This window comes from Lygodium microphyllum, chromosome 1, assembly GCF_053477565.2.
Source record: "Lygodium microphyllum isolate KBCC chromosome 1, Lygodium_microphyllum_v1.1.10, whole genome shotgun sequence".
In the NCBI taxonomy this organism is placed as follows: domain Eukaryota; kingdom Viridiplantae; phylum Streptophyta; class Polypodiopsida; order Schizaeales; family Lygodiaceae; genus Lygodium; species Lygodium microphyllum.
The window spans coordinates 105357906-105429994 of record NC_141135.1 but is presented as its reverse complement, the minus strand read 5'-3'; the positions used below and the strand labels follow the sequence as shown (position 1 = coordinate 105429994).

Below are 72089 nucleotides of genomic sequence, written 5' to 3'. Positions count from 1 at the left end.
AGGGAGTTACAGTCTCTACCAAGAATAGGGAAGCATCAGGGAGGTCTGGATCATCCTGCTCCTCGTCTGCAGTTTGTGGGATACGCGACAGATGATTAGCCAGAACATGGGAACGACCGGGCTTAGTAATCACCTCGAAGTCAAACTCCTGGAATAAAAGGAGCCATCTCATCAATCGTCCTTTCACATCTGCTTTGTTCATTAGGAAGGATAGGGCCTCATGATCCACATAAAATTTAAAGTGGGTGGATAGGAGGTAGTGGCGAAACTTCTCCAGGGCAAACACCATTGCCAAGCACTCCAGCTCTGTCACTGTATAGTTCCGTTCCCTATCAGTGACTTTTCGGCTTGCATAATAGATCGGTTGATCCAACTTTGAGGAGCCCTTTTGGCAGAGGACAGCACCTAAGCCTTCAATTGATGCATCAGTGTGTACGTGGAACTCTTTCGTCCAATCAGGAGGTTGCATAATGGGTGCCTCTATCAGACACTGCTTCAGAGTGTGGAAGGCTTTGTCACATTCTTCCGTCCAAGTAAACTCTGCATCTTTCCTCAGAAGCTTGTGCAAGGAAGTTGCCTTTGTTGCAAAATGGGCTATGAACCTTCTGTAGTAACCCACATGGCCTAGGAATCCCCTCAACTGTTTGAGGTTGGTGGGTGCTGTCAGAGCTGCAATCTTTTCAATCTTTGCAGGGTCTGTTGATATCCCTTGTGCTGAGACAATGTGGCCCAACAGAACTCCAGAAGAAACCCCAAAGATGCATTTGTCGGGGTTGAGGGAAATCCCATACTCCCAGCATCGGTCAAAGCATTGCTCCAGGTGCTCCCAGTGTTCACTGATCAAGCTATAGACATAGAAGTCATCTAAATATACCTCAATAAAGTCATGCAGATGATTTTGAAATGCAGCCATCATGACTCGTTGGAAAGTAGCAGGGGCATTGCAGAGCCCAAATGGCATCACTCGATAAGCGTAGGTCCCCCATTCTGTGGTGAAGGTTGTTTTGGATTGGTCTTCTTCTGCAATTTGGACTTGGTTGTATCCGCTGAATCCATCCAAAAGAGAATAAAGTTCATGTCCTGCCACTGTGTCCAACAGTTGGTCTGTGAAAGGGATAGGAAAATGATCCTTCTTCGTCTTGGAATTAAGCTTTCGGAAATCCACACATATTCGCAATTTGCCATTCTTCTTGGGTACAACCACGATGGGTGAAACCCATTCACTATTTGCCACTGGATAGATGAACTCGGCTTCCAGAAGCTTCAGCAGCTCTGCTTTCACCAATGTGGAATAATTCGGGTTCATTCGCCTCTGTCGTTGCCGTACTGGCTTGGCATCAGGCTCCAAGTCAATATGATGTTGACATATTGTGGGATCAATCCCCTTTAGGTCTTTGTAAGACCATGCAAACACGTCCAAATTTTCTTTCAACAAGTTGTACAAGGTTGACAACTCCTCTTCTGGGAGACTGCTACCCACCTTCAAGTGGCGTTCAGTGCCTTCTGAATCCACAAAGGTTAACTGCCTTTCACCTTCCACTTCTCGGATGAAGGTCCCGCGGACTGCTTTTGGGTACAGATCCGACTCCTTCAAGGGAGTGGTGTCCTCTTCTGATGTCCCACTAGAACCAACTTCTTCTTTTGGTGGAGACTTAGGTTGCTCCTTAAGATGTTGGAATGGAATTAGAGATGTTTTGGGTTTGGTTTCAAAACTAATTACCTCTTGGCTTGAAGACTCCTCTTCTGAAGATGACACATCCAAGAACGTAACATAACAGGGACCCTCTGATGCATGTTGGGTTTGTAGGACTGGTGTTTGTTGGCACGGTGCATCATCATCATCTTTCTTTGGCAAGGATGGGGTAGAACGGCAGAAGCCACTCTTGAAAGACGGCTTGTTCTTCTTAATCCATCCCTTATAAAAGTTTTGCATATGAGAAGATCCATTTACCAGACCAAATGATACCATCACCATTCTGTCCCATAGCATGAGCTCATCGGCTTCTGATGCTTCTGGAACTTCTTCCTCAAATGTATCCTCTTCAGGTGGGATAGACTCTTCCGTTTCACTTTCATAATCTTCTTCGTCCATATCATATCCATCCTCTTCTGTCTCTGTCTCTGCTTCTGCTTCTGCTTCTGTCTCTGTCTCTGCTTCTTTCTCTGTAGGAGCTCTGTAACAGAAGAATAGATTCTCTGTTTTCTCTTCTGCCTCTGTCTCTGCTTCTGCTTCTCTCTCTGTTGTGGCCATGTAATAGGGAGAGCAGTACATCCATGTTTCTATCTCACTGTCAGAAGTGATTTCAGAAGTCATGCCTGGTTCAGGCATGAAGTATTCACCCATTGATAATGGCTTTGCATCTTTTGGAAGTCGACTTACAGTATCCACTGTTAAGGAATGTGCCACTGTTTTCTTGGGAAGGAACTGTTTGACAGCATCTTCGTCTGCTGATGTTCCATCCGTAACCTCATTAGGGGAGTCAGAAGATAATTCCAAGGAGGTGGATCCATGTCCTTTTTGAGAACCATACAGTTTCATCACCACTTTATTGGGTCCTCTACCCAAGGTCAAGGTTCCTTTGAACCAATCCGTCCTTGCTCTGGCTTCAAAAAGCCATGGTCTGCCCAGTAACAGAGGATAGGATGTACCATAAGAGTTTGGCTTCACCACCAAATAGGTCAGCCAATAATCTTTTCCAGCCACTGTAGTCTTCACATATGGAAGAATGCCCAAAGGCTTGATTCTACTCTGATCCGCCAGTCTGATGAGCCATTGGGTTGGTTGCACACCTTGTAGGCCTAGATCCTTCATTGTCCCATCCGTCATAATGTTCACTGATGAGCCTCCATCAATGAGTGCATTTGCAATGAAGCAACCTTCTATCCACACACCAGTCTCTGGAGTACCTGGATCTAGGAAAGCATTAGCCACATCCACTTCTTTTACAGGCTCTGGAGCCTTGTTGGACTTTCTCGCTGTTGAGGGAGCAATCCTTAAGCCACGTCTTCTTATCAGTATGCTTTTGAACCTTTTCTGGCAACTGAGAGACAACATCAATAATTGACGGAATGTAAGATTTGGTCTAAAGGTATCTAGATCTCTGACCAGATCGTATTCCTTAATAGGATCCACTAGCTTCTCTAACCGGTTAGGGAATGGGGCAACACCCATTTTCATTTTCCCTCTTTCTTCCAACAAAGGCATCATGGGAACTTCTTCTGCCACTTGTGGCACGTCCTCCTCTTCTGTATCCTGGACCTCTGGTCTTGTCTCTGTAATTGTCTCTGTAACTCTCTGTGGCACTGTAGGGCTCTGTACGGCACTGTTAGGCTCTGTTCTGTTCTGTTCTTCTGGTGGAAGACTGAACTTCACTGTTCTGGCAGGAGGGTTATTTTCTTTCTGGATAGGTGGTTCCTTCTGCTTTGCACGCGTGATGGCAGCAACTTCCAATTCCACTAAATTGGAGGTAGGCTCTTGGGCCTTGGCCGGACTATCAGTAGCACTGTTTTTTACTGGGGCTGGGCTTGGACAGTCTTTTGAAGTGTGGCCTTCTCCTTTGCATCGACTACATAAGGGCTTGTAATCCACTGACCTTCGAGGATTTGGACAATTTGGTGAGATGTGTCCCTTTTCTCCGCATCTGTAACATTCCACTTCTGATCTCTGACCACCGCCAGACTGTCTTCCTCTATAACTTTGGGAAGGAAATCTTCTGGGTCCGAAATTAGGACCAAACTCTCTAGGCTTGGGTCCAATATCTTGTGTTGTCATTTTGGATTCCAGCAGGTTGAATCTTGTGTCTTCTTCCTTCCTTCTCCTATCATGCATCTCCTTCAGAGAGCAAATGTCCTCTGTATGGTTCTTCCGCAAACAGTAGGAACAGAAGGCCCCAGGAATAGTTGGTTTTCGTGTACATTCAGTGGCTAACTGGCCTGCTTGATGACACTTACCACACCAAGTGTTTGACATTGGATATGCTTGCGGTATTCACTTTCAACGTCTGTAGCTGCTCTGTAATCACATCCATCAACTCCTTTTTTATGTTTGCAACTGAGTTGGATAAATAATCCTTCAAGCTTTCTCCTCCGGACGTACTGGCAGGAGGGTTTTGAGGAGTCTCTGTAATCACTGCATAAACGGGTTGGGCTGGTACAGAGGGGTCTCTGTTCTGGTTCTGATTCAGTGCTCCTGTTTGAACTGTTGGCTGTTGACTCCAGTTGGTAGGGTTCCACTGTTGCTACTGATTGGGCATTGAGGAAATTGGTTGAGACCATGGTTGTTGTGGTGGAACCACCATTTGAGGCATGGATTGTGGCCACTGTGGATTTGGTGCACTGTACTGTGATACCGGGGGCATCTGTTGGTAGGGATAGGGAACAGTCCCTGGAACTGCATTTGGTGGATACATCATTCCTGGCATCACAGGGGGTAGGACTCCTCTTCCTGTATTCATTGCTAGTCTAGCTTCCACTTCATCCTACAGTCTTGCACCTTCTGTTGCAGCTTGTAGTGTGGCTGGTCTTTGCAGCTCCACAAACTTACGGACTTCTGGTTGTAATCCTCTGAGAAACACCCCCTTCTGAATGCCATCATCTAGATTATGGTTAGTCCATCTCTTCAGGATGGATTCCATTCTTGAGACATAAGCTTCCACTCTTTCTCCAGAGGACTGACTTAGGTTCATAAATTCCTCTCTCATCCGCTATTCAAAACCTTCACGCCTAAATTTAGTGAGGAAGGCCAACTTCAAGTCGTCCCATGTGCCAAAAGTTCCTGCTGCTTGTCTCTCATACCACTGAAATGCCGCGCCCTTGAAAGTGGCGGGGAATATTGCCAACCAATGCTCAGGGGTTCTGGCATTGTTAGCCACACACGCTACCATAAACTCTGCTACATGAAGATCGGGGTCTTCATTGTACTCTCCCTTAAAAACTGGCAATGGGACTACATTCGCTGGTCTGTCATCAATATTTCTAGGACGGATCTGGCTTGGAAGTGGACCTCCAGCAGGAGGAGGAAGGGCTTGATGTGCCATTGGGACTTCTGTAAAGAGTTCCGCAAGGGCGTCAAAGGCAGCTTCTGCTGCGAGCTCGCTCTCGGCTCTGATTCTTGCTTTCTTTCTTCTCACGTACCTCTGGACTCGTTCCAATGCTTGCCTCTTTATTGCGTCATTCATCAGGGGTGTGGCTCCACTATGTTGTTAGTGCTCCACAGAGGGTTAACAGAAGGCTTCAGTCTCTGGAGGACTCTCTGGCCAACATTTCTTCTACTTCTTTCTTTTCAACGTCCCTGAATTCTGCTATCATGCCACTGCACAGAGGAAGGTATTCGGTTCTGAAGGTGTCAAAATGCATACGTCTGAGCATTGTGGTGGTGCCATCATCATAGTAATGCCAGCTTCTAATGGTTTCAATAGTGTATGTTGTGAAAAACACTCTGTCTACCAACTTCCAGTGGGTTGCTAATTGAACAAACAGAAGATTATCAGTACACCAAGCATCCCATGTATCTTGCTGTTGAGCATCCACGAACAAATTCCAACTCTTTTCCTTCTTGTCTTTGTGAACCTCTACAGACCAAGACTCCTGAAGCTTCTTCACAATCTCCCACTTGATGTTGTCTGGAAACTTCTCAATGAATGCCAAATCTTCCATGGATGGTCATTCTCTCTGTTTCTGCTCTTCAGTTCGTTCCCAAACAGCTTGCCACCAAGATGCAAGTTTCTGCTGCTTCAACAGGAAAAGGAAACTGTCCACCACATAGAGCATGCATCATGATGGTGATATGTTTCCGCCATTGTGGGATGAACTTCTTGTGAAAAGTGGCTTTGATTATGAGGAATTCCAACTCTTCAGTGGAAGAAGGAACTTTACAAACATCCATTGAATTCTTCAATTCTTGGCAATGCCATTTCCTTCATTTTCAGCCTCTTTTGGTGCTTGTTGATGGCAAGTTTCCCCGGCTGTGCACCAAAAACATGGAGCCCCGAGAGGAACACCAAGGAAAAGGGAATTCTCTTGCAAGAAAATCTATCTTGTAACATCAACAAGCTTGTTTATCATGTTTCATATGATCACAATGAAGAAAAGAACACCAGGCACAACAAATCTTCATGCAGCATCATGTAGATCTCCCACGGTTTTTAATAGAATCAACCATATTCTTCAACATCTTCACAAAATCCATCAATAGAACAAAGAAAGCAAAGAAGTACACCATCTTTAAATGGAAATACATCACATAGTATTCATCTTCAATATCTTCATAGTCTTCTCTCTCAATCTCTCTTATACAATCACTCTGTTTCAGTAGAATTGGCTATCTCTGACTCTCTCTCTCTCAATCTATCAATAATACATCATATCCTCACTACAATCTCTCAAAATCACACTCAATAATCACTCTTAGGTCGTGGATACCCCTCCCAAGAGGTATGTCTGATATGAAGAGTCACCAAAGCCACTACAGTGTCCTTTCATAGCTCACTACTGTCACTTCACTCTAGTCTTCTCCTGAGTCTTTGGCAGCTAGTTCTTCCACTTCTTTCGGCTCTTTTGCACTTGTATTCACCTCTTTCCAAGGCTAGAAAACTTTCCCAAAGTCACACATACATTCCACAGAACACTTACAGAAGCATACAGAACAGTCTACAGAACAGTACCAGAACAGCTACAGTACAGAACAGAACAGAAGCAGAAGCTCTACAGAAGACCTACAGAAGGTTACAGAAGGTCATCAAAACCACATAACTTATTCTCAAATCATTCCAAACTCTTACAAATCATTCAATAAACTTTCACAAGATCTCAATCTTCATCAATCAATACTCTATCCCTCTTCACAGAAGATAATCAGAACAAAACAGACCAAAACAGAACAAAACAGAAGGTATATAGAACCATTCAGAACATATCAGAACATCACAGAACCATCAACAAACATCATGAACTTCCAAAACACAATCAATATCATCCAAAACATTCTCAAACCACTTCCAAATCAATCAATCATCCCATAAAATCAACCATTCAGCTCTCAAAAACAACAAAAATCAGCCAAAAAACAAGTCATTTCAACACTCAACATACACTCCTCAAGATTTGTCTTCAGTGGAGGTCACTCTCTGATTACTCCCTTAGCATGCTCCCATGAGAGTCATTTGTTGTTGGAGAGCTCTACCTTGGAACATCTTGTACATTCTTTCCTTCATCTGCAGCATTCATTTATTGATTCCAAGTTATCTTTCTTCTCTATTTGTTTTTTATTCATATGGTATTAGAGCCAAGCACATCTGTCTATCTTGGGATGGTTGTATTGGGTATCCCTCCCCCCCCCCCCCCCCCCCTTGCTCCCCCTAGGCATGTGCCACCCATTCCATCTTCCTCTCAAACACAAGGATATCCACCCTCTACTTATGGTCTGTTGTCATGTACTCCATGGATCACTCTAACATAAAGATTTCCATCCTCTACCTATAGTGTTACTATCCACCATCCTTGGGCTCTTCATGCAACTACCATGCCCATGCTCAATCAATCCACACCCACTTATGAATCCATTGTGCACATATCACACATGCATGGTAAACACTCTCGGATTAATCCTCAAGTGTACTCATTTTCCCCACCCTATCCATCCTACTCATTCAACACTAACACTCCAATTGCTATGGCCAATAATGCCTTTACAAATTATATTTATTTTAATGATTTGAATTTCACCACTTTGTCCAACCTTATGCAACAAGTGCTTAAATCTCATTATGGTTGTTAACCCCAACACGAATAAAGCAAAAGGAAATAAAAAAGACGCAAGGCAAAGGTGGAAAAAAGGTAGCCCGACTAAAGAAATAAGAAAAGAAAAGGCCAAAAGCGCAAGGGCAACCTTAAAATTCCAAGGCAAATGAAAAAGGAGAAATGTGCATTTTAAAATACAAAGACGCACCCTGAAATCTTGTAAAAGAGTGCCGAGCTCTCACCCGTGCAATTTGTAAATGTAGATGGGCGGTGGAAAGGAAGCTAGGAAGATAAAAAGGACAATGGGAAAAAGGGCCTAGGCCATGACCGGCCATGTAAAAAAGGGGAAAAGGGGATGACCGCCCAAAAGGGATTTAGGGTTTTGTATATAAAGTTCAAAAAGTGAATGGAAGCTCATTCTTGTGTGTGGCTAAAGCTTCTTCTTCTTCTTCTCTTGTTTCTTGCCTTCTTGCTTATGCTTGAGAGAGGGAGTGAGGGAGTGTGAGAGGGTGAGGGAGTGAGTGTGTGAGAGTGAGGGATCGTGGAGAAGAAGCTCTCCATCTCCCCTCTCCATCTTCTTCTCTTCTCTTCTCTTCCCTTGTCTTGCACGTGGCTATGGAGGATGGAGCTTATGGGAGAGGGATTGAGGTTGCTTGAGCTTGCTTGAGCTTGCCACAAGGATCGTGGAGCTACCGGTGTGCAAGAGAGAGGAGGGTACTCGATCGAGCACATCAAGGTAAGCCCACTACACTCGTAAGGTAGCATGGCGCATCGGCTATGTGAGAGGTAGCCATGGCCGCTTGGCTTGAAACACTTGATCAATAAGCGGTCCGTAGGTCTTGGGGTAGAGCTTGTAGCTCCCCTTCATTTTGGTTCCGTTGCCGAGACCGACGGAATCGATCCTTGAGCGCCGCGCGCATCAAATCATGCATAGGAGTAGGGCCTTTGTCCGAAACGGCGCTTGAGATAGATAGAAGATTTAGGAGGTTTAATCGTTGGAACAAGTATTTTGAGTTTTTTTATGAGTGCTTGAGTAGATAAATACAACCCATGCTTGGTTTTGCAATTTTTTATTAGCATTAGGTAGGATAGGATTAAGATTCGAAACTGAAATGGTAGGGTTTTTGCTGCTATAAATCTGGTTGCAATAAGAAAAAGAAGGCAAAAATCGTGTTTTTTAAGGGAAAAATCGCGACGGGGAAAGGCTCTAAGGTTAGAGAGTGGTTGGGCAATGCTATGTAAGGCTGGGGTAAGGGGAGAAGAGCTCATTTGCATTCTGACTTAGTTGAGAGAGAGTGAGAGAGCTATAGGCACAGGAGAGGAGCGGATGCCATTCGATCACACTTCCGGGGTGCTACAGGTATACAAATCTCTTCCCCGGCATGCCCTTGTGTGTATTTAACAGCCTAGAATAGCTAATCATCAACATAACACTAGATTCATCACCATTTTCATTGTCAGAAGTACGCTGACCCCGACGCGTTCGGACGTCTGAACCCCAGAATCGGGCAGCTGGCTGCCCCAAACCTAGGGTTTGGCGTTCGGCCTTCGAGCATTCGGCCACGTGCCGTTCGGGCTTCGGGCTTCGGCCGCCCGAACAAAGGCCTTCGGGCTTCGGCGTTCGGCCTTTGGGCATTCAGACCTTATCTTTCGAGCTTCGGCGGTTCAGCCCCTCCAAATTCGGGATTCGGCCATTCGGTGTTCGGACGGCCAATTCGGCCCGCCCAAACCCGGCCATTCGGGCTTCGGCCCTCGGACTCGGCCATTCGGGCTTTGGCCCTCGGACTCGACCATTCGGGCTTCGACGGTTCAGACGCCGATTCTGGGATTCGGACCCTGCCATTTGGGCCAATTTTGATCAAATGCATTTTTGACATTATTTTAATTATTTAAGCCCAAACCCGCATTGCTGACACTAGTGTGACCATGTAGGTGCAAGAAAAAATCATAGAAAACTTGGCCGTGTGCCTAGAAAACCTAGCAGAGTGTGTTGTCGCAACCTAGTCGCAACAGCAGACCAGACATCAGACCCCCACATACCTGAGAGACGCAGCAGAGACCCATATTTTAACCAGGCAGCCATGTGTTGACCTCATACCCAGTGGCCAAGAGCTGAAGGTAGCATTGACATCACACTTGAGTGCCGTAATCCCACACACATAGTAGGCCACATTGGTTGTGCACTGAAAGAGCAGAAAGCCTGATTTCGCACCGAACGCACAGATGCCACACTGAGTGTACATAATTTGAGGATTGGTTGTAATAACAAGGAATACACTCGAACATAATCATTCAAGGACCCCACCAGTAGGAGAGGATCCCTGCAGAGGGGGGTTCCGCCCCCTCTGCACCTCCCCCGGTAGGCTGGAGAGAAAAGGCATGCCGCAACAGGTCCTCCGGATTAGGCCCTAGTGTAGTAATGGCTCTACACAAGCATAGATCTTCACTTGCAAAGCAGCAAACAGAAGCCCATACCCAAACAAAGACAAGCAAAGACCCTAGAACCTCAACGGGCCAATCTAGCCATCAAGGGCAAAAAGGCCACACCACAAGAACACATGTACATTGTATTCAAACTGTGTCTAGTCGAAGCAGAATGCAACATTTTCAAGCTATCAATGCGAGGATGACTAGACATGACAGTCCTGACGATAGATGTACCTTGAGTAGCACTGCACAGACGACCCAAAACCTCAGTAGAGAATCCACGTCTGAATGTGCAGTTAGGGACTCAAAGACATATATCATAAGGTTTGAAGCTATAAACCAAGACCCGGAAGATGAAGACATAGTGCCACCTGCTTATCTTAGGGTCAAACTCACCGCAAAAAGAGAGCATAGTGTTGATGCTCTCATTGATGAAGGAGTTGATTTCAATATCTTGACTTACGAAGCATGGACTCTACTAGGTCAACCAGAGCTCAAACCGACTGATGCAACTCTTAATCCTTACGAGGAACGCCTACAAGCACTTCTAGGGAAGTGCAGAATCCTTGTAACTATTGAAACAAAAAGCTTGCCAGTCGTTTTCTATGTTCCTCCAAATAGCGAGAATTGTGGAAAGGAAATCCTCCTAGGAAGGCCCTTCAAAAAGGCAATGAAGTGTGAAGCCGACTATATAGCACAGAGGATACACCTAACACTACCAGGTGTGAGGATAATCACGACTTTTAGCAAGGGTGACCTCACCAAACCTCGAGGGAAGGGCAAGCATTCTGACATACTAAGCAAGCCTAGTAATGAGAGCAAGGAGTTGTTGAAAGAGTTGATACAAGCGCAGGTTGAACGGAGAGAACCGAAGAGTGAGGCCATACTTGAAACAAAAAGGTTAGGAGACAAGGCCAAGGATAGGGTTTGGACTTACAAATATCATAGAAAACCACGAAAGAAGCCCAAGCCTTATAGAAGAAGGCATCGATGGAGAGCTAGCACAACGCCACGATGGATATCCAAGGCGTTGCTTCATGCTCAAGGGTATTATGCAGGCAACCGATGGATTTGGGTACCAAAACCCCCTGCTAAACCACCTCTGTCAAAAGCCCAAATTATGTCAAAAGCAAAGAGGCGTAGGAGGAAACCTGAACGAAAATCCAAGTCTCAAACCAAAAATATTGGAGTGATTGAGCCCCTCACGATTGAAATAAGGAAACCAAACATGACCTATCAAAAATTAGATCCTTAGCCTAGCGTGCTTAGCAAGCAGATATCAGAGGTAACTGTCGAGCGTGCACAAGGTCCACTAGTGCCCAAGGAGCCTTTGACTTCCCAAGAGGATAATGAGTACCACAGGCATAACATTGCTCATGATAAGGCTGATTGCTCAACAAAGCTAATGACAAAATCGTCTAACAATCATGAGTAAATTCTCCAGTCAGTGCCAAGCCCACGTAGGAGTCCCAAATCTCCTACATCCTCTTCACCTAAATGGACATAGGAAGCACGGCAGCAGCAACCTCCTGCCGCTGCTCAACCTACACAAGTGAATGTGCAAAGGGCAACAAAAGGCACGACCACTTCTGATTTGCCTAAGGACTTGACACCGTAGTCTACCAATGATAGCCAGTCCACTGAACTAGCCACTACTACTTCCAATCAGGGACCACAGCAGTCACAATCTTTGGCCATGACAACACCCCTTGCGGAACGTGTCCTTAGTGGTTTACCTGTGGAGGAGGTGTCGCAACCAACTTCATTGACAACTCCAGCACTTCCAAAGCGCCTAAAGCCTAGGCTAGAGGAGTTAAACAGAAGGGAAGAGCTAGACTCTCCAAAAAGGGAGGCAGTTGTATCCTCACAACCTAGCGAGGCTATTCAACAGGCCACGGCCATGTCCCATAAGGACACGTTAGAGAAAGAGAATGCTGAGGCCCAACCAAGCACATCAACGGTTGACCTAGTCCAGGGTCCTGAGCCGTTGAGAGATGCACCTTCACTAACTAGGAAAAAGAGGAGAAAACAACAAAAAAAATAGCAGTTACAGGTGGTTGTGGACCCCAAGAACATTGAGACCGAGAGTGCTGGAGAGTTGAGGAATAAAGCATCGAGTCCATCCACCAATGAACCCATTGATGTCTCTCCTAATAGCGGTGAAACCTTAGAAACATCCGTGTGCTCTGAAAAATCAAAGTAGTCATTACCATCAATGGCTGCTTGCAACACTCAACCCACCGACAATAGAACTTGCATTGACCAGTCAAGAGTGGATATAACGCTGTCACAACAGGGTGACAAACCTATATCAGTCACGTCCAAAGAAAACCATGACGCAATAACGAAGCCTCAGGAGAAACACGGAAACCGCAAAAGCATCAGACATCCTAGCGTTGATCGATCCTGCTCATCTAGGCCTGAGCCCCCAACTGCGCTAAAGCCCAGGCAAACTCCTAGAACCTTGCATGAGATAGCAACCGAGCAAGCCATCGTTGAACATAGAAGTATTACCGAATGCTTAGCTGAGTTGGATGCCAAGCTCAAGGTGTTCGCACGTGACTATGTCCTGGCAAACATGCGCGCATTCCCTAAAGAACAGCTCGAAGAATACTTGCCATTTCCCTTATCTTGGGAAGAGCAAGAACATCTTGACGAGCACTATAACAGGCTCCTGTATGAACGCATGTGACTCATCTCGAGCGAGGAAGCCAACGAACTGTGCTTAACTATCACATTCAATGATGCGCTTTGCCAACCAAATCTCTTAGAGATAGAGCAACTAAAGCGACTGTCAGAGGGCCGAAGTCAATTTGAACAGCGTTGGTGTGAAAACCGCGTTGCAATGGCCGAACTAGGAGCTTAGATCATGACAGTGCCATTTGGGGTACGAACTTGGCTGAACCTAGCCAAGAAAACTCTTTGGCTGATAAAGTTCTCACTGAGGAGGAGTTACATGTTGCCAGTAGACTCGGACAAGGGTCCATGTTGCTCGATGTGGCAAAATATCTATCGGTACTAAGTAAGTTGCCACGAGTGCTGGATGCGTGTGCCACGCTCCAGTACAATCCCGAGTTCTACAATTGATTCTTATCCTCGTGAAGTGACATGGATTTATAAATATGTATATAAATAAACACTGATTTTTGTGTGACCATGTATAAACAATATCAACACACACAAGCAATGATAGTCAAGCGCAGGGAGAAGAGTTGGGTCTGACAGGCTAAGCTCCTCAAGTCCTCCTCTCATCACGCATTTAAAAGCCGTGTGACCATCCGCACCTCCAAGTGAAGGGCATGCAACCCACATTACCACCATAGGAAGCCTTGACCAACAACTCTGATGGTGTAGACAGGGTGCATCCCCTTTTCTATACACCTTCTTCCCTTTCCGATGTATCCTTCCAAGGCTGAGCCCTGCCTAAATTCATGACCACCAGCCAACGTAACTCGGCATGAGCCAAGATCTACTAATGGCAGGAGGCTAAATATACATCACGGGGGCCATTCCTCTACAACAAGCACTGCATGCCCCACCCCTCCCCTTCTCGTCCTATGCGCTTGACAACCCGCACTATAATCCCTTACGTATGAATGGTCTTATCATGTAACAAATCCTAATCCTTGATTCGCATCTTACAGGCCCCCCCGCGAGGAAAACATGGAAAACCAAGGGTAGCTAGCTTGCAAGGACGCTCTCCGCAGCCGATGGGAACATGCAGCATATGCCCCTCCGCTGGTGCACTACGCGCCCACTCTTAAAAGATACGCCAAGAAACGCGGCCCCAAGCGACACCGCCCCGGACGAAGGCCGAAGAATCCGCGGGCCAGGGGAGCGGACGCTCAAGAAAGCACACAAAATGTGGCAACACCGGTGGCACAAACCCCCAACGTACGCTCGGGCACCAGATGCTCAAGGGTAGAAAGGGCAGCCTGGGACAAGGAAGAATTCAATGAATTATTTAAAGGCATTTTGGAAACGGTGGCGACCTGGGACTACACCATGCATATCCCGGCTGACATGTTCCTTGCCCAGCCCCACGGGAGTCCCGCACCAGCACCGCCCCAGTCACCTACCCAACCGGACTCACCCCGCCTAGTACAAATCGACTAAGCCCCTATGATGTACAAGTAGCTTGACAAGTCATCATGCCTTACTTTTTGTCTTTTGATGAGTAAAGGGGCAACATCCCCACTTGTACACACTTCCCTTACCTCTCGTTAATATATGCAACCTTAACAAGCAATGAAATAGGCATCCCAATAGACATCATAGCATTCTGAAAAATTATGTCTTAACATGATTCATTTGTTCGACGTACTTAACACAAGCAAGCATATACTCTCACGAAGTGACAAGTGGATGCAGGATGAGACAGGTCTTCATGCAAACGTGTTCAACGGCTAGGCCACTGCAAGACCACCAACCGCACAAAGAACCGCAACAAAGCAACGCTGCTGAATGTGAAAAATCACCCTTGCGAGTGCTCACATCGCACGAACCAAATCATAGACATGGGCTACACTCTCTTCTTGGGCCAAGCTCTACAGTGAGCTCACGACGGGTGTCACCGCAATCACACCAATACCGCAACAATGGCTCCCCTAACAACAAGGCTAGGGCAAAATCATCACGGTCATATCCATTTCCTGAGCCTTTAAAGCTTGACATGTCCCAACCCATGGAAAGGCTTATAGCCTCAACATATTGCAATGGTTGTACTTAGGCTATTAAAAAGAAAGAAAAAAACAAAACAAGACAAAACAAAAGAATGAAAAAATAAGAGGCAACCACGATCACAGCACCGCACCTAGGGGCCCTCAATTTAGGTGCGTCCAGCGCCTTGGTCGGTTGGCTCCGCCCCTAGTCCCCTAGCACCCCCCACAACAGTTCATGACACCTCAAGGGCACGACATACCTAGGGAGCATGTCTCGCCTATGGTTAGACTTGTCACCCTGACCCACTCACACAATCCCCCCTTGCACTCTGCCCTAATACCATTGCAATCAATTGTGGTAAGCCCCGCACGAATAGCCATAAAAAGTCCACTGTCCTCCTCACACAGGCCTAATGTCCACAAGCTATTGATAGGGCAATACCTGTGTGTTCTATTATGTTAGGTCATGCAATCACAATGTGCAGGATGTCGCAAACATCTCCACGTGTACTTCTCCCCATCCGGGACGACTTTTTCTTAGTCCACACGTCATCAAGCGAAACCAGCCCGCGGTCTTCTAACTACGTAATATCTAAGTAAGCACGAGCACTCACATAATATGTGCACCGAAGTATATACACAGTTTGGGTCCTCAAGTGCAGGACAATACTCTCAGCTTGCTTAGAGTTCGACCTGTCTCCCAAACTAATTGCACTATGCCTTGTGCACAATAGAGAAGACTAGCACTACCCCTAGGGAGAGACCACCTATGAGAGGTTTTCAATTGCAGGTATTGAAGGCTCCAACAATAGTATCATTCGCTCTTCATCGACACCCAAATCTGAATTCTTATCCCTTATCGTCCTGCAGGCCCGCCCAGAATCGTCATGAATCCCCAACCAAGAACAACCCTACCACCAGCCACCTAGGCCCGCCCAGAATCGTCATGAATCCCCAACCAAGAACAACCCTACCACCAGCCACCTAGGCCACCAACGTGCCCCCAATGACCTTCCTCCACACCACCACCAACACTCCTACACGGCAGCCACCAATGTCCCTGCCACCCACGTCTTCGGTGCATGCTAAAGCTTGCTACCTACGACGGTGAGTGCCATGGGACTGGCACTCGTCTAGGAGGGGGGTAATGTTAACCCCAACACAAATAAAGCAAAAGGAAATAAAAAAGACACAAGGCAAAGGTGGAAAAAAGGTAGTCCGACTGAAGAAATAAGAAAAGAAAAGGCCAAAAGCGCAAGGGCAACCTTAAAAGTCCAAGGCAAATGAAAAAGGAGAAATGTGCATTTTAAAATATAAAGGTGCACCCTGAAATCTTGTAAAAGAGTGCCGGGCTCTCACCCGTGCAATTTGTAAATGTAGATGGGCGGTGGAAAGGAAGCTAGGAAGATAAAAGGGACAATGGGAAAAAAGGCCTAGGCCACGACCGGCCATGTAAAAAAGGGGAAAAGGGAATGACCGTCCAAAAGGGATTTAGAGTTTTGTATATAAAGTTCAAAAAGTGAATGGAAGCTCATTCTTGTGTGTGGCTAAAGCTTCTTCTTCTTCTTCTCTTGTTTCTTGCCTTCTTGCTTGTGCTTGAGAGAGGGAGTGAGGAAGTGTGAGAGGGTGAGGGAGTGAGTGTGTGAGAGTGAGGGATCGTGGAGAAGAAGCTCTCCATCTCCCCTCTCCATCTTCTTCTCTTCTCTTCTCTTCCCTTGTCTCGCGCGTGGCTATGGAGGATGGAGCTCATGGGAGAGGGATTGAGATTGCTTGAGCTTGCTACAAGGATCGTGGAGCTACCAGTGTGCAAGAGAGAGGAGGGTACTCGATCGAGCATCAAGGTAAGCTCACTACACTCGTAAGGTAGGCATGGTGCGTCGGCTATGTGAGAGGTAGCCATGGCCGCTCAGCTTGAAACGCTTGATCAATAAGCGGTCCGTAGGTCTCGGGATAGAGCTTGTAGCTTCCCTTCAATGGTCTCTGGGGCTTAGTTGATTTAGATACTATGTCAGACCCTCAACTAGCCCAACCCTAACCATATTCGATAATGGAGATCTCGCAATGCTATAGAAAATATCAAATTAATGCAAGGGTTACATCCAAATTTTCACTCACAATTATAGCATTTTCCCTAGCATCCAATTGTTGGAGTCATATTACGGATCGAATTTCATGACTTTATCCAACCGTATGCAAGAAGTGCTTGAATCCCATGATGGTATCTCAAACTTACTTGGTTTAGATCCTATGTGAGACCCTCAACTGGCCCACCCTGACCATATCTGTCAATGGAGATCTCACAATGCTATAGTAAATATCGAGTTAACATAGCAGTTACCTCCTGAGTTTCACTCACAATTATAGCATTTTCCCCTAGCATCTAATCATTGGACTCATTTCCACGACCTATCTAGTGAGAGATCATATGTGACACATCAATCTCAATTATGAACTATTGCAAGAGTTTTCTATTAAAGAAGTAGATGATTTGAAAGTCAAGCTAGCCAAATATAGGTGGTTACTAATCAAGTTCACCACTACTAACTCCCCAAAGTTGAATGATGATTAGGTCACATCTTTCTTAAACAAGTTGCCTCCTAAATACTTCCACTTTTTGTAGCACATAATTTTGTTACCCTAATTGCCAACCTTCTTTGAGTTCGAATGTTTGTTATTGGGCTACGTGAGGCTACATGATCAAGTCCACAAGAAGTTCTCTTCCCCATTTTTATAATCAAAGGGGGCTTTAACAACCACTTCTTCAAAGGAAAATTTTGAAGGCGGTGAGAACTCTCAAGACAGGAACGCAATCTAAACCAAGGGTGATACTCCTTCCTTAGACATAACCAAAGAAACCAAAGAATCTAAACCCCTTTAGTAGTAGCTTCCTTAAAATAAGTTTTTTGCACACATTACCAATGCTTAGGCCATGCAGACAAGGAGTGTCATACTAAGGCCCAAGGTCTTCCAACTAAGAAACCACAACATGTCATGACTACATCGATTGGAGGTACTCTCCCTAGGCAATCAAGTACAACCAACTACTACACCAACTACTCTTGTCTCTTCTAGAACATAGCCACCTCAGTTGCACACCAATGGATATGTATCCTTCCCAGTCTTATAGGTCTCCTAAAGGATTACATGAGTGGTCTACTAACCCCACTCCATTAGATTTTTCACCACATATAATTGTTGCTACAATTCCAAGGCCTCACGTACACCCATCTAGGACCACTTCTATACCTCACCGTAAGTTTACTTTGCAAAGACTTGCTCATGGATGTGCACAATGTTTATGCTAACACCCTTAGGGTACTGTAGGCTAGTCTAGGTTTTTCTTAGTTCCTTAGGCTATTGACTCAAACCCACAGGCTAATTTGCCCTTATGCTAAAACTTTAGGATTTCCTTCATTTCACTTCCACTACATTCACACGTTCACACATCTCTTTACTCTATTTGTCATTTATTTTAGCTTACTTTTGTTTTGTTTTGCACCGAAACATCTCACTATGAAACTATAGTCTACAAATTCTAATCTCTTTTTGCAAGGTTTTGTATTTGTATTTCAATTTAGGACTAACATGCAAGTTTGCATTGGTCCTTCCTGGGCTAGAGACATGGGTTGATTGTTGTTCCTTTGTGGTTTCGTCTTTCATGGAAACTTGCTCTTCTATCAGCGTAAAGGCTTCCCCTCTGAAGGTGAATCTACAACCCATGGTGATTGCTTGTCCCTAGCTTCTCTAGCTAGGGTGATTCATCTTCTTCCTCTTTCATAATTTTTGACCCCACACGAAGACCAACATCATGTTTTCCTTCCTCCTTCAACATCAACATCCATGGTTGAGAGAGTTCCTACCCTTCACTTGGTACCTATAGGTTTTGGCATTTGTCTTCCACATTAGCCCCCCTTCCCTATGTTCTTACCCTTTACATTGCATGATCATCATCGTCTTCGTAAAAGAGCACTTGGGCAAGTGAACAATTTCCATAATGAACACTATCCAAGTGGCACCTTATTGCATGCACATTCTCGTCATGGAGTATTCATCTATGCATCTCATTGTACAGAGCATCCCTAACCTAAGCTATCTCCACTATCGGTTCTTTTACCACCGCTCCTCCATACTTCTTCACAACTTTGCCTTTGTCACTAATACCTTGGACGTGTAGTTGGAATAGCCTTTTGTTTTGTGATATTAGATCTAACCATCTCTTTATTTTCCCACATGACCACATTTACTCCACAAACAAACCAAAACAAAAAGTTCAAAGTGGTTTAATATCACCTTTGCAAGTCCTGGTAGGCTATTGGGCAATCAACAAAAGCATCCTTTTTGTCAAATGCATTGACCTTTTGTAAGTCTTGATAGACCATTGAGCAACTGACAAAAGCATCCCTTTTGTCCAATTCCTTGACCTCTCTAGGGTGGCCCTTTGGACTCCTAAGATAGGATAATCATCACTTCTATAGTCCTAGTAGGTTATTTGGTAGCCTTGTAGTATCTTTCTCATTTTTATGAGGGGTTATTACACATTATTAGCTCATTAAACAATCCCAAATCTCACTAATTACCAAAGTTTGTGTCCCATAAGCCAAAACCCTAATTTCAAGAGAATCCACAATTATAAATAAGAGACTACCCAACCACTATATTCATCTCTTCTTTAGCAAGTTTGACCATTAGCTCGCTACTACCACACAATCTAAAGCACCCTATTTTCAAGTGTTGTTTACTCCAACTATTACCTTACAATCAAGCAAACTCCCATTCAACTGATATCTTCATTATCGATGCTCCAAGTTGCTTTAACTTCTTGCACTTGGTTGTTGCACAAGCCACCCAACATCTAACTATCCTCTGCCAACTATCACCAAGCTACATGCTACTACATGTGACTAGTTGTGCATTCTTTTAAGTAATACCTTGCCTTGTTTACCAATTTCAACACTCCAAACTGCTACTTTTTGGTTTTCAACTTGCTATCCTTTCATTTTTAGCATCATCTCAACTTTTATCAGTGGTTATAGCCCTCAAGATCAGTCTCTAATGGATGTCACTCTCCGAACACTCCCTCAATCCACTCCCATGAGTGTTACCAGCTATCGAATAGCTCTACTTTAAGCATCTTATACTCTTTCCTTCATTTACAACATCCATTCATCACTTTAGAGTTATCATTCTTCTATCTTTGTGTTTTTGTATTTTGTCTTGCAATTTTGTATTTTCATCTAAGTTACTATGTTTTAGTCATATTCATACATTCTATGTTTTCTCCACAAATCCTAGCATCTCTTCACACACATACCCCCTACCCCTACCGCCTGCTTTTGTGGTCTATTGGCACCTTCTCTCTAAGCAATTCCCAACAACATGCAAATCGGGGTTGGTTTTCATTTATCTCTTCCTTTCAAGTATCTTCATCATCCGAGCAGAGCAATATTTCCCCTTAACGTAGATCTATTGCCACTTATTCGCTCAAGCAAGAACAATTAAGATCAAAGCCTAAAATAAAATTTAGTATAGATCCATGCTATCTATAACCATACCACTTGATGAAGTATACACAAAGATATGTGCATTTAAAGTTTTGCTTTATTTGTGACAGGACCCATTTGGAGGATATACATCCATTGTATAGGAGGTGTATGTAAAATGAGAGAGAGGGCCAGGAGGACGTATTCAAGGGTGTGGAGAAGTGTTTAGTAGATTCATCCCGTTGCTTTCTTGCAAATTAAACGTCTCTACCACTCAGCAGCACACTCTCAACATCGAGGCAAGTCCTTGTGATAAGTGCTGCCTTGTTTTCGATGTCGATGTCTGTATGTTGCCCCAGTGGCAGGCAACTAGGCTATCAACCCACAGACCCTAGGTCACATATGGTATTTTATTCCTATTGCTAGTTGAATGTACCAATTTTACAAATTGAACTCTAGACTTCTTGGTCACCATGCATTCAACCTAGGAATGAAACTAGACCAATTTGGTCTCTACTACTCACTTTCTCATGACACAAATCAAACTTACCCATGCTAGCGGTCGGGATGAGTTTGTCATCTAACATTATCTGAACCTTCCAACCCATGCCTAAAGGTGCTATTGGAATGCTCGGCACCAAATCAATTGCATTAGTTGATGGTGACTAGATAGCATAAATTTTAATGCAAAAAGAATACTACAAAATCATCATCTTGCCAAAGGAAACTGATCCAAATTCTGTGTTGAGGTTAGATTATGGTAGTCACTGAAAAGTTGCTGCTTACTTCTGAAGGTAAAATGGATTCCCTCTTGATAAGGGGAAAAAGAAGTGAAGTACATTGAGATATACTACTCCTGCATTCCATGTGCCTTACGTACAAGGAACACTTGAATTTAACTGCATGAAGAACTAAGAAATGCACCCACAAGAGACCAGAGAAGGTTGATGATTTGAAGTGGTCAGTGCAGCACATATTGATTGGTACAACAAGGCTACATTGGTCCACTGCTAGGACTTATCTCCAAATCTACCATGAGCCCATGAATCCAGATTTAAACAGTCATTTCTGCCATGATTTCAACATACTGACTGGTACAACAGGGCTACATGTTCCACTGCTAGGGTGTATCTCCGAATCTACAATAAGCCCATGATCCAGATTTAAAAAGTCATTTCTGCTGTGATTTCAACATTTTAATTTGAGCACTGGGCAAACGATCTTCATACTGGCTTTTGTTGCCACTCTCTGTAAAGGAGAATTGTCTGGACCAGACCTCCAGTTGCAACATGGGGTAATGATGCAGCTGCCCAACTTGGGTAATAGGGACCAAATACTTTCAATGCAGTGAAAAGGACTATCATGAGTACCAGAGGCCAAGGAGACTTGATATCCTGCTGTCATATCATAATACTCATCAGCATTAACCAAAATTCTTTAACACCCTTCGTGTGTGAGAAACATCACAAAAGTGAGTTGTGTCAAAAAAACAAACACCAGACAAGAATCAAGACACCAAGTAACCCAACTAAGAATACCTGAGTCTCCTTTACAGCTTCAAGGGCTGACTTTCCAGTAATCCTAGCAATCAGGATTCCCGATAAAATGCCAATGGGTATGAACAGATCTTTGTTGGCTTTGAGGGTGTAAATACTTTCACTTAAACTTGAAAGAACCAAGAATGGGATCACCAACCATTTACTAACAATGCAGGTAAGATCTAGAAAACGCTGGATAAACTGGCTTAAAGTCTTAAGCCAAGGGAAAACCTTAAAGGCCTCAACAGCACCACCTGAGAAAGTTGTCACCTTTGTTTCAAGGACCTTCACAATTGATCCCTGATTACTTGACTCATCTCTGTTCCCTCTAGCATGAGAAATGCTCATTTGGAAGCAAGATACTTGCTTGGCTGTGACAGAGAACACTCTGCAAACCTGACACATACAACTCATGGTAAATGCATTTTACTTGCTAAAACTCATCCATGTCAAAAGTTTCTCAAGTTCCACAATCTCCGTAATGTGCACATATCACTAAGCTCAGAAAGAAGCATCCTCATCAGATCAAAATTCACTCAACTAGTGTGTGCCAGAAGTATCTTTATAATGAGAAACATTAGTGGCAAAGCAACCTACAAGGAATTTAGTTCCTTGGCACTTCAGGCTAGATAAAGGTGTAGAGTGTTTTTCTCTTTGGAAACAATTGAGCTGACTAAGAACCCATGATTCACCTGTAAACTGAGAGACTTCCCCAGCAAGTATGAGATTGGATGAACTGCAGATAATTCAAAGCCAAAAAGGGTCAGAATCAACTTCAGAAAAGAGGTTAAGTCATTTTTCAAGTTCAGCAAAGTAAACGTTAGATAAAAAGAAAAAAAAATGTGAAAACACTGAGAACTAGTATGCCAGCCAATGTCCAGTAGACTCCATATTCATAAGAGTTAAAACACCAAATCCAAGGAAACAAATAAGTAAATATAATCAGCAGATGTACCAGCAACCAGGTTGATTACTGGTGGTCAAACCATACTCAGGCATGCATCACACGCAACTGAACAAACTGGTGGGGTTAATGCATGACTGCAGCATTCACTGTTTCTAGATATAGGTGTCAGCAGGCAATATCCAACAGGCCACATGTTCTATGTCTGTGCTGGAAACCAGGATTTCCTAGGGCATCTTGTATACAAGTCAACCTAGAATTTGGGCAGATGGTGGACTATCCACGCCTCTTTGGGTCCTTTTTGCTTCAAAGGCCCTTGTATTCACACCTGCCCTCGCCAAAGGAGCTGGAGGGGGAGTAATAGGCACGAACAAATAACTGAGGGTTTTCATAGATATAATGCAGATACAGCAGACTTCTGGAGTTCCTGGCAATAGAGGGATGAATCCAACAAAAATAAGATAAAACCTTGTCAAAGAAAGTTCCCAGGTCATTTGTACAAAAGTGAAAAAAGTCCAGTTTATGAAAGGCAGCCCACTTGTGACCTGTAGCATTAATCCCTCATTGTATCACCCAGTATCCACCACTTGTCTGTCAACACAACTGTCGGCCAAGGGAAACTTGTATTCATAACCATTTCATTGTTTCCATTGCTAGCAGGTCAGGGAAATAATGTGTTCCAGGTTCCATCTTGTATGGGATCCCCTCTCATTTTTTTCCTCACTTCTTAAGAGCTTTAGGATTAAATTGTGGTGATTTTGATGTCAAGACAACAGAAGTTTGCTCCCTGGAAGGTTTGAGCTGAAATCAGCCTTCCTTTTGGGGAAAGGATGGTAATGACCTGATTAAACACTAATTACAGCAAGTATGAAATTCACATAAACTGAAATGAAATAATTACTGATCAATTTTGCAGAATGGACACACAATTGGCCCCAAAACCTAGCACCCCTAGCAGTATTTCTTTAGCTTGAATTGAAATTGGTTGAAGTACACTAAGATTACTCTCCAATCTCCAATTACCAATGCCCCTTGCTCCCTAGCCTCAAATTCAAGCTAAAGAAATTCTCTGAATTTCCCCAATTCCATCAGCTGAACTCCAAGTCCTAGGCCTCAATTTGTGAGCACACTTCCCGAAGAGGCTGAGAAACCCTAATTTCTTCTGTAAATAGGATTTTGCAGCAGAAACTTTTCAATTTCTACTACTTCCGATTAATAATGGCTGGGATTTGGCTGAGGGAGTAGAGATGAAGCTGTAGAGACAGAGAAAATTCAGAGATTTGTTGCATTAAATTGGTGAGATTGAGCTGCTGTCCCTGCTTTTCAGCCCCAAATGGATTCAGCAGCAATAATCAGAGCATCAGAGGCTGTATCTCCAGGAGAGAATGTATCAACAGCTATTGCCAGCTTCCATAGGTCAAGAATATGTAGTAGCCTTCACCAAAATGGTCTTCAATAGCTGGCAAACAGCCCCAAGAGCAAGCAGCGGCAGTCAAATCCTCTCACTCAGCTGTCCTTGACTGGATTTAGCTCATCTCTGTCTCTCTCTCACTCCTCCAGCCCCAAGTAAATTGCATAGGTAATTTTAACAAGAGGCAGCCTTCTTTTCTTGATTTCAGCAATTTTCAGCCCTTATTTGTCTCCCAAGCTATCCTAAGCTTTTATTAGCCCATGAACTCACATTAATTAATCAATTAATATACCTAGTTCCTGATGTCACCACTGACATTAATGGCTAATAAGTTATCCTAGGCCAACAACTGTCACTAGGTACTACCTAGTACCTAACCAAGACAACTTATTACAACTTTTGACTTTGAGATTTCAAGGTCCTAGGCCCAACACTGTCATTTAACTGACTTGCACACCATCTGTGCACCTCACAATTGCATATTTGACCTTTAGTTAAGTCAAGTGCTTAGCAAAGCATTAAAAAGTGAAAAATTCATGTCTCTGTGACAAACCTCCCCCTTGAAATCCTAGCAATCATCCCCAATTGCATGCAATGTGTCGAAAGTAAAATATACTACACTAAAATTTTCCATAAGGCATCATAGTAAAAACAATATTGCCCATTGTTGATTAACCATGCCACTATCAAACACTTGCTAAAAATTTCAGTCCAACATAATCAAAACACAAGATTCACAAAGAATCCAAAACTACTACCAAAAACCCATAGGATACATTCATCACTAAAAATCCAAAACTACTGCTACAAACCCATAGTATGCATCCATCACTAACATATCTCAATTGTTCTAGATAGCAACATAAATAGTTAGTGTGCTCAGCCACTTGCTACCATGTTCATTTTGGCCATTGGTCCACTTCTTCACATGTATGTCCAACCCTCAATCGACTATTGTCACACCCTCTCCAACCTCAAGCAACCAGTGCACACCTGCAATCCTGCTTTCTGGAGGCTCTAGTATCTGAATTATTGTGTTCTAGTCATGTTCTATATTCTATGTTTTCTCCACGCAAACCCTAGCATATCTTCATATGATCAGCTACAAAATATTGAGTTTGAGGCGATCGATAGGATTCAGCAATTCCTTCTCTAGGTGACAAATACAGGATCAACTTCAACACATCCAATCTGCCCTCTAGAAGCACATATTGTGGGGATTGTTCCCTACATGCTACCTCCTAAGTTTGATAGTGTGGCCAACACCTTATGAGCTTAAACATCAATGACACCTATGAGCTTTAATCATATGACCTCCTTGCTACTTGAAACTAGCCTTCCTTCTCCAAAAACTAATTACAGCAAGTATAAAATTCACATAAAATGCAACTCTTGCTAATCAATCTTGGACAATGGATACCCAGTTGGCTCCAAAAACTAGCACCCCTGGTGGTACATATTTAACTTATATTGCAATTGGATGAAGTACACTAAGATTTGGCTCCAATCACTTCAATTTCCAATACCTCTTTCCATCAAAATAACCAACAAGCCTTCAATCTGATTTGCCCCTTGATCTTACAAGGGACTAGCCTCTAACCCTTAGCTAGTCAAAATGAACCCCAAATCCAATTGGGATGGATGGCTGGCTTCTTTGGCAATTCCTCAAATTCCAATCTTCAATTTCCTAGCACATGACCCAAGGTGGCTAGCAAACTCTAACTTCTGCTGTAAATTTGAATTTACAACAACAAAAACACAAGTGCTCTTCGTGTAGGCCTGAAAATGGCTGAAATCAATTGAGGGATTTCTTGTAGAGGAGAGATAAAGATAAGGAGTGAGAAATCTTTGATTTCTATAACGAGAAAGTGCTCAAATCTGCTGCCCTGCTAGAAATGGCTGAATGATTGCAGCCCACCACCAATAGAGCCCCACAACATTCGCCTACCCTTGTGGGCTCCAAAATTCCTTTCGTCTACCTATAGACAGCCTACACAGGCTATCACCTGCCTTCAATGGCCTTTTGATTAGCTGACAGCACCCCTTTGCCAATTTTGAATGGCTCACCAATGGCTAGAAAATTGCAACAACAGCTCGTCTTCCTCTCCCCACCTCCACAATGCTAAGAATGGTTGAAATGAGGCTCAACCAGTCTCCTGACAGCCTTTACCTCTCTTGCATGGGCAAGTTTTGCCGAGTGACAATCGTCTAATTAGATTTTTCAACCATTTAATTAATTTTTAAAATTAATAATTCTGAAAATCAATTTAACCCTTAACCCTGCCAAGAAAAAATGGTCATCCACAATTACATTGGCTAGGCCATTTTGACTCCCTTGGGTCCTTGGCCCATCATTGTGAATTAATTAACTCCCACAATATGTGCACCTCACATTTGCACATCTGATTGATAGCTAAATCAAATGCTAAACAAAGCATTTTGAAAAAACCTAAATCACTATATGATGACATGACATGCTTGTTGATTTGCACTCAACTGATCACAATTTCAGCAAAATACAAATTCATTAGCTTGCACACAAGTGCCTCGGGTCCACCTACTCAAAGAAGTTCATGTATCTCGGCAATGGAACCATGAAACCAGGCTTTCTTCTCCAAAAGGATGGTAACTAATCTAATTAAGCACTAATTTCATCAAGGTATAAAATTCATATAAATTGAAATACAAATCTTACCAATCAATCTTGGGTAATGGACACCTAGTTGGTCCCAAAAACTAGGGCCCTTGCGGTATCTCTTTAACTTATATTGCGATTGCTGAGATTTGGTTCCAATCTCCCTTTTCCAATACCTCTTGCCATCAAAAACGACCAGCAAGCCTTCAATCTGAATTGCCCCTTAATCTAACAAGGGACTGGTCTCCAATTGACCCTTGGCTGGTCAAAATAAACTCCAAAACCAATTGGGATGGCTAGGCTCTAGCCATTCCTCGAATTCTAGCTATTGATTCCAAGTACGAAGCCTTCAATTTCTTGGTACTGTCAGAAGCGGAGCAGCAATGGAAGCATAAACATATGCTATAATAAACTGCTGAAACACAAGACAAAAGAGAAAGGGAAAGAAAGAACACAATACAAATGAGAACTCAAATGTATGCTCAAGAAATAGAATCCATATATCAAACACAAGACTGTTGCATACAACAGTGAGTCACTGGCTACGTGGGCACTGGCACTGGCTCTCTCTCCACGGGACCTCCAAGTGGTGAACTAAACTAACTGAGGAGGAGGAGCCCATAATAAATAGGCATGAATAATGCCATAAAATATGTCAAGTTGGCTAGCAATAAATGACCAATATGACCATAAAATGACACAATGAAAAAGGCCTAAATAGCCTAAATAATGTACCCAAGCCTCTGCAACTCAAACTCACACATGAGCTGACATATTTACTAACACCCTCTCTCAAATCATGGGTGATCTGATACAATACAATGGTACAATGAGAATGAATTAGAAACCATACAACATAGAACCACCAAGTAGAACCATGGATACCCAAGCAATGGGTGATCAAGCCACCACCAAGGTGCCTCGGAGAGAACCTGATGTCAATGTCGATCGTACCAGCTCTTGAAGATAGAGAAGATCATAGCAACTCTCAATGTCTATCAACAATGCCACTGATGTAGCACACGTGACCATCCTGTCACCAATGCCGCAACGCATAAATGACCATGGATTCCCCTTCTTTGGCCAGACCGCCAAAGTGTCCCCTCATGTGAGCTCTAGACAAAAGCCACCCGCTCTCTGTCAAGTACCCAACCCATCATGAATGTCAATCCTAGCTCCAAGATTTATACCTGCCAAACTTCAGTCGATGCGTCAAGGATGTTCCTCTCTGGATCCTGTGCGTCTATATAGAGATATAGATGAGGCACGGCTGCCCCATCTCACCACCCTCTCACACTCCCTCTCTAGCACTGGAGAGTCGTAAGGGATGACCTCATCACCACTACTAGAAAGAAATTGAGGAAGGGACCACCAAGCCCTTCCCACGATCCGAAGAAGAGAATTCCTTCCGCGCCTTAGACTTCGCCTTGGCCGCCGGAGGATCTGAGTCAAAATCTGAGGCAGATGAGAACTCATCAAAGGAGTCCGCGGCTCACGTCATCTTCTGCTTCTTTTTCTTCCTAGAAGCCACTAACTCTTTCCAGTCCTTCCACAAGTGGGCCCTTCTTGCCACAATGGTAACACTGGGCCTTTGACTTCTTCATCTTCGAACCCCTCTCTGAAGCTGCAAGAGCCTCATCTAAACCTCCATAAAGTGACTAAAGCCACCCTTGTAGTTGCAAAGTCACCTCATGCTCAAGCAGCATCGAGGACATATGAAGAAAACTTGCAAAAGTCGTAGATGTATGCGCTTGTAAAGCATTCGCCACTCCATCAAACTCTTGAGAAAGCTTGCAGAGTACTGTACCAACAAGATGTGCCTCTGATAGGGCAAACTGCATAGTGCGAAGCTGGTCCTGGATTTGGGTAACTCGAAGTAGGAATGATTGGATCGTATCTTTGGTTTCAAACTTTAATTGCTGGAGCTGGCCATAGAGAGTAACGGCCCTCATGGTGAAAGAAGCTTCATACATCAACTGCAACTTTGACCATACATCCACAGCTGTCTTGCAGGAGGTGGCCACTAGCAGGACTTCTTTGGAAATACACCGAAGTAAGGCCGAGTAAGCACACGCATTATCCGAATCCCATATAAGCACTGCTTCCTCATGGTTGTCTTCATCAACATCAGCTGGAGCTGGAAAAGGCCATTGATGAGGACGTGCAATAGCTCCGCCAACCATGTACCATAACCGCTTTTGGATAAACCAGGCCTTCATCACCGCACTCCACATGTAATAATCAAGTCCATGGAGCTTGTAGATAGGACATGCAATAGCTCCGCCAACCACATATCATAACCGCTTCTGGATAAACCAAGCCTTCATCACCGCACTCCACGTGTAATAATCAAGTCCATGGAGCTTATAGGGAGCACAGCCAAAACACGAGCACAGACTGCAAAAAACAAGAGTTCACATATAGTGTAATCCAAAGTCTGACCAAAAGAAGGCAAAAGCTGCTGCAAAAATATCAACAAATTAGTCAAAAACTGCCAAAAACAATAAAACGGCCTGAAGGTACAATCGCTCAGCTAAGGAGTTAGAAATACCAAAACGCAAACTGAGTATTGCCACAAACAAGCTAGAAAACTGTCACAGCAGCCTGAAAACTGAAAACGCAAGCAACAGAGGGACTGTAGACAGCAGGCGATGGCATATCTACAGAAAACGCAAGTAAAACAAGTCGCCTGTATGGAGCAGCAGTCACCTAATCAGCAAGAGTGAAAACACTCTTGAAATCAACAAGAAAACATAGCAAGAGCACAAATCCTGGAATCTAATACCATGTTAGAAGTGGAGCAGCAATGGAAGCATAAACATATGCTGTAACAAACTGCTAAAACACAAGACAAAAGAGAAAGGAAAAGAAAGAACACAATACAGATGAGAACACAGGCGTATACTCAAGAAATGGAATCCATATATCAGACATGAGATTGTCGCATACAAGAGTAAGTCACTAGTTGCATGGGCGCTGGCACTGGCTCCTCTCTCCACGAGACCTGCAGGTGGTGAATTGAACTAACTGAGGAGGAGGAGCCCAGAATAAATAGACATGAATAATGCCATAAAATATGTCAAGTTGGCCAACATTTAATGCTGGTCGGCCAACAATAAATGACCAATATGACCATAAAATGACACAATAAAAAATGCCTAAATAGCTTAAATAATGTGCCCAAGCCTCTATAGCTCAGACTCACACATGAGCTGACATATTTGCTAACAGGTACACAACCCAAGGTAGCTACTAAACCCTAATACATAGTTACTCTTCACCAAGGCCTAAAAATGGTTGAAATCTATTGCGGGATTTCTTATAAAGGAGAGAGAAATCTTTGATTTCTATTGCAAGAAAGTGCTCAAATTCATTGCCCTACTAGAAATGGCTGAATGAATGCAGCTCACCATCCATAGGAGCCCCACATGCGGTCCCCTATCCTTGTGGGCCCCAAAATTGATGTCGCCTACTTGACAACCTATGTGAGTTGTTACCTACCTCTAATGGCCTTCTAATGAGCTAGTAGCAGCTCTTTGCCAGTCTCCAATGGTTGGGCTGATCACCAATGGCTGGAAAAATACAGCAGCCACTCTCTCTCTTCCTCTCCCCACCTCCACAATGGTCAGAATAGTTGAAATGAGGCTTGACCAGTCCCCCAACAGCCTTTTCTTTGATTGCATGGGTAAGTTTTGCGAAGTGTTTAGTGTTTGAGTGATAGAAATTGAAATTTTCTCTCCTCAGCATTCTCTCACACTCTCCAACCATTGCCAAAGTTCCTTAGCAAATCTCAGCCATTAAAGCCATTGGAGATGCTGAATTCAAGAATTTGCTATTGTAAACCCTAATTTATAGAAGAAATTTAGGGTTTGGCAACCACCGCAAGTCCCATGCTAGGATATTGAAGTCTTAGTACTTGAAATTAACAGTTGGAATTCAAGGAATTGCCAAAGATTTCAAGAAGCCAACCATCCCAATTGCTTTTGTGGTTAGATTTGACCAACCAAGGATCAATTGAAGGCCAATCCCTAGATGAATCAAAAGGCAAAGTGATAAGAAGGCTTGTGGGTCATTTATGGCAACAAGAGGCATTGGAAGGTGAAGAAGATTGGAGCAATCTCAATGTACCTCGTCCAATTTGCAATATAAGCTAAAAATGCTTCTAGGGGTGCCAAGTTTTTAGGACCAATTGGATGTCCAATATCCAAGATTGATTGGTAACATTTGTATTTCAGTTCATGTGAATTTTATGATTGTTGTAACTAGTGCTTAATCAGGTCATTACCACCCTTTCAAAGAAGAAGCCTAGTTTCACTTATTTGTCAATTAAATGCCCTGAGCCAAAATTGGCACTAAGCACCATCTAGTACCTGTCCAATATAACCTATTACAACTTTTGCTTTTGACACCTACTAACTTCTCAATGTCCTTGGCCCATTATTGTTAATTAGCTCACTTGCACAACATGTGCACCTCACATTTTACATTAAAAATTCATATCCCCATCACACTCTGTGAGCATGAGTCTTCTTTGTGTTTACAAGGGAGGTTACCATCTCGATATGGCGGCAAATAAAATGCTTTTACAACTTCAAAGAGGGGGGTGACCAACAAAAGAAGAAATGTCAGTGCTACCATTGTAAGAAGGGGCATCTTTGAAAGAACTGCAATGAAGTAGGAACACAATAGACGGAGGAGGAGGAGAAGAAAGAAAAACTTCATAGGAGTCATCCTATTATATAGCAGCCCCCAAGTGCAACCATATTTGCAATGCACCTATCATATGCTTCACATGAGCAATAACTACCAACATACAAGAAAGAAAACTAAAAGAGTGAATTAAAGCATTCAAGTTGTCTAGTGTAGTCAAGTACGATCTGTTTGATCTGTCCAATCCTAGACTTAGTGCGGTATTGAATATACACCCAAAAAAAAAAGTCAAATAAAATACGGTATTTCAACAATCATTAAAAAATACACAAGATATTAAGGGTTAATCTAGTAAATATTACTTGCTTCAACATGAAAGTTATGATGTGAGAAATAGTGTCACAAGGCATTATCTACTCAATACAAACTTTGAGTTTTATTTCTTCAATGCTGAACATAAAGAAAGTCGAGACCAAATATAAATACTGTGACTAATAAAGATAGATCCAAGTGATTTCTAAGTTCCAATAGAGAACTATAGTAACTTGTAAGAGAAGTAGGGGAAAACACAAGAGGAAGGTGGCAAGAGAGAGGTAGCACAAGAGGAGATTGTAAGAGGTAGATGTGGAGATAGAGGAAGAGAAGATGGAGATGGTAGGAGAGAGGTAGGGGAAGAGGAAGAGAATGATGAATAGGAGGTGGTAAGAGAGGTAGAGTAGAGGTAGAGGTAAAGGAAGAGGAAGATTTTCAAACAGTCTACCTTTTTTCAAATTGGCAAGGTCCTCTTTTTTTGTCCAATTTGGACCAAATAGATCCGGATCGGACAGGATGGTTCTACACACAAACAAGATGCAGCCTTGAACTTGTCCCAACGTGCTTGGGCCTTCTCCAACTACGATTTCTCAGATTGAAAAAGGGTGGAAGAATCTTTGACCATTAGACAATCAATGGCTTCAAACATGACCTTCATCAAATCATAAGACTCCAAGATGGCCTTCATCAACACTTTTTGGAAGATACAATTTTCACCATTGAGTTTTCAATCCTGGGGAAGAGCCAATAGGATAAGGACCTTACAATCTATGAGGACCTAGAATTCCATGCCCACCTCAAAAAACATCCTATTCTACCTTGAATAGACTACATGCTAGGTAGTCCCCCTCTAGCTCAAAAAACAAAGCCAGCTAGGACTTCCTTCGTTTGAACCTTGAGGAAAATTTATCACTAGAGGCGATAAAAAGTCAAAATCTGCTCCAAAAGGCCAAAACACAGCCTTAACAGCACTTGAACATTTGTTCATGCACACAAAAAACAGTAAACAAGCCTCCACTCATGCACACACCCACTTGCTCCAGCCATATGTTAATCCACAACCCTCCAACTCACACTCATATGCTGAAGCTGTGCAGAAACATCCCCGTTAGGTCTGTCCACTTCAGATCAGCCCCTTGACTGATCTAATACCATGTCATAGTGCAGCATTGCAGAAGTGTATACATGGACTGATCACAAGAACTGAACACACGCACAGAATGCAAAAGAACAAATGCTGAGAACTGAATATCCATGCAGAAATGTACATGTTGTGCATGTATGCACTCAGCTGCAGCACCTTGCACTCCTCGTACAAAACAAGATGAAGCTGACCACAGGAGGCAACACAATAAATAGGTGAAAATTGGAGGGAAGGCTGCAAGTTGGCCCAAAAAGTTGACTCAGGCAGGACAATCTAGGCTGTTAACAGAATAGTCAGCTCACGAGTGAGTCTCGATGCAGTTTAGTGGGCTCAGCACAAGAGCATATTTTATGCATTTTTCTGGTGCCTATTTTTGTGATTTTATGTCATAAATTTCATGGCCAACCAGTATTTATGATTGTTTTATTGCTGGCAAATGGGATCTAGATTTAGGTATATTTTTCCCTATTTACTGCTGGGCTACCTTCTCCACATTCATTCATCACTTGCAATCTTCCAGAGCAAGTCCTATTGGAGAGAGGAAACCGGTGCCAGTGCCCATGCAGCCGATGACTCCCTATTGTACACGATTATCTCATATCTAGTGTGTATGTATTCCATTTCCCGAGCATATCTCTCAGTTCTCTTTTTGCAGTGTTCCTCTGTTCTTGTGTTTTCTCCTCTCTCCCCTCTCCTATGTTGTGCAGTCTATTACAGCAAACTTCTACACTTCCATCACTGCACGCACTTCTGATATGGTATCAAATGTCCGAGTTGAGGTCTTGGAGTGCTGCTTTCTGCTATTGCAGGTCTGCCAATTGTTGCTGATCAGCAACCTATTGCTGCCCCAAAATGGCCTGTTTCCAGCCTTTTGGCATCACCATTTTGCTTCCAGCAGTCTGCATTTTGCTTTTGAGCATTATTTTATGACTAATTTTGCTGAATCTATTGCTCACCCTGCCTGCATTCTGACCTGTTTTCTACCATACTGCTGCATTTATTTCCTAAACAGCCTGCATTTTGCAGATTTGACACGGTTTTTGCTGCATTTAATGCTTGTGTAGGCTAGGAGATTGTGTTCCCAGGTCCTCCTCCTGTCCTATTGCTATGTTTGGCCCGTTTTTGCAGCAGTTAGCTTGTTTTTCTGATCAGCTTGTGTGATACACTGCATGTGGACTCCTGCAAGTGCAGTCTGCGCTGTGTACTAGCTGTATTGTCTCTCTACTTCTCTTCTTTGCTTTATCTTCTCATCCTTTCCCCTGCAAACATGACCTCGCTATTGCTCTATTGATGATAAACTTCATGGTCGTGATTATCTTGCATGGAGTGCCGTCGTGAAAGCCTGGTTTGTATAGAAGCGATTATGGTACATTCTTTCAAGAGCTATTGAGCAGCCCCAACCTTCCACTCCTCTTCCAGGATCATTGGGACCCTATCAACAATGAGAAAGCTATGCTTACATGGCATTGTGAAGTTGTGCCCATACATATTCCGCTCTTCTCCAATGTATTTCTAAAGAGGTTCTATTGGCAGTCACCTCCTGCAAGATAGCTTCAATGGTGTGGGAGAAGCTTCAAATGTTATACAAGGCTCCATCAACTATGCGTGTAATTACCCTCCATGGACAGCTCTAGCAAAAAAGTTTTTGGCCTACAGATATTATTCAATCTTTCTTGCTTCATGTGTGGTGGCCGATGCAAGTTTTGGCCTACAGATATTATTCAATCTTTCTTGCTTCATGTGTGGTGGCCGATGCACACTAAAGGTTTGATATTAAGCAATGGAAATGGCGGAGAGAAGAGAGAAAGAGTGAGCAATAGTAGAGAGTGAGAGAGAGTGAGATGCACGATGTGTGGGTACAATTAGTGTACCTCTTTTAGGTTATTTTTTAGTTATATGCAAAGTACAAGTGCTAAGGATGCGTTCACACTCGAGCACGTATAAAAGGCACAATGGCCCTTTATCCCCAACAACCTCCCACCTAAAGGCAGCATGCCGTAAGGTTGAGAAAAGAATCAACTAAGTCTAAGTAATTACAAAGCTGAAGTACATATACTATCCAACTCCCATCATCTATCAACAATGAGCAAACCGCTCTATTGGAAGACCCTTCATGAGAAGATCTATAGGATTATCATCTATATGTACCTTGACAAGCTCAATGCTTTTGCTACACCCCTGATAAAAGTGATACTTCACTTGGATGTGCTTTGTCTTTGCATGAAAGATGGAATTCCGTGCTAGTACTCTCCAATACTGCATTGCTCTGCCCTTGGACATTTTATACACTCTTACATTCATTTACAGCATTCATTCACTTCAAAGTTTCTTCTCTCTATGTTTGAGTTTTGAGTTTTTTGCATTTTGCATTTAGGGTTTGAGTTTTGCTCATCTCTGTCTAAGTCTTTGTGTTTCAGTCTTGGTCATACATGTTGTGTTTCCTTGGTGCAAACCCTAGCATATCTTCACATGATATCAGAGCTAGTGCTCTTCTAAAGAGTATCCTACGGTGATTGTGGAGGCTAGTCTTTGTGCAAGACTCACATGCAACTCAATTCTGACTCATAATGTCTCAGGCACCTTCTTCTTCAGATCCTATGATACCCTATCAAGCTTCTCTATCATTGGAGGCTCTGAGAAGGCATTACGGTCTCAAAAAGGAGGTAGACACACCTTCACCTTTACCATCTTCTTCTTCTCATTTTGGTCATCTTACAAATGAAGAGTTTGAGGAGTATTTACACATCATGTACAATTTAGTTTACACTCCTCCAATGAGTAATATTACTTTGTCTAGACCGATTGGTGAGACTAGCCATCACCATAATCTTGGAGGGACCACGACATTCAACGCATCTGGCAATCCATCTCCTTTATCTCAGCCAAGTCTTATGTCCAGTTCGTATAACCTTTTTGAGTCATATGAGCCAAAACCCTCTATCGTTTCTCCTTTTGGTATACAGGAGGAGCTAGATGGTTTTCAATATGTTAACTTTAATAGAGGAGACTCTTGAAGCAAATACCCTTCATAAGGTATATATCTACCATCTATTTCATTTGAGCAAGTAAACCACACTTCTCAACTCCCTCCCATCCCACCACTATCTTCTCCATATTCTAATCTACTCACATCTTCATTCCCACATCTTGGATTACATTCCACTTCCACTCAAAGCACACTAGGGGTTGGATCTTCCATCTCTGCTCCTAACACCTTCTCGTTCTCTCTTCCACCATCTACCTACCCTCCATTCACTCCACTTCTCGGTATACCGTTAGGGGGAATGCCACCCTTTAACATTGTACCTTCCACATACCCCCACTTTACCACATCCTTCCACTAGGGGACACTTGTGATGGGAATCCCCCTCACTACCCTTGGACACTCACAAACCCCCCACATGACCTTTCAGACGCAAGGATATCCATCCTCTGCTTATGGACTATCATCACACATCCCTTGGGTTACTCCTACGCAAGGATTTCTATCCACTACTCCCCGTGTCTCTATCCCTCCGCCTTGGACTCCATACCCAATCCACCCTTGCCCACATTTGGATCCACTATGCACACTTCTCGTATGCATGGTAGACACTCTGGGATTACCTTCCAAGTGTACTCCACTCCATCTCCCTATCCTCCCTATCCACCCTACATCCATTAGACGTCCCTATCTCCTAGCACTACCACTCTTGTTGCCACGGCCTACCTCCATTACACATCTCTATCTCACAGCACTACCACTCGTGTTGCCACGGCCAAGAATGCCTTAATGGATAAGACTCGTTTTAATGGGTTAAATTTCACCACTTGATCGAAGTCACATTCTTCTTGAACAAGTTTCCCAACAAATACTTCCATTTTATCCAGTACATTATCTCACTACCTAGATTGCCAACCTTCTATGAGTTCGAGTATCAATTCTTACATTACAGTGAGGTTGCACGATCAAGTTCACAAGTTGTTCTCCACACACATCCATTTAGACAGGTGAGGGTTGGTTGCCTCTTCTTTGGGAGGAAAAACCAACAGTGGTGGCAAGAACTCACAAGATGTGAAGGTAAGCCAAAACAAAGGTGACACCACTTCCTCCGATGGAAACAAAGAAACATGACCCCTTTGCCAGCAAATTTCTAAGAAAAATAGATTTTGCACACACTGCCAGAGGGTGAGCCATGTGGACAAGGAGTGTCATACCAAGGCCTAAGGTCTTCCTCCTAGAAAACCATAGCAGACTGCTGCGATTGCCTCCACTCCGATTGGCCAGTCCAATGGGGCTACACTTCCCGTTGTTGTGTCATCTACCCCAACGGCTACTAGATATATGACATGCAGACAACCTCAGCAATCTATCTCCTTCACTACTCCTAAAGGATTGGCTAATTGTTCTACTAGGGACTCACCTATTGCACTTTACACATCCATTCATAGGACCTCCACTACACCTTCTTAGTCCTAGGATCACCTCGCTATATGCGATGGTGGCCACACACCTAGCCTTTCTCTCTTTAGACTTATGTTGCATACTTACATACTCATTGCATTGCACTTAGCTTTGCTTTCCTTTATTTTCTTTTCTTCTTTTTTTTTGAGTATCTCACTATTCACATCTATGCTTGCAGATTTTCATCTCTTTTGCAAGGTTTTGTATTTCAATGTAGGGCTAGCATGCAAGCTTGCACTAGTCCTTTTTGAACTAGAGACAAGAGATACGAGCTGTTCCTTTAATGGTTCCATCTACTTCAAGTTTTGCTCTTCTACTAACATGGAGGCTTCCCCTTCCGCGGCGGATCGTATAGCATCTCTGTTGATGCTATCATAGCAACGACTTCTATCCTTGCTCTTCCAGTAGGGTGCTTCATCATCTTCATCCACATCGTTCTTGGCACCACACGAAGACCGACATCCTTAGGCTCCTCTTCCATCTTCATCATCGACATCCAAGTTGAGAGGGGTTTTCTACCCTCCTTGGTATTCTACAAATTGCGGCACTTGTCTTCAACATCAACCTTCCCCCTTGTTGTACCTTCCCCTATGCATTGCATGATTTCATCATCATTGTACTAGGCACTTGGGCAAGTAAACAATTTCTACACGAGGGACGCTATCCAAGTGACACCTGCTGCATAAGCATTCTTCAACATATAGCATACTATCATTCCATTGTGCAAAGCACTACTAGACAGATAAGCCTGTGTTTTCAACATCTAGTGCCTGGTGACAAGCTGTTGCCATCTCTCCCACTAGGCGATTGTTGTAGTACCTATATTTTTGTTGTCTAGCAAGCCATCTACATCAACAAATACCTCTCCTATTGCCGCCTCACTTCCCTAACACTTAATGATCAACGTTTGGTGTATTTCCCGCACTCCAACTCTCCGATTGGTGGTTACAGCACTTGGAATCCATCTTAGATGGACATCACTCTTCAATACTGCATTACTCTGCCCTTGGGCATTCTGTACACTCTTACATTCATTTACAGCATTCTTTCACTTCAGAGTTTCTTCTCTTTGTGTTTGTCTCTGTGTTTGAGTTTTGAGTTTTTTGTGTTTTGCATTTTGCGTTTAGGATTTGAGTTTTGCTTGTGTCCGATGAGTGCGAGAGCAAGCCCCCAGAAAATGTGCGCGTCAATTGAGGTGTGTGCAGCTGTTCAATGCAATGAGAGAGTGAAGAGTCAAGGGATGGGTGTGTACCAGTGTGGTACACACAAAGAATTCACATGTGTAAAGTAACATATACACGAGAGTAGCATAAAGGCCTTTATACCCAACAACCTCCCTCTTAAAGGTCCTAAGCAAACCTTTAACCAACTCCCACTAGTCGAATGCAATGCTTGTGTTGAGCCTTTGCAAGACTTTTAGTGAGAACATCTGCAGGGTTATCCTATGTTTTGATCTTAGTCAATGTGACTAGAACATCATCCACAACTTGTTTGATAAAGTGATACCACACATCAATATGTTTGGTACATGCATGAAACATGGCATTCTTAGCCCGGCATACAGCACTCTAGCTATCACATCCAAGCATAGGTGATTTGGTGGTCAGCCCAAAATCCTTGACCCAACAACCAAGCCAAATAGCTTCTTTCGAAGCTTCAGTAGTAGCTGAAATATATTCAATCTCAGTGGTAGAAAGTGCTACTATCTTTTGCAATCTAGAGCACCACGAAACTGCCCCTCCACTCAAGGTAAATATGTACTCGCTAGTAGACTTGTGAGTATCCAAGTCACTTGCCATGTCTGCATCACAATACCCCTGCAGATCCAACGTACCCTTTCCATAGTAAATACATTTTCTTTGTGTGCCCTTTAGGTACCATAAGATGCATTTCATTGCTTCCCAATGTGCTTTGCTAGGATTTGATATAAACCTGCTCACAACTCCCACTGCATGAGCAATGTTAGGTCTAGTGGCACCCATAGCATACATGAGTGAACCACAGGCTAAAGAATAAGGAACACTCTTCGTAAAGCTAGCTACCTTATCATCTTTTGGGCAATCTGCCATGCTTAGCTTAAGGTATGGTAGTAAAGGAACACCAAGTGGCTTAGCATCGGTCATAAGAAGCAATCAAGTACTTTGCTAATGTACTTTTCTTGTGAGAGAAATAAGAGCTGCTACTCTCTATCTCTAGTCACACACATGCCCAAAATGTGTTCAACTACACCTAAATCCTTCATGGAAAAGGCTGAATTCGGCTGTCTTTTCAATGCATTAACCTGGCTTTTATACTTACCAGCAATAAGCATATCATCTATATAAAGCACAAGTATAATAAGGCTTACATCATCAGTCTTCTTTATATATAAGCAGTGATTTGCATCGCTCCTTTTAAACCCACGTGAGAGCATGAAGACATCAAACTTTTTTACCACTGTCTAGAAGCATATTTCAAACCATACACGCTTCTCTTAAGCTTACACACCAAGTGTTCATTTTCTGGCATAACAAAGACTTCTGACTGCTTCATGTACAACTCTTCTTCCAAGTCACCATGCAAGAATGTAATTCTAACATCCATCTGATCAGGTTCAAGATCCATAGAGGCTATGATAGCAAACAATACCCGAAGAGTGGTCATTTTGACAACAGGCGAAAAGACTTCATGATACTCAATCCCCTCTTTCTATGTATAGCCCTTAGCCACAAGCCTAGCTTTGTATTTGGGTTTACCATCCATACACTTGATTTTATAGACCCATTTGTTAGGAATAGATTTCCTATCTTTAGGTAATGGCACTAAATCCCAAGTATCATTCTGATACAATGACTTCATTTCTTTCTGCATAGCTAGCTCCCACTTTTTCTTTAATCACATGACAATGCCTCTTTGTATGTAAGAGACTCACCTTCATCTATGAGCAAAATGCAATCCAAAGAGGGATCAAACCTTTGTATAGGTCTTCTGACATGTGTAAACCTTCTTACCCAATGATGTGTTATCAAGCAATGGATTCACATCCAAAGGAATGTCAATGACCTCATTATTTGGCTGTTAAACTGCATGTTCAGGTTGCTGTAATACATTTTCAGGCTGCTATAATTCATTTTAAGCATGTTGATTTTGTTGCCCTAATTGATTTTCAGCATCCCTTTGCTGCCCATTTTCATCTAGCTCAATGATGATATGTTGATTATCATAACCAGTATCAAATGGAGCTAAATTTTTAGTGGTTGATGGCTGTTCAAATGGCTGATCATACTGAAATTTTACTTTCTTTTTATCCAAGTCATTAGATGTGGCATTTTTCAACAGCTTTGACTCATTAAATACCACATCCCGGCTGCAGAGCACCTTTTCATGCTTGAAACCCAAACTCTATAGCCTATTTCACCTTCATCTCCATAACCCATGAAGATGCCTCTATGAGATTTCATGTCAAGTTTGGTTTTGCTATCAACAGGTACATATACACAGCATTCGTAGCCAAAGACCCTTAAGTGGTCATATGAAGCAAATTTGCCAGACCAAAACTCTTTAGGGATACCACTTTCAAGTGCACCGTGTGGAGATTAGTTGCAAATATGCACTGTGGTTTTAAGTGCCTCTCTCCAAAATGATTGCGAGAGATTAGTTGTGGACAGCATGCACCGAATCTTCTCTATAACGTGCGATTCATTCGCTCAACCACACCATTAGATGACTGATTATAAGGAACTGTAAGCTCCCATTTAATCCCATTGACATCACAAACTTATTGAATTCTTTTGATGCATACTCTTCCCCGTTGTCTGTTCTTATGCATTTTAATTTTAAACCCTTTTGAGTATTAACAAATGCATAAAACCTTTTAAAGACGTCCAATGCCTCGCTTTTCTGCTTAAGCAAGTAAACCCATAGCTTTCTAGAATGGCCATCAATGAAATATTAGGTGTAAAGTCCCTTCAAGTGTAAAGTCCCATTAATCCCTGTTTATATAAACTTATGGGTGTGAACACACTCTTATTTATACCCTAACATATAAATACATTTTATTCTTTGCCAGAACACTTACTCATACACTCATGTCGGAATTCTCTCACTCTCACTTTCAAGTCTGCTCCTACTCCATTCCTATCTTGCACTCCACTGCACTCTCACCTCAACAAACTGGTATCAAAGCTACAACAGTGTGCACACTTCCCAAGAGTGAAAGTTAGCTGTGCGTGCGAGAAGAAGCTGTCCACCTTTTCTCTCAGTCTCACTGAGAGCAGGCCAGCTGTTGTTTTGGTTAAATTGATCAAGCACAGGTCATCGGCTAGCTGTTTGTCACGATTCCAACAGGCGTGACCAGAGTGGCAACAGTCGTGACCATTGTTCGGACCTAACGGTCAGCATAGACCAAGCATAGCAAGTCAGTAGGCGACAGGGTAGTCCAAGCGTGCGGCGACATCAACATCGCATGGCATGGGACGAAGGCAAACGGCAACATCGCAACACCAGGCAACAGCACATTAAAAATTTTTTGAGACATGGCTCATTTTTTTGAGCCTTGGTTCGCACGTGCAAGCATGGTCCTCAAATTAGTGCATTGTTATGCTCAAAAGTTTGGGGGTTTTTCCAAATCTGATGTTGATCAGACATAACAATGACAATGGACCCTGGAAATTACAAAAATTGTGCACATTGGCCTTGAAAAATTTTGGGGCTTTTCATGTATTAGTGAAATTTTTCTCAGCTGAGCCGAATTTACCGAGATTGGTGCACTTTTGGACACGAGAAATTTGGGGCTTTTGCAAAATTTTGCTAAATTTGCCTATTCTATGCTCTTGGGAACACATATTAATGCAACTGGGAAAGATTGATCAATAAAATTTTGAGGCTTTTGCTGAAATTTGAGAATTTTGGCAAAATTGATGTTTGAAACGTACAATGGGGACATTGCTGAAGCAATCTTGGTGCTGTGCATAGTGAAATTCGAGCTTATTATCTCTCACTTGTGAGATTTTGAAGAAATTGCAAAGAATTCTGGTATTTTTTGTATCAAAAGTGCTTTTGGGCACATACTATGCATTACACATATTCATGGTGCAGTAGTTTTAGTGATCACTAGCAGATCCGGGATTGTTGCAATTGTATTTTTGGTGATATTGCTGAAGTGGGAGTCACTTTGCAGTGGTGTATGCATGGATTATATGCTGAAATCTCAGTTATATTGTTGAAAGTCGCTCCTTCTATTGCTATACATGAACTTGGATCAAATCTTGCTCTTATATCCTGAAATTTTGGCTGAAATTAGCTGAATATTCAGTCCAATATTTATTGTCATAAAATACAGCACTGGTACTTGGCACTTTGCTGAATAATGGCCACTAACGCTTCTAGCAGCAGTGACACTAAATCCTTTCTTGAAATCAAGAGGTTTGATGGCACTAGCTTTGACTTATGAAAGAACAAGATGCAAAGCATTTTGTTTCTGAAGGATTGCGATGATGCTCTCTTGGAAATCAAGCCTGCAGCTATGACAAATGAGGATTGGGCTAGACTCAACAAGAAAGCCATTGCATACATTAAAATGGTTGTAACTAATGATGTACTTAGCAGATATTAAGTGTCTTGATATTGCTTAAGCCATATGGAAAAAGTTAATGGACACTTATGAAAATACAACTCCAATAAATCAAGTACATCTTATGGAGTCGAATGAGTCTAAGCCAATAAGGGAGCATTTGAGTGCTTTCACAGGGATTTTGAGTTAGTTCCAAGACTCTGGCTTGCAGCCCTTCAATGATAAACTAAAGGCGTTTTTCTTGTTGAGGACTCTGCCTAATAGCTGGGAGTCTTTGGTTGTATCACTAAGCAACAACCCTCCTTTAACCTTTGATGGTGTTAGGGGCTTTATTCTCAATGAGGAGACTAGAAGAAAGTCCAGTGGAAAAAGTAGTGGTTTAGCCTATCATCTTAGAGGCAAGTCAAAAAAGAAGGGTAATGTAAGAAATAAAGGCAAAAGCAAGAGAAAGCAAGGACAAATAGCAGTATGCTACTTGCTATCAATGTGGGCGTAAAGGGCATAAAAAGCCCAACTATCTGTTGGAGTGCGTGGGTAGCGGAAGCGTGAAGATTTGCAACAGAGGAAGTAAGCAAGTGAGTGAGAGTGAGAGTAAGAGTGACGAACTGATTTGGGTGTACCAACAATGTGTTGGTACACAAAGAATAAAATGTATTTATACTTAGGGCCCGTAAGGGTGCATTCACATGTACAACATAACAATACACGTGTAAAATACACGGAGGTGAATAAAGGACCTTTACATCCCAACAACCTCCCACTTAAAGGTCCGGAGTGAACCTTTAACCAACTCCCACTAGTCGTATGCAATGCTCATGCTGAGCCTTGCCTAGACTTTTAGTGAGAACATCTGCAGGGTTGTCCTGTGTTTTGATCTTGGTCAATGTGATTAAAACATCTTCCAGAATCTATCTGATAAAGTGATATCGCACGTCACCTGCTGCACGAGCTGTCGCCTGGCTGTCCTGAATAGAAATGTGGCTGAGAACAGTGACGACCTGACCTGTGCTGACCTTGAATGGCTGTGCCTGACCTGTCTGGTTGCAGACTGAGCAAAAACGAGCCTGCAGCACTGTCGCCTGTTTCTCGCGTGCTCTCGCTTGACCAGCAAAGATAACGACTTGCTGATTTCTTGCGAGCGAAACACTGGCGATGTCTCACACGGGCTCCGGGAAGCGCGCACACCTTAGCCGAAGCTATGATACCAGTTGTTGGAGTGCGCGGGTAGCGGAAGCGTGAAGATTTGCAGCAGAGGAAGTGAGCAGGTGAGTGAGAGTGAGAGTAAGAGTGACAAACTGATTTGGGTGTACCAACAATGTGTTGGTACACAAAGAATAAAATGTATTTATACTTAGGGCCCGTAAGGGTGCATTCACATGTACAACATAACAATACACGTGTAAAATACACGGAGGTGAATAAAGGACCTTTACATCCCAACACTATCGGTACTACAAGAAAGAGCAAGAAAGAAAGAAACAGCAAGGAAAGAAAAAAAAGGATGACAAGAAAGATGATGATAACTCTCCCTCAAAAGAAGTTGCAAAGGTAAATGTTACATCTAGTGTGGTCATTGAAGAGATCTTTGACACTGGAGAGATACTTGATGTAGCCTCATGTAATGATGTAAATGTTATGGCAGCAACAAGTGATATACACATCACTAAAAAGGAGCTAATTGATGCCTTACTTTCAGTTCATGATAGGCTGTCCCAATCATGGATAGTAGACAAAAGTGCCTCTCTTCATGTTACTCCCTCTTTGGAGTCATTTTCTGAATACATTACAGGTTGCCTAGGCAAGGTTTACTTAGGCAACAATTATGCATGGTGAAATAGAGGGTGTAGATACCATTCACTTGGCCCTTGAAAATGGCCAAGAGCTAATTTTGCAAGATGTCAGATATGTACCTAGCATAAAGAAAAGTTTGTTGTCAGTTGGGCAGCTTGATGTAAGAGAATATTTTACTACCTTTGGTGGTGGATCTTGGAAGGTCCACAAGGACTCTATGCTGATTGTTAAAGGCAACAAAAAGGGGACTTTGTATTATTTGCATTGTAAAGCATTACCTCGCAAGTTTTTGGCTATGGCTGAAGTTCATTCGCAGATGGAACTTTGGCACAAAAGACTTCGCCATATGAGCCAAAAAGGCTCTGGTCTAGACTTTTGTAATGATTGCATAAATGGAAAGCATGTAAAGTCTCCTTATTACTTTGGTGTCATTAAGAAGTCCAATGCTCTTGACTTAGTGCACTCTGATGTGTACCCTATGCCTATTAGTTCACATGGGGATGCACGATACTTTGTCACTTTTATTGATGAATTCAGTAGAAAGTCATGGGTGTATGTGTTAAAGAACAAAAGGAAGTGTTGGATGTTTTTAAAAGGTTTCATACTTTTGTTACCACAAAGAAAGGGCTTAAGTTAAAAGCTATGAGAACGGATAATGGAGACGAGTATGTTTATAATGAGTTCAAAAAGTTTTGTGAGATGCATGGCATTAAGAGGGAGTTGACAACCCCTTAAAATACTACATCAAATGGCGTGGCTGAAAAATATAATCGCACACTCTATGAGAGAGTCACATACATGCAATCCACACCTAATCTCCCGCAACAATTCTAGGGAAGCTCTTAAAGCTGCAATTCATGTATGCAATCACTCTCCCAATCGTGCATTGGAAAATGGCATTCTTGAAGAGGTTTGGTCTAGTAAACCTACTTTATATGACCATTTGCCTGTCTTTGGTTGTGATGCCTTCTGAAAAATGCTACACATGGTGACCTTGACAAAAAGAAGGTCAAATTTCAGCATGAACAGCCAGCCATTCAGCAACCACTAGCTAAAGATATTGTCCCCTTTGATGCTGAAAATGAGCAGCAACCTATTGTGCTACAACCAAAAGATAATGGACAGCAAATAGATGCACGTGACGGAATAGGACAGCAAGAAAAACATGCTGAAAATAGGTTACAACAGCAAGAAAATGCTGAAAATCAGCCACCAAGTGATTATGTGCACATACCTCAGGATGTAGGTCCATTGCCTATCAATATAGATCATTGGGTAAGAAGGTCTACATGTGTCAAAAGGCAGCCACAGAGGTTTCAATCATCTTTGGATTGCATTTTATTGACTGATGAGGGTGAGACTCTGACATTTAGAGAGGCACAATCATGTGAAAATAAGAGAGTGGAAGCTTGCTATGCAAGAAGAGATGAAGTCTCTCTATGCGAATAACACATGGGAGCTTGTACCTTTGCCCAAGGATAGAAAAGTCACTCCTAATAAATGGGTTTACAAGGTGAAATGTATTGATGAGAAGCCCAAGTACAAGGCACGTTTGGTTGCTAAGGGCTATACACAGAAGGAAGGCATAGACGTCCAAGACGTTTTTCCACCAGTGGTGAAGATGATTACACTCCCTGTTTTGTTGGCTCTCACTGCATCCTTGGATTTAGAGTTGGATCAAATGGATGTGAAGACTGCTTTTCTTCATAGTGACCTGAATGAAGAGCTATACATGAAACAACCTAAAGGTTTTGCTATTCCAGGGAAAGAGCATTTAGTTTGTAAGCTAAAACGCAGCTTATATGGGCTAAAACAAGCCTCTAAATAGTGGTATAAAAAGTTTGATACTTTTATGCTCAACCATGGATTCAAACGCAGTCATGCAAATCACTGCTTATACACTAAAAAGGCTGATAATGGAAGCCTTATTGTGTTGGTCTTATATGTGGATGACATGCTGCTTGGTGGAAAGCATAAGAGTACTTTACATGCTCTTAAAAGGCAGTTGAGTTCAACCTTCTCAATGAAAAATTTAGGAGCAAATGAACAAATTTTGGGCATGTGCATTAAAAGAGATAGAGGGCACACTTGTTTCTCTCATAGTCAGCAAAGTACTTGACGGATTTAATATGATTGATGCTAAGCCTTTTGATATGACTTTACCGCCATATACAAAGCTTAGCAAAACTGATTGCCCAAAAAATGATGCAGCTATTACTACTATGAAGGGCATACCTTATGCATCCACTTGTGGTTCTTTGATGTATGCCATGGTTGCAATTGTTCTAACATTGCTCATGCAGTGAGAGTGGTTAGTAGATTCATGTCTAACCCTAGCAAACCACATTGGGAAGCAATGAAATGTATCTTTAAATACTTAAAAGGTACACAAGACAAGTATATATGCTATGGAAAGGATACACTAGAGTTGCAGGGATTCTGTGATTTGGATGTGGCAGGAGATCTTGACACTAGAAAATCTACCAATGGGTATATCTTTACCTTGGCTAGTGGGGCTATTACTTGGTGTTTAAGGTTGCAAAAAATTGTAGCACTGAGTGCTACAGAGGCTGAATATGAGGGCTACATAGGTACTTGGTGGTATCTAGTGCTAGTTGTTGGCCTTGGTTATTCATTTGGCCATACATGTTAGTTGGTGACACTAGAGAAGTGGTGTTTAATGATACCTAACGCCATTCTGATAGTCAAAGATGGTGCAAAGACACTCGAGAATAGAAGTTCCCTGGCCAATTTAATTATTGCCCAGTCAGATTATTTTTTAGGGCACCGAAATAATTATTAGATTAATTTTACATATTTAAAGACTGAAAATTAATACTTAATTATGGATAATGATGAAAAAACCATTTGGGAAGGCTACCACTTTTGTCAAAAATGCCCATACAAGACTGAAAAACGTCTTTAGAGGCTGGACAGAGGCATTTTTAGTATATTCAGCCTACAAGAGAGAGGGAGGAGATGTTGCTGGTCTGATTAGCAGCCATTGGACAACCTTCTGAGGCAGTCAAAGGCAAGAAAAGACCAATCAACAGCAGGTGACAGCATCTACAGGCTATTGAGATAGAGCAGCAGTAGTAAATCATTGATTTTCTTCAGTTCTTTGCATCTACAAGCTGTTGAGACAGGGCAGCAGCAGTAACAGTTCTTCACGAAGAAAATCTGAATTTTCTCTCTCCTTAGCATTCTCTCTCATCTCCCAACCTTGCTCCAAAGATTACAGCATTGAGATTTCCAAAGGCTGAAAATTTTCAGATTTCTTTGTTGTAAATCCTAATCTGCAACAAAAATTAGGTTTTAGCAATAGCCTTGGGAAGTGTGCAAAAATTTGGAAGCTCCAAGACTTGGATTCAACAGGGCTGAAACTGCTTTTAGTCAAATTCAAGTGGAGGGACTAGCAAGTGAATGAATTTGGGGCATTTTTCATCTCCATCAAAGCGGATGAAGGCCAATTGACTATCCGAATCAAGTGGGCAAATTAGATTGAAGACTTGCTAGTCATTTTGGACAGCAAGGGAAGTTGGAATACCGACAGAGATTGGGAGAATTCCATTCTACATCAACTTCTTCTTCAATTAAGTTAAATAAATACCAAAAGGAGAGCCAATTTTGAGGCCAACAGGGTGTCCAATGTCCAAGATTATATGGTAAAGTGTACATTTCAATTTTGTGAATTTGTTGATTGCCGTAAATAGTACTTAATCAGGTTATTTACCACCCTATATGAGGAGGAATGCTAGTTACATGGCTCCATCATTGGGATTAGCACTCAATCCCTATTTGAGGAGGAAGGTTGGTTACATGGTTCCATTGCCGGGATTACCACTCAATCCCTCGATTTGTTGGTGTTGAGATGTTTGCAATCACACCTACTTCAGTCTCTTTGGAAGGAGCAATGAGGACTCAGGACTAGAATCCCATAAGCACATTAAGAGAAGTACTACCATCTAGTTTCCTATAAAGCATTGTACTTGCTCTCTTTTCTAATGCAATGTCATAGTACTTTTGTTCTTCAGTAAAGTCTTTGTGTCATTGTCAGTCTATACACAAGATTGTGTTTATGAGTCCAAGCTTCCATCTTGGAACCTAATTCACTTGTGTAACAGTCAGTCATGTCAGTGTCTTCATGAATTCACTCTTTCTCTTCGAACCTCCATAGCTTCTGCCTCAAGCCATGTTCTAGATCTATGTTTTTACATGGTATCAAAGCTATGGTGAGCATGGCATACATCACTGCATATCAGTAAACCTCCCTTCTAGCCTCTCTCCAACTCTGCTCACAGCTCAAGTCCAACCAATGAGTTCATTTTCTTACTCTATCTTTACCAACCTTCCATGGCAGCCATAGCCAGGTAGTACCAACCTTACCTGGAGCTCTTATATCTCCACATCCAGCCCATATCAGCTCACGATTCCTTCTGGGGACTTGTTTCTTTGCTCAAGGCGCTAGTTCTTGACACCTCAGAGTGCAACATTGGCCATCTTATGCTTCAGCATTGTTGAAATTTCGTCACGCTGTCCAGAACTGCACCCGTGCTGATCGTATGCCCTGATCTCTCTCCACGCAATGCGATATTGACCGCCATCATAGGGCATTGATAGCCCATGAAGTAAGCTTCATTTCTATTAAAAAAAAAGATTTGGAAATGATACATTACAACTTCTGCAATCTATGAAAAAACAAGCTGCCCTGCAAACCCTAACTATGACAGCCATAGCCAAGAACTCAAAGCTTCATCTTTCCATTATTTTGACATTCAAACCAAGCCTCTGCCACTCTGATCCACTAAATCTAAAGTTGTCCAACACTTTGTTCAGCATCAAATCAAGGAGGGGAGATTCTGAATGTCTCAAGCTTCGAGCCACAAGCATCAATATCTCTTGATACTATTCATCTAGTGTCTTTTGGTACTTGTGCTTATCAAGTACACTCAACATCAAGTCTTCTGTTGCTAAAATCTGAGAATTTTGAAGACTGATTTGCTGTTGATCCTCCAACTCCAGCATGGGCAAGGACTCTCCAACAGTTCGCTTCAAAGGGGTCGGGTTTCATACCTGGCAAACCCATATCAAGCTCATCCTAATGAAGAAGAGCCTTTGGGCCATCACCAGTGGAAAAGAGAAGAAGCCTCATGATGCAGACCTTGTAGTCACTTGGCAAAAGAATGATTATAAGGCTCAGGCCATTATTGTTAAGAATCGCGTGATGGGGGGATATGCTTGAGCTGTTGCGCCAAACACACACTGCATACACAAGAGGAAGCTCACTCAAGAACACAAGAAAAGAGATAGAGGCCAAAACGTTTTCTTGCTGATTTCTTCTTCTTTTTCCACACACTATACAATGTACACAAAGTATAGATAAGATACAACATAAAGGAAAGTGGCCTTCTAAGTCAAACAGTGCATAACCGACTACAGTAATCGACTGGCGTTATATCTTTGCCAACTGTAGATAGATGTAACAAACTAAATATAATAAGTGATAAATCAGTGGCCATGTGAGTATCATAATGACCACCAACATGTTAAGTGTAGACGTGCGGACTCATCTAGCCAATCAGTCCATCATCAATGTCTGCATGTGTTGAGCTTGCCATCTCAACACTCCCCCTCAAGCTCAATTCTATCTCTACAACTCCAAGTAAGCTTCGGAACTTTCGAAGCTTCTCTGCACCAAATGCCTTTATGAAAATGTCAGCTATCTGATCCTGTGTGCTGACATATACCAAGTCAATCTCTCCTGCAAGTACCTTCTCTCTCACAAAGTGGTAGTGCATCTCAATATGTTTTGTCCTAGCATGGAACACTGGATTCCTAGCTAGCTGTATGCTGCTCATGTTGTCACAATGAATGACAACTGTACCATCTCCTTGCATGTCCAAATCACCTAATAACTTTTGCAGCCATACCACCTCACATGCTGCCATAGCAACACCTCTATACTCAACCTCTGTACTCGATAAAGCAACTGTAGGTTGCCTTTTGCTGCTCCATGTAACTGCTGCACTACCAAGGGAAAACATGACTCCACTTGTAGATCTTCTGTCTGACATGTACCAGCCCAATCTGCATCTGTGTATCCAAAGACCTGTACGTCCTTACTTGCCTCATAAAAAAGTCCATAATGTAAAGTGGACTTCACATACCTCAATATACGTCTAACTGCATCCAAATGAGGCTTTCTCGGCATTTGCATAAACTGACTGACAAGGCCAACAGCATAGCTCAAGTCTGGCCTTGTGATAGTCATGTAAATCAAATTCCCTACTATCCTCCTGAACATAGTAGAGTCTTCTATCTCATCTCCAAAGTCGGCACACAACTTCACATTTTGCTCCAATGGTACTGAAAGAGGCTTACATGCTATCATACCATACTTGGATAACATATCCAAGCCATACTGCCTTTGAGATATGCATATACCATCATCACATCTGATCACCTCAATACCAAGAAAGTATCTTAGCTCACCCAAATCTTTCATCTCAAACTTCTTCTTCAAGAAATCCTTAACTTCAGCAATCTCATTGTCACTGTCACCTATAATAATAAAGTCATCCACATAGATGACTATGATGACCAAACCTACATCTCCCTTTCTCACATAAAGTGAGTAATCAGCATCAAAAATACAAAATTCAATATTGACAAGATACTCTCCAATCTTGTTAGACCATGCTCTAGGTGCTTGCTTTAGCCCATAGAGCGCCTTCTTTAACTTACACACATATGTGAGATGCACTAAATCCTCATAACTTGTTGGCTGCTCCATATACACTGCTTCTTGCACTTCACAATGCAAGAAGGCATTCTTAATATCCATTTGCTGCAAACTCCAACCTTTGGCTACTGCCAAGGTAATCACACACCTAACAGTTGCCATCCTAGCAACTGGACTGAATGTCTCTTGATAATCTATGCCATATGTTTTAGCATAGCCTTTTGCAACCAGCCTAGCCTTATACCTGCTAACTGAACCATCTGCATTATACCTGACTTTGTAAACCCACTTACAGCCAATAGCTTTCTTACCCTTAGGTAAGGGTACCAAATTCCAAGTCTTATTGGCTTCTAATGCAGCCATCTCCTCATCCATTGTTGCGTCCCAATAAGAATAATCAACAGCATTCTCAAAACAAGTGAGCTCAACATCCTCAACTAGTTTAACCATATAAGCATAATGGTGAGCTGCATAACCTTCAAAACCAAATCTTTTAACAGGGTATCTGACCCTGCTATACTTGCGTACCACGGGATCACTCAATGGAGCCTTTACATTACTATGAGCTCTCTATATACCTGGTGTCCTGACTGAAGGAATATCAAGCTCATCATTCAAACTCTCTGAACCACTGGAATCTCTATCAAATCCCAAATTACTTGTAGATGCATCATTACCATCCAACATTTTCTTCTTTCCTTTGTCCTTCCCTGCAACACTTATAGATCCACCTAAAGATATGGGGTTACTCCTTAGTCTCCCAGACCAAGGACTCACTCTAGGTATAGTACCAGATGATGTTTCTGGTCCACTAAGACTCCGTGATTCTTGTTTTTCTTTTTGCACATAACTGTCCTAATCATTATCATCATCTAATACATCACCAGCAGGTGCATACCAGCTGCCCATCTCATTGAAGATAACATCCCTGCTCACTCTGAACTCACCTGTGACAGGGTTATAACAGCGATACCCTTTCTGCTCTAAAGAGTATTCAATAAAAACACATTTTTCTGCCTTTGGATCAAGCTTCTTCCGTAGCTCATCTGGCACATGAACGTATGCAACATAGCCAAATGCCTTCAAGTGCGATACATCGGGCTTCTTACCAATAAAGCACTCTTCAGGAGTCATCCAATGAACTGCAGTTGTGGAAGTTCTGTTCATAATGTAGACAGCAGTATGGACAGCCTTAGACCAAAAATGTTTGGGCATATTCTTTTCAGCCATTAATGCCCGTGCAACTTCTGCCATATGCCTGTTTTTTCTTTCTGTAATACCATTTTGTTGTGGAGTATAGCTACAAGTAAATTGTCTCTTTATCCCATGAGTCCTCAAGAAGCCACTGAACTCATTAGAGAGACTCTCCCCCTCCATCTGATCTCAAGCACTTCACTTTTAAGCCTAATTTTGTTTCAACAGTTGCCTTAAAAGATTTGAAGTGCTCAAACACATCACTCTTTTCTTTCATGAAGTAAACCCATAGCTTCCTTCAACAGTCATCAATAAATGTGACAAAGTAATTGCTGCTACCAAGAGATACATTCCGTGTAGGCCCCCAAACATCTGTATGTACTACATCAAGTATATTTCTGCTCACTTCTCTATCATGCGAGAAAGGTTGTCTCGCTTGCTTACTAAACTGAGGCATGCTTCACAGACTTTATGCAATTCTACAACTCTAAAAGAAAGCAACCCTGTAACCAATCCTCTAGACTGCATTAATTTCAACATTTGCACATTTGCATGTCCAATACGTTTATGCCATATTTCAATATCTGCAACTACTCCTTTTCCTTTAGCATATATAGCAACATCCATTGCAAGAATTCCAGCATCTAAAGTTAACATTCGGCCAACTCTACTTCCTTTTGCAACCAACCTGCACTTATCATTAAAGTCTTCTACAAAACAACCTTTTGCATTGAATCGGATCTACAACCCCTCCTCTACCATTTGGCCAACAGACACTAGATTCTTTGTGATTAATGGCACATGTAATACATCTGTCAGACTCTTTGTCTGGCCATTATACAAGGACAAGGAAACCTTTCCAATGTGTGAAATTTGGTGGCATGAATCATCACCCGTCTACACATAACCTAGATTTTGTAAGTCCTGCATCTCTCCAAACCATTCAACATGACTGGTCATATGATTAGATGCACCTGAATCGACATACCATACATCATCATGTGTCCCCTTTCCTGTAACTGCATTTATCATATGCTGCATAACAAACAGACGCTCATTTTTGCCTTCATTCTGTCGTGAAGACGATGCATAGTTTCCTTGCTAAAATTTACCACTGCGAATATCATCCTTCTTTGCATAGCAATGGACTGTAATATGGCATGTTTTGCCACAATAATGGCAAACAATAGCAGAATTTCCAGAACCTCTATTCTGCCATCCACCTCTTTCTCTAGAGCTCCTCCTGCCTCTAAAGTTTCCTCGGGGCCTCCTGAAACCTGCATTTCACCAAATTGCTAATTGAACCTGTTTTGCTGATTATCGCCAGAACGTCCCATACCACGGCCTCTCGAAGAGGATCTACCACGTCCCCTTCCTAAACTCGAGTAAAATGCTTAGACCTGTTCACTATTTCTTTCAAACGAATCACCCTGCATATTAATCTCTTCAGTAATCATGAGAGAGATCAGCTCATCAAAATCTAAAAATGACTTCCATACATATACTGAAGTAACAAATGATTTCCATGCCTTCTCATTGTTAAGGCCACTCAGGGTGGATGAAACTAAATCATCATCATTCGTCATTGCATCAATCGTTGCTAAAGCATTTGCAATGCTCCTCACCTTCAACACATACTCATTGACAAACATTTTTCCTTTCTTCAAGGCATTCAACTCTTGCTTGAGTTGAATCTTTCGTGCCTTTGTATTTACTGAAAACATGCTCTCAAAAATTGTCCAAGCTACATGTGAAGTTTCTGCATTCCTGATATGTCCGAGCATAGTATTATCAATGACTTCAAATAGCCAGTACATCACCTTTTTGTCTTTCGCATTTCACTCTTTTCATGCTTTTAACTCATCTGCAGTCGGAGGGATACCCAGCTCTAGGCCCTTTTCTTCACCTGAAACAAACTCATAAAGGCCCTTTTCAATGAGAAAGTTCGTCACACGAAACTTCCATAAAGGGTAGTTGTTATTGTCGATCTTCTCAATAATGGGATTTTCAGTGTTCTCTGTCATTATCACAAACAAGGATACAACACAACAAGCTAGTCCTCTGCAATCTTTCACAACACGTGCACAGCAATACACTAAGCAATCTTTTCACTGATTGCTCAATAGTACATGTAATCTGCAACCTGTTTGCAGATTAACTTTATGTTTGCTTCCTGCAAACACCTCAAAAATTACAAATTCGCAATTTGTAACCTACGCACCCACTTTCGATCAATACAACCGAAATCACAACGTACCCTAAAACTGTTGTCTACAACCTTGCAGCTCTAAAACGGGGCCTAAAACGGCCTCAAACGCCCAAAATAACTGCGGGAAAACCCTAAAGGGCTAGTCTGCAGAATATATAGAGATCTGCTTGCACACCAAATCTCACAGCAATCTGAGATTTTTGCTCGACCCTGCTTCCGGTGCCTCCACAGGCACTATCCAAGAGAGTGGAAGAATGTGAGAGCTTATTACCCGTTGCTTGTTTGCTTGAACCTTGCTTCTTCTCCTTCACCTCAGCCTTTGAAAGCAGCCTCTCTTAGTGGCGCGGCTCTGATACCATGTCAAGAATCGCGTGGTGGGGGGACTTACTTGAGCTGTTGCGCCAAACACACACTGTATACACAAGAGGAAGCTTACTCAAGAACACAAGAAGAAAGATGGAGGCCAAAACGTTTTCTTGCTGGTTTCTTTTTCTTCTTCACATACTATATAATGTACACAAAGTATAGATAAGATACAACATAAAAGAAAGTGGCATTCTAAGTCAAACAATGCATAACTGATTACACTAATCGACTGGCGTTATATCTTTGCCAGCCTGTAGGTAGATGTAACAAACTAAATATAATAAGTGATAAGTCAGTGGCCATGTGAGTATCATAATGACCACCAACGTACTAAGTATAGACGTGCGGACTCATCTAGCCAAGCAGTCCATCAGCAATGTCTGTATGTGTTGAGCTTGCCATCTCAACAATTATCAAACTAGAGCTAGATGACAGCTATATCTACCATGTGGATAACTGTGATACTTCACACGATACATGAAAGAGACTTGACACATTGTTTGGTGCACAGTCTAAGTCATCAAAGTATGGTCTCTTGATTGAGATTTTCAGACTTGAAATGAAGTGCAGCAACGCATCACTTGCCATACATCTAAATTACATGGAAGGACTTCTAACCCGGCTTGCAAGAATCAACAATAAAATGAAAGAAGATGTTTGCATTGGTGTTTACCTCCTAAATATAATAATGTGTCAATAACTCTAATCAATATGCCAAACCCTGAGCTTGTTGATATCCATGTATCACTGTTAGAGAAGGAAAAGAAGCTAAAAACTAAGAAAGAACCAAGCACCTCTAGAGATGAACAAGCATTATATGTTGGTAGTATGTACAAAGTATTGAGATGGCAAGCTCAACACGTGCGGACATTGATGATGGACCGCCTGGCTAGACGAGTCCGCACGTCTACACTTAGCACGTTGATGGTCATTATGACACTCACATGGCCACTGACTTATCACTTATTATATTTAGTTTGTTACACCTACCTACAGCTGGCAAAGATATAACGCCAGTCGATTAGTGTAGTCAGTTATGCACTGTTTGACTTAGAATGCCACTTTCTTTTATGTTGTATCTTATCTATACTTTGTGTACATTATATAGTATGTGAAAAAGAAAAAAAAAACAGCAAGAAAGCGTTTTGGCCTCCATCTCTCTTCTTGTGTTCTTGAGTAAGCTTTCTCTTGTGCATACAGTGTGTGTTTGGCGCAACAGCTCAAGTAAGTCCCCCCACCACGCGATTCTTGACATGGTATCAGAGCCGCGCCACTAAGAGAGGCTGCTTTCAAAGGCTGAGGTGAAGGAGAAGAAGCAAGGTTCGAGCAAGCAAGCAACGGGTTAGAAGCTCTCACATTCTTCCACTCTCTTGGATAGTGCCTGTGGAGGCACCGAAAGCAGGGTCAAGCAAAAATCTCAAATTGCTGTGAGATTTGGTATGCAAGCAGATCACTATATATTCTGCAGACTAGCCCTTTAGGGTTTTCCCGCAGTTATTTTGGGCGTTTGAGGCCGTTTTAGGCCCCGTTTTAGAGCTGCAAGGTTGTAGACAGCAGTTTTAGGGTATGCTGTGATTTCCGCTGTATTGACCGAAAGTGGGTGCGCAGGTTACAAATTGCGAATTTGTAATTTTCGAGATGTTTGCAGGAAGCAAACATAAAGTTTATCTGCAAACAGGTTGCAGATTACATGTACTATTGAGCAATCAGTGAAAAGATTGCTTAGTGTATTGCTGTGCACGTGTTGTGAAAGATTGCAGAAGACTAGCTTGCTGTGTTGTATCCTTGTTTGTGATAATGACAGAGAACACTGAAAATCCCATTATTGAGAAGCTCGACAATAACAACTACCCTTTATGAAAGTTTCGTGTGACGAACTTCCTTATTGAAAAGGGCCTTTATGAGTTTGTTTCAGGTGAAGAAAAGAACCTAGAGCTGGGTATCCCTCCGACTGCAGATGAGTTAAAAGCATGGAAAGAGTGGAATGCAAAAGACAAAAAGGTGATGTACTGGCTATCTGAAGTCATTGATAATACTATACTCGGACATATCAGGAATGCAGAAACTTCACATGTAGCTTGGACAATTTTTGAGAGCATGTTTTCAGTAAATACAAAGGCACGAAAGATTCAACTCAAGCAAGAGTTGAATAACTTGAAAAAATGAAAAAAGTCTGTCAATGAGTATGTGTTGAAGGTGAGGAGCATTGTAAATGCTTTAGCAGCGATTGATGCAATGACGGATGATGATGATTTAGTTTCATCCACCCTGAGTAGCCTTAACAATGAGAAGGCATGGAAATCGTTTGTTACTTCAGTATATGTACGGAAGCCATTTTTAGATTTTGATGAGCTGATCTCTCTCATGATTACTGAAGATATTAATATGCAGGGTGATTCGTTTGAAAGAAATAGTGAACAAGTCCAATCATTTTACTCGAGTTTAGGAAGGGGACGTGGTAGATCCTCTTCGAGAGGCCGTGGTATGGGACGTTCTGGCGATAATCAGCAAAACAGGTTCAATCAGCAATTTGGTGAAATGCAGGTTTCAAGAGGCCCCGAGGAAACTTTAGAGGCAGGAGGAGCTCTAGAGAAAGAGGTGGATAGCAGAATAGAGGTTCTCGAAATTCTGCTATCGTTTGCCATTATTGTGGCAAAACGTGCCATATTACAGTCCATTGCTATGCAAAGAAGGATGATATTCGCAGCGGTAAATTGCAGCAAGGAAACTATGCATCGTCTTCACGACAGAATGAAGGCAAAAATGAGCGTCTGTTTGTTATGCAGCATATGATAAATACAGTTACAGGAAAGGGAACACATGATGATGTATGGTATATCGATTCAAGTGCATCTAATCACATGACCAGTCATATTGAATGGTTTGGAGAGATGCAGGACTTACAAAATCCAGGTTATGTGCAGACGGGTGATGATTCATGCCACCAAATTTTACACATTGGAAAGGTTCCCTTGTCCTTGTATGATGACCAGACAAAGAGTCTGATAGATGTATTACATGTGCCATCAATTACAAAGAATCTAGTATCTGTTGGCCAAATGGTAGAGCAAGGGTTGCAAGTCCGATTCAATGCAAAAGGTTGTTTTGTAGAAGACTTTAATGATAAGTGCAGGTTGGTCGCAAAAGGAAGTAGAGTTGGCCGAATATTCACTTTAGATGTTGGAATTCCTGCAATGGATGTTGCTATGTATGCTAAAGGAAAAGGAGTAGCTGTAGATATTGAAATATGATATAAACGTATTGGACATGCAAATGTGCAAATGCTGAAATTAATGCAGTCTAGAGGATTGGTTACAGGGTTGCCTTCTTTTAGAGTTGCAGAATTGCATAAAGTCTGTGAAGCATGCCAGTTTGATAAGCAAGCGAGGCAACCCTTCTCGCATGATAGAGAAGTGAGCAGAAATATACTTGATGTAGTACATACAGATGTTTGGGGGCCTACACAGAATGTATCTCTTAGTGGCAACAATTACTTTGTCACATTTATTAATGACTGTTGAAGGAAGCTATGGGTTTACTTCATGAAAGAAAAAAGTGATGTGTTTGAGCACTTCAAATCTTTTAAGGCAACTGTTGAAACAGAATAAGACTTAAAAGTGAAGTGCTTGAGATCAGATGGAGAGGGAGAGTATCTCTCTAATGAGTTCAGTGGCTTCTTGAGGACTCATGGAATAAAGAGACAATTTACTTGCAGGTATACCCCATAGCAAAATAGTGTTACAGAAAGAAAAAACAAGCATATTACAGAAGTTGCACGGGCATTAATAGCTGAAAATAATATGCCCAAACATTTTTTGTCTGAAGCTGTCCATACTGCTGTCTACATTATGAACAGAACTCCCACAACTGCAGTTCCTGGGATGACTCCTGAAGAATACTTTACTGGCAAGAAGCCCGATGTATCGCACTTGAAGGTATTTGGCTGTGTTGCATACGTTTATATGCCAGATGAGCTACGGAAAAAGCTTGATCCAAAGGCAGAAAATGTGTTTTTATTGAATACTCTTTAGAGCAGAAAGGGTATCGCTGTTATAACCCTGTCACAGGTGAGTTCAGAGTGAGCAGGGATGTTATCTTCAATGAGATGGGCAGCTGGTATGCACCTGCTGGTGATGTATTAGATTATGATAATGATCATGACAGTTATGTGCAGAAAAAAAAACAAGAATCACGGAGTCTTAGTGGACCAGAAACATCATCTGGTACTACACCTACAGTGAGCCCTTGGTCTGGGAGACTAAGGAGTAGCCCCACATCTTTAGATGGATCTATAAGTGTTGCAGGGAAGGACAAAGGAAAGAAGAAAGTGCTGGATGGTAATGATGCATCTACCAATCATTTGGGATTGGATGGAGATTCTAGTGGTTCGGAGAGTTTGGATGATGAGCTTGACATTCCTTTAGTCAGGACGCCAGGTGTACAGAGAGCTCATAGTAATGTAAAGGCTACATTGAGTGGTCCCGTGATACGCAGATCTAGCAGGGTCAAATACCCTGTTAAAAGATTTGGTTTTGAAGGTTATGCAGCTCACCATTATGCTTATATGATGAAACTAGTTGAGGATGTTGAGCCCACTTGTTTTGAGGATGTTGTTGGTCATGCTCATTGGAACGCAGCAATGGATGAGGAGATGGATGCATTAGAAGCCAATAAGACTTGGGATTTAATACCCTTACCTAAGGGTAAGAAAGTTATAGGCTATAAGTGGGTTTACAAAGTCAAGCATAATGCGGATGGTTCAGTTAGCAGATATAAGGCTAGGCTGGTTGCAAAAGGCTATGCTCAAACATATGGCATAGATTATCAAGAGACATTCAGTCCAGTTGCTAGGATGGCAACTGTTAGGTGTGTGATTGCCTTGTCAGTAGCCAAAGGTTGGAGTTTGCAACAAATGGATGTTAAGAATGCCTTCTTGCATTGTGAAGTGCAAGAAGAAGTGTATATGGAGCAGCCAACAAGTTATGAGGATTTAGAGCATCCCACATATGTGTGCAAGTTAAAGAATGCGCTCCATGGGCTAAAGCAAGCACCTAGAGCATGGTCTGATAAGATTGGAGAGTATCTTGTCAATATTGAATTTTGTATTTCTCATGCTGATCACTCACTTTATGTGAGAAAGGGAGATGCAGGTTTAGTCATCATAGTCATCTATGTGGATGACTTTATTATTACAGGTGACAGTGACAATGGGATTGCTAAAGTTAAGGACTTATTGAAGAAGAAGTTTGAGATGAAAGATTTGGGTGAGCTAAGATACTTTCTTGGTATTGAGGTGATTAGATGTGATGATGGTATATGCCTATCTCAAAGGCTGTATAGCTTGGATATGTTATCCAAGTATGGTATGATAGCATGTAAGCCTCTTTCAGTACCATTGGAGCAAAATGTGAAGTTGAGTGCTGACTTTGGGGATGAGATAGAAGACCCTACTATGCTCAGGAGAATAGTAGGGAATTTGATTTACATGACTATCACAAGGCCAAACTTGAGCTATGCTGTTGGCCTTGTCAGTCAGTTTATACAAATGCCGAGAAAGCCTCATTTGGATGCAGTTAGACGTATATTGAGGTATGTGAAGTCCACTTTACATTATGGACTCTTTTATGAGACAGGTAAGGACGTACAAGTCTTTGGATACACAGATGCAGATTGGGCTGGTAGCATGTCAGACAAAAGATCTACAAGTGGAGTCATGTTTTCCCTTGGTAGTACAGCAGTTACATGGAGCAGCAAAAGGCAACCTACAGTTGCTTTATCGAGTACAGAGGCTGAGTATAGAGGTGCTGCTATGGCAGCATGTGAGGTGGTATGGCTGCAAAAGTTATTAGGTAATTTGGACATGCAAGGAAATGGTATAATTGTCATTCATTGTGACAACATGAGCAGCATACAGCTAGCTAGAAATCCAGTGTTCCATGCTTGGTATATGTCAGCACACAAGATCAGATAGCTGACATTTTCATAAAGGCATTGGGTGCAGAGAAGCTTCGAAAGTTCTGAAGCTTACTTGGAGTTGTAGAGATAAAATTGAGCTTGAGGGGGAGTGTTGAGATAGCAAGCTCAACACATGCGGACATTGATGATAGACTGTCTGGCTAGATGAGTCTGCACGTCTACACTTAACACGTTGGTGGTCACTATGATACTCACATGGCCACTGACTTATCACTTATTATATTTAGTTTGTTACATCTACCTACAACTGGCAAAGATATAACGCCAATCAATTACTTTAGTCGGTTCTGCACTGTTTGACTTAAAAGGCCACTTTCCTTTATGTTGTATCTTATCTATACTTTGTGTACATTGTATAGTGTGTGGAAGAAGAAGAAGAAACCAGCAAGAAAACGTTTTGGCCTCCATCTCTCTTCTTGTGTTCTTGAGTGAGCTTCCTCTTGTGTATACAATGTATGTTTGGCGCAGCAGCTCAAGCAAGTCCCCCCACCATGCGATTCTTGACACAAAGGCAAGAACGACCAACTTTTCTGTGACTTTTGCAAAAGGACCAGACACACCGAGAAGTTCTACCACGCCAAAAAGAGGTCCCAAAAGGCCTATCTAGTTGCTGTTAAAGAAGAAGAACATAGAGCAAAAGAATAAGAAGAAGAAAAAGAAGACCACCAGGAGAAGGACAAACCTCATCAATCCTTCTATTCAGATAGACTTTTTTAGCCTTGTAATATCTAGCCCTAATGCTTCGGACATAAACTTGTAAACTCCTCATGTAGCCTTGTACTACAGCCTCTGTACACTTTGTGAGACCCCTGTTATAATCTCTGGATGTCCACCATGTTTGTGATACCTGCACTTATCCTTTTCTGCAACAGCCTCTGGTGTTTTGCCATGTCTATGGTGTGCCCACACTTTGCAAGTGTTGCTCTCACTAAAGCCTCTACATACTCTATACTACTGGTCATGATTAAGGAGAGGTGTTGAGATGTTTGCAATGACACCTACTTCAGTCTCTTTGGAAGGAACAATGAGGGCTCAGGACTAGAATCCCATAAGCACATTAAGAGAAGTACTACCATCTAGTTTCCTATAAAGCATTGTACTTGCTCTCTTTTCTAATGCAATGTCATAGTACTTTTGTCCTTCAGTAAAGTCTTTGTGTCATTGTCAGTCTATACACAAGATTGTATTTATGAGTCCAAGCTTTCATCTTGGAACCTAATTCACTTGTATAACAGTCAGTCATGTCAGTGTCTTCATGAATTCACTCTTTCTCTTCCAACCTCCATAGCTTCCACCTCAATCCATGTTCTAGATCTATGTTTTTACAGGTGGGCCTCAGGCACCTGATTGCAAGCCAAAGCTTGTGCTAGTGCTGATTTTTACTCTCAGCGCTAAGAAATTACAACAATATATCTTCATATAGTGAGATGGACTCAAGCAGTGATAATGCCTCTTAGTATGAGCATTCACATGGGAATGAAGGAAATGCAATGTCTGACCTTGGACAAGGCTCAAACCATGAACAATAAGCTGAAAATGTTGTTGTTAGACAAGATACACAGCCTTCAGGGCATAAGGCGGCTCATAACCAACAAAAGGAAGAGGAATTTGATGACCAATTCAAGAATAGGATACAAACAGCAGCAAATCTCTTTGCTAACTTGGCAAAGGATCCTCAATTTACCCAATTTTTTAATGCTCCAAAGAAGGACAACAAAGGCAAGAAAAACAAGATATCTTTTACACCTTCAAAACAGCATGATGCATCAAAGATAATGCCAAACCCCTCATTTGAAGCTCCCAAAGATGCTAATGAAATAAAACAATTGTTACCTATGGGGCAAGGAATGCAAATGCAAGGCCATCACGGAAGTGCCAATCCAATGGATTTTGGACAGTCGGGCATGCATGCTATGATGGGGCAGCTAGGATATTTTAGTGGAAGCATGATTTTTCATGCTATAGTTGGACAAAGACCACATACGAGAATGTATGGCACAAATCCCTATGGTATGTAGTAGCCAATGCATGGTGTACAAGGCCCAATGTATTCGAGTATGGCTGGAAATATGCAAAACCCTATGTATGGCAGCATTGGCTTGATGCCTCAGGCACAAAACTAGCATGTTTGGTACCGCATCTGCACCCCCGAATGCTTATAGGGCTCAAGGAATGAATGATGGTGATGCAAATGCTACGTTTGGCGTTGGTTTTGATGTAAATTCAGCATTTGAAAAGTTGAAGGAAAAGATAACTTCAATTCTTATGCTTGTGTTGCTTGATCTAAGGAAGTCATTCATAGTTCAATGTGATGCATATGGAGATAGCATTGGGGTTGTTCTCATGCAGGACAACTGATTTATGGCTTATGAGAGCCAAATTCTCCATGGTGTAGAAAAGAATTTGCAAGTCTATGAGAAAGAGCTCTTAAATGTAATTCATGCACTATCTACGTGGAAACATTATTTGTTGGGGGTTGATTTTACAGTGCAGACAAATCATCAAACTTTGAGGTACTTTCTGACACAAACAAAGTTGTCAAAGAAGCATATGAGATGGGCAAATTTTCTCTCTATGTATCATTTTTAGATTGTACATAATGATGGTAAAAAGAATGTTGTATCATTTTTAGATTGTACATAATGATAGGCAAATTTTCTTTCTATGTTTCATTTTTAGATTGTACATAATGATGGTAAAAAGAATGTTGTGGCTGATGCATTACACGTAAGCCACAAATTTCAGCCATCAACATGGTTTATCACACTAAGTTGGATACCATAAAATAGCAATATGTTGCTAATTCGGACTTTGCTAATGTTTATGATCAGCTTTGCAATGGCCAAAGGCATAAACACATTGTGCTAAGAGATAGATTTCTAATGATACATAGACAATGTGTGTCACAAAGCAATTAAGGCCTAGAGTTATTACTGAAAGTCATGCTCCCCGTATACAAGACACAGAGGTATTAATGCCACGGTCAAGGTAGTGGAGCATTTCTTTTGTTGGCCAACTTTGAGGCATGATGTAGAACAGTTTGTTAAGCCATATATCATATGCCAAAAGGTAAAGCATGATAGGCAAAAGATGTCGGGTTTGTTGCAGCACTTGCATATTCTAGATAGGCCTTGGCAAAGCATTGCAATGGACTTTATTTTTAAGCTTGCTAAGACACCTACAAAGAATGATGGAATATAAACTATCATTTGCAGGTTTAGCAAACAAGCCCATTTCATTCCGATGAGGAAAAAAATAAAGACTGATCATATTACACAATTGTTTTCGCAGGACATCTTTAAGTATCCTGGTATGCTAAAGTCGATCATTAGTGATCGAAACCCCCAGATGACCAGTTTATTTTGAAAGAAGTTCTTTGAGAATATGGGTATCATGTTGAAATTTTCATCATCCTTCCATCCGCAGACAGATGGTCGGTCTGAGGAAGCAAATTCCACAGTGTTAGATCTTTTGAGGTGCTATGTTTCAAACCGCAAGACACAGTGAGAGCAATATTTGCCCTTGGTTGAGTTTGCTTATGACAACACAGTTTATAGTTCTACAGACAAAGCTCCATTTGAGGTGGTTGAGGGTGGCAAAAAGGTATCACCTATTATGCAAACTAAGGATAAGATCTTTGACGCTGATCATTATGTGGAAAACTTGGATGTAGCCTATGCAAAGATAAAATATGCACTTCAGAGATCGCAAGAAAAGCAAAAGAGGGTAGCTAATCGCCACAGATGTGCTTTGCAATTTGCAGAGGGTGACTATGTACTGCTACATTTTGAAAAGGCAAGGCTGAAAAAGATGAAAGAAAGAGAAAGATTGTATTTGAAGTTAAGTATGAGATACTATGGACCTTCTAGGTGTTGGAGAAGATTAGCGATATAGCATATTGGCTAAAATTACCTCCATATTTGTACATACACAATGCCTTTCATGTCATTTTGTTGAGGCCTTTTCATGGTGATATGCCAGAGGATATGTCTGCTGAAATTCAACCTAAGCTTAAGGAGCTAGATGAAATTTCGTACCCGAGCAGATTTTGGCACATAAGAAAAGAAAGGTCAAAGGTAAAGTTTCTAGGAGATACTTGGTGAAATTTCAAAATTATTCACAAATGAATGTCAAATGGATGGAAGATTGAGACTTGGCATACCATCCTCACTTATAGCTTTACGTAGATGCCTTTCAGTTAGAGCCAACTTTAGTTCCGACTTTAGTTCAGGCTCCATCAAGTTCAACAAAGCAAGGGTCCAAAGTATTGTCTAATGCTCAAGGGGGAGGTAACACTTCCACTCCTCCAATTATGGACAGCTCTTATATGTAGTGGATCTCGGATGTATTCAGCATGCATCCAAGGTATTGCGCCGACAGTATGTTTGACATGAGGTCACTACTTAGTGTACTAGTCATTGTGAGATGTATGCAGATGAGTATGAGTTTCGCACAAGCACTGGAACTATACTTCTGCATCAACTTATGATCATTTTGGCATGAATTTTGCCTCAATTTTGAGATAAAAATTCTGATCAGTTTCAAATCGGTTATTGATTAGCTTGAGAACCATTTATCTAAACTTGATACAAGGATGCCAATTGAATCTAGACTTCTACTGTAGTGCAAATATATGTTACACGTACAAACACAATCTATATGATATACAAGCCCATAGTATAGAAACTATATGCAATTGAAATAACTAATGCATTGATCATACAGGTCCCAATGCAAATGTAATATCAGCAATTAGTGCCTCAAATAAAACATGAAGAAAGTGTCACTGTACGACCTCTAGACATCTGAGCCCGTTTGTACTAATGAGAGCAAAGGTGCTACCCCCTCTTAAGCATTACCCAATGCTCCAAACTTGTGCTCTATTGAGCCTAATTGAGACACAAGCAAAGTTTGCTCTATCTAAAATGCCTAAGGTAAAGCTGCAACAACCAAGGTAAATTTAGTTAGTAACCCTCTACCATCCACTTCATATCCATTGACAAATAGTTTGAAACTTCACCCAATAGCAACAAGGAACTTGAACTTTCCTTTCCTTATGTACCAATATTTATGCAAAAACCAAAATTTCATTGAGCTCCTCAAGCTATAGCTAAAGCTCATGAATGATATCCTTGGACACATTGGTTTAACAAGACACACATGAAAGGCATTCAAAATTCTACAATGATGAGATACCTTCAATCTATAAGCTACTTCACTGATCTTCTATGACACTTGAAAATACCCATATTAATACATAATTGACTTCAAGTACGCAAGTGCTTTTTCTATATTTTTCTTAACCCTTGTCTTTTCAAGACGCAAAAGAACCCAATCACCCTTTGCAAACTCAAAAGCTTTGTGATGCCAATCAGCTATCCTCTTTTACTTCTAAGTCTTTTGGAGGGCTAATTTTACCTTAGCATATGCTTTATCCATACACTTGACATACTTGCCGGCTTAAAAATCTTATCCTTTGTATGAAAATTGGGTGGGACTTACTTAACCCTTCGTTTCAAAAGGTACCTTGCTAGTCGTATTGTTATAAGCAAACTCCACTAGTGGCAAACAATTTTCCTATTTTGCTTTATGCTCTAACACGTAGCATTTGAGAAGATCTAGGATAATAGAATTAGCTTCTTTTGATTGCCCATCTATTTATGGATGAAATAAAGATAAGAACTTCAGAATCATACGTATGATCATAATTCATATTGTCAAATCTAACCTTGTAACTATATCCTTGATTTGCAATTTTATTCACATGATCACTTCTTTTATGTCATAGCTCCATATCCTTTACATTTTGTGGTTGTACATCTCCTCATGCTACACAATAGAGCTGAATCAGCAACATACTGATCTTTCATAGCATTCAATTTCATGTGATATACCATAGTGACAGCCGAAATCTGATATCACTGAAATAAAAGAACAAAGTACGAAATCCCTGTAATGCATGCTCCCTGGCCGTGTGCTCAAGGAAGATATCAAATACAATGCTAGCAGGATAACCAGTACTTAGCTTGTGAAGCTACTCCCTGATTTAACTTAATGTAATTCTTTATACCAAAATCCCCAAAATTGCAGTATGAGAATCAACACATATTGCTGTTATTTTGAATCAGGGACAAACGAAACCAGTAGGTAAATATTCAAATACCAGTGTGTCGAGCTGCAGTACACAGAGGCGCAACCATGGGTCTGGATGGAGGCCGAAAATGCTTGGCCTTGACTACACCATAAACAGAAGCATCTTGGCTTGAAAATCCATGGAACACGCCATTTATTGGTGGCGCATTTGCTACCATACTGGTCATATCAACCCTTCTGCAACAGGACTCGCTATTCTTTTGCAGAGAACGACATACATGAGATGACTTAAGAATTAGAAAGGTGACACCTTAAAACTCATAAGAACACGGGGATGTTCGTATGTGAGAGGCCTGCCCACGTTTGTCACCAAAGCCCACATGATGCTCTAGACAGCGTTCACGGAAAACATTCTTATTAAATAATACAAAAACCTTTAACTTAAAGTTTTTAAAGGGATATTTGGATAAAATTTCATATGTGTTAGCCATTTTTATAGCATAATATTTCGTGAAGTTCCTAATTTTAAGCCTTTCTTCAATAGCTTTCAAAGGTCTTTTTGAAATTCATTTCCAGTTTTTTGTGAACATCGAATACCCATCATTATTCAAACTAGGTTGACATATGTAGCTAAGTAAAGGAGTATGAAGTTTCATATGCAATTCTTGCATATTTGTTATGTAGCAATTTTACTTATGGTGTCTAGATATGTGACGTGTTTTAAAGCAAAGTATGTTTGTAGATATGTTTTAGCGTTGTTTAAATACATTGAGAATCTCAAAAAGAGAATATGTATACTTATATAGCTTGAGTCAATGATCGTGATTTTGAACATTCGCATTTTTTTTACTATGTTAAATGAGGTTTTTTCTCTTCAAAAATAATATTTTTTACATATTGATGGGTATCCATATATTAGGTTGTTGTACCTTGTCACGGTTACATTTTTCTTACAGATGGTGGCCTGCTCAAAATTCTTAGCCTTGTCTATAATATCAACTATTGCTTCTATGTTAACCTCGAAGTTATCCTTGAACGGCTAGAATGTTTCTATGTCTTTCTTCATTTTCTTGACAAAAATTATTTGGTGTGGTTGGATTCTTTTCTCGATGTTGTTCATTTGTCCTACATACTCCTTACTGTTTTCTTTTTACATCTTATGTTGTAGATGAAGTACTCGCTTTTGTATCTCTACATTGGCACTTCTAGACTGGCTCATGGATTTTGGTTGTGCAGATGGTGCTAGATGATATGGAAGTACTTGAGCTGGTGGCAAGACTTGTAGTGGTTAAGGCTACAAGTGGTTGATATGGAAGTACTTGAGCTAGTGGCAAGACTTGCAGTGATTTGAGGCTGCAAGTTTGGCACTGGCAGAAGTTTGGTTTCTTCTTGGTTTACTAATGTCTACATTTCTACGAGAAAAGTTGATATGGTTAATTTTATTTTTTATGTTTTAGAAGAAGTCGTGCTTGAGAGCTTGCTTGTTATGTTGCTAACTGAATCGAAGTTGGAATTGTGTTTCTAGGTGTAGACCTCTCTACTCAATAGGTATGTGACCTTTCTCGATCGCTATTGCAGGATTGTCATGATCGTAATTATAGTGGTTATTTTCCATGTAATATTCTAGTGTGGCCTTGCCTTCTTTTTTCATAACTTCTACCAACTGATTGAGCAATGCATTAAATCTGTGGTGCAGTAGCTCAACTGGGTGTGTTCCAATGCCATTTGTTCTTGTGTCCAAAAGTACTTGGGCCGTGCTTGTTCATATTAGATTATCAAGTGAGTCTTCATACTCAATTTCGAGTTTGTCGAGTATGTCTTTGAGATATCCTACATGTTAAGTACATATGAGTTAGTGTTTTTGTTTCAAGTAAAAATAAAGGTTGCAAACTTTGTAGGAGGTTGTGTACTAGTTGCAAGCTTGTCATTTTATGCAAGAAGACGTTCGTTGTTAAGAATTTGAGTGGATGTGGCTATTAGTTTTTGGAGGTTGTTGTACGTTGTGAAGCCATTAATGTATGTTGATGGCTTTTGCCTAGTGACATTTACCATTCTCATCTGATTTGTCGTTACATACCTACGATTTTGTGTATTTACAAGACGGTTGTCAATATGGTGTTGGGTATTCTTATGGTTTTGAATATATAGCTAGAACATCTACATGCATAGGTCAATGTGGTTAAGTGAAGTAATATATTTGTTTTTTTAATACATACTAGGCATCATTTGGTTTGTATGTACCTCGTCCGAAGTCATGTTTGCCTTAACGGGTGTTGTCTATCTATAAAGGAGAAAATGAGAAAAGCACATTAGTATGTTAATAAATCGATTAGTTGAATAAGAAAATTAGGAAAAAACATTAGTATATTAACAAATAAGGTTTAGAAGATTGCTTTATTACTTGCGACAAGAAGCATATGAGATTGTTGTGTGATAGAATGTGTTGTGTTTAATCTTTAATTGTTTTTGGTTAAGCTATGTTGTTTCTCTACTTGAATCATGGTGTCAAAAAAGGTGTCAAAGTGAAGACATATGGATTTGGAAAGCCAAGGATTAAGTTTTTCTTTCGGTTACACAAGAGAGCATTACGTAGACTAGTCTAAGCACAAACATGCTTCTAATGTAGAAATGCTTTTTGGTGGACTGTGGCTCCTTGTGATTTGTGATCAGTGATCATGCATGCAAGTGTTACAGAGAACATGGATTTATGGTACCACTTGCTATTTAGTGCCTTGAGTTGGTGCTTGTTGCGCCGCAAGGTGAGTTGTTGGTTTGTTGAGACTAGATTGTCACCTGGATTCTTGATATCATTATGTCTTTTGATGTGTCAATATGGTTGAACTTACACATTGCAAAGTTTGTTGCACCTATGGTGAGGTCAATATTCTCAGTTATCATTGTAGACATGCCAACTACTATCTCATCTATGTCATGGAAGTTCTTGTCATGTAGCCAGGTCTGCAATGTTGGCTCATTGTTTGCATTCGTCTAAACTTTGGCAATCTGGATTTGTTCGGCTCTATAGTATTTGTGTAGAATTTACTTGTTGTAGTTGCGAACATCTTCCTCCTGTGTGCATATGATTATTGTTTTTTGGTTCTTGATGAAATCTAGGACGTCCTTCTCGTTGATCATGCATCGATGTAAGCATTCATGCATCTCTCACTTGTTAGACAACAATGCATGATCACTTGTAAAAATTGTAGGAATGGCAGGTCACATGCATGTTGAATTGAGGTTTGGAGAGTGTGTTGCTTTCCATGTGCCCAGTACGATGAGGAGGTAATGCGACATTGTTTGCAAAACTTGGTTTGATGGTTGTAGATAGACAATAACTATGCAAGATTGCTAAATAGTATCACAAGCTTCTTATGTTGCTGAATGGATTGAGCAATGAGCCTTGGCAGACGCCCACTATTTGGCACACTATTATATTAAACATTGTCCTTGTTAACATGGATACCTCATTGATGATGATTGCGTCAACTTCTCTTATTACAAAGTAGCATTCATTCGTCTCTTGCAACTATACTGGATAATGATGTGCACGACACTGGTATCTTGAACTAGTAGTGGACCATGTTGGTGGATGGGCTACATAGTCTAGTTGCAACTACTCATGTGCTCGTTGTCCAACAATACGCTCTTATTCCTGGCAATGAGGTTGTAACTATAGTAATGTATGAGAAAGCTCTTTCCACTACCTAGTGTATCGTTGACAATGTGTAGTCCATATGTCGCATTGACGAGGTGGTTGTACAAATCTTATTGATCTATTGTTAGAGTATTGTCAGGAATTGTTCAAAACTCTTTCATGAGTTATAACATCTTTATCCTTATTGATGCAATGCTACTTTCGCAGTTAGAAGCTACATGAGGTATTGTGAATGTCGTTGGGTTGTCTTTGATAAATGGAATCTTTTAAATAATCATGTTCATCAGTTTGGTGGGTTTGGTCCAAGGCAAGCAAGTTTCTTTGCGTATAATCTGTGCTAAGCATTTCAAGGTCTTTGTCATTGGCCATGAGACCACAAAATTGACACTCGATGTAGTATGATTGTTCTCAATACTTATTAGTTCGCTCTCTAACCTAAAGCTTATTCTTATTCGTTGCAGTAATGTGTTAAAGAAGAAACCTTCAATTTGGTGGCCTGGGTGGAAATTAGTGAATCGTACTAGTCTTGTATGTTGCTCCATGGTATTGCCATAAGTGTCATAGGGTGTGGTTTTGTAATTCAAATTCAGTGGTGGTTTTGGCGATGTTGTAGTTTTTGTGGTACTGATAAAATGTTGCATGCTATAAGCTCGATGGCTGAGCACAGTAAGTGTCTACAAGGAGCATGATGATATTTTATGTCCTTGTGAGCTTTCGATGTAGTATTTGTGTTGGGGAGCTATCAATGTACTTGACTGACTTGCTTCATATGACTATCGGGATTTGCATGCAATTTAACATTACTTCAGTGGTGGATGACACTGGCTTGCACATTATTGGAGTGGAAATTACTTTTTGCTTATTTGAGTCCAAGTCTTGTAGTCCCAATCTATTTGCATCTTCTATCTGGATGTTTAACTTTCCAATTGGCTCTGCATTCATTGTGTACTTGGGCAAGTAGTAAGAGATGGAAGAGTTTGTTACTCATTGAATATCCATGTGAGCTCCCCCTCAGAGGAGCATGGAGGGGAGCTTCGAGCTCTACCCCGAGACCTATGGACTGCTTATTGCTCAAGTGTTTCGAACCGAGCGGCCATGGCTACCTCTCACATAGCCGACGCGTAATGCCTACCTTATGGGTGTAGTGAGCTTACCTTGATGCTCGATCG

At 41.6% G+C, this 72089-nt stretch overlaps 1 protein-coding gene across 2 annotated transcripts; it reads right to left on the bottom strand.

Moving 5' to 3' along the window:
* Positions 1-21024: 21024 nt before the first annotated feature.
* LOC148041493 (uncharacterized) lies at positions 21025-67651 on the bottom strand. Of its 2 annotated transcripts, none has more exons than XM_087688407.1 (4): positions 67336-67651; positions 22536-22579; positions 21844-22239; positions 21025-21699 (listed from the first exon to the last, which is right to left on the bottom strand). In XM_087688407.1, the coding sequence occupies exons 1-4, from the start codon at positions 67490-67492 to the stop codon at positions 21529-21531; spliced, it is 768 nt and encodes a 255-aa protein (XP_087544533.1). In that variant the 5' UTR covers positions 67493-67651; the 3' UTR covers positions 21025-21528. The 2 variants fall into 2 exon arrangements, with proteins under 2 accessions (XP_087544533.1, XP_087544526.1); XM_087688400.1 differs by having other exon boundaries at positions 21025-21702; positions 67336-67650.
* Between the last annotated feature and the right edge of the window lie 4438 nt (positions 67652-72089).

Bases quoted from the DNA above. Each gene is read 5' to 3' on its own strand.
- LOC148041493 (XM_087688400.1), bottom strand. From the start codon at position 67,492: ATGACCAGTATGGTAGCAAATGCGCCACCAATAAATGGCGTGTTCCAT. The intron at 22,580-67,335 runs GTATTTGAATAT...AATTATCTGCAG, and splicing joins TACTGCAGCTCGACACACTG to TTCATCCAATCTCATACTTG. The intron at 22,240-22,535 runs GTGAATCATGGG...TGTATGTGTCAG, and splicing joins GGAAGTCTCTCAGTTTACAG to GTTTGCAGAGTGTTCTCTGT.